Below are 72,089 nucleotides of genomic sequence, written 5' to 3' on the forward strand. Positions count from 1 at the left end.
TTGCAGTTTTCTCTCTGCCATAGATCAATCTGGTAATAACAGTGAAGCATTAAGCTCTTCCTTTGCTAAAGTTGTTTCTGTATTCTTGGGGGAATGCACAGAACCAGAAATAGAATTAATGACATGTATGCGTAACACCAAAATGTAAAGGCAATACCTTCAGAGATTTAAGTCCCAAATGCTACCTGGTAAAATAAAATGCCATCCGCTCATTGTTCAGTTTCCGAAGACCTACTCACCTCAGGTAGGTTTCTAGAGCCAAATTTAAGATTTTAGGGAAAAAAAACTTACCTTTTGGGAAAAAAGAAAGATTTGTAAATGAATTATTTTACTCCTGCTTACTCAATTTAATGACCGTGACAATTTAATGGCTAAAAATATTTTCTTCTCATAACTGGAAAATCTGTCTGAATTTATTAGGATTCACAAAATAGCATTTTAATTATTTTATTTTGTTTCACAGGAAAGCGTTTACACCTTTTTATCATTGGGCAAGTATAGGAGAGTTTAAGGAGAGTTACATTTAAGGAGAGTTTTATTTTCCTTCTGATTTGTTTTATTTTAAAAATAACGTAGGTACCACATTACAAATAACAACATGTGCATATTCATATTCATATGAAACATATACCATATTTACTTAGGTTTAAAAAAAGCCATTACCTATATTATTTTCTCATAAATCAAGAGAAACAAACATACATGCAAACTCAAAACGTTCACATAAATACACACAAACACAGGGAGAGAAGCCTATACAGCTCAGAAGCATTCATTGCCCATCACCCCATTTACTTTTTTAAATATAGAAGTCCATTTAAAATCTAAAGAGACGCAAATTTATATGTTAAATTCTGTTGCTTTTACTTCTTCTTAGCTCTTTGACTGTTCAAGAGACTCCTCTTTTGGCACCAGATCATACCATGTATAGGTAACAAGTATTTTGGCAAAAGCATAATGAATTTTCAGAGAAAAGTTCAATAATACTGATTTCATGATTACTAAATACTGAAGAGAATGCAGACCAGGATCAGTAGCATAATTTTCATTATTATTAGTGCGTGATATGCTCATTGTTTCTAAAACTAATATAAAAATATTTTAAACCAATCACATTTTTGAGAACCATAAAAATAGTGATCATTTTTTGTGTTCACGTGAATACTTACAATAATAGAAAAGGCTTAGTCCTATACATAACAGCCTTGAGGCTCTAAGGCTGACATTGTTCATATTATTATGAAGACATAATGAGATATCATTTTATCCACATCTCTTCCTTGATACAAGGAAAGTAATGGTCAGAGAAACTAAAGAGCTCGCAGAAAGTGACAAAGCACCTGAGTGACATAGAAATTTAGATCCCCAGTTTATCAGATGCCTATACAAGATATCTTTTTCATTATTGCCATAGAGATCAATGCCTCTTTAAAGAGTGACACAGGACCACGTAGTTTTCTAAGTATAAAAAGATAATTGCAGAAATAAATTCTGTTCTTCTTTGCAGATATTTTGTGGCTGTCAGAAGAGTTACACATGCATCTATCATTTTCTCAGAAGTTTAGAAAATAAAGTAGAAAAATGGATAAAGGAAATTGCTCCTCCTTGACTGAATTCATTTTCGTGGGAATTACTAATGATCCTGGGATGAAAGTGGCCCTATTTACCATGTTTCTGGTTGTTTATGTCATCAGTCTTCTGGCCAATCTTGGAATGATCATTCTAATTAGAATGGATTCCCAGCTGCACACACCAATGTACTACTTCCTCAGCCACCTCTCCTTCAGTGACCTCTGCTATTCCACAGCCATTGGGCCTAAGATGCTGGTGGACCTATTTGCCGAGAGCAAATCAATCCCCTTCTCTGGCTGTGCTCTGCAATTTTTTATTTTCTGTGCCTTTGCAGATTCGGAGTGTCTGCTGCTGGCGGTGATGGCCTTTGATCGGTACAAAGCCATCAGCGACCCGTTGCTCTACATGGTCAACATGTCCAGCAGGAGGTGCTCCCTGCTCATGGCTTGGGTTTACATGATGGGGATGGCAGATGCTTTGGTCCACACGACATTAGCATTCCGCTTATGTTTCTGTGGGTCAAATGAGATTAACCATTTCTTCTGCGATGTCCCACCTCTCCTTTTGCTATCTTGCTCAGATGTTGAGGTCAATGAATTGGTGATATTCACCATTTTTGGTTTCATTGAACTGAGCTCCATTTCAGGAGTTCTTGTGTCTTATTGTTATATGATTCTATCAGTTTTAAAGATCCACTCTGCTGAGGGGAGGTTCAAAGCTTTCTCCACCTGCACCTCCCACTTAACTGCTGTGGCAATTTTCCAGGGAACTCTGCTTTTCATGTATTTCAGACCAAGTTCTGCCTACTCCCTAGATCAAGACAAAATGACCTCATTGTTCTACACCCTTGTGATTCCCATGTTAAACCCTCTGATCTATAGCCTACGGAACAAGGACGTGAAAAAGGCGCTGGAAAAACTGAAAACTAAAAGGTGTTCTTAAATATTTGTACTATACATGCACACACACTGATACACACACACAGTGTTTGTTGTTTTTGTAAAATTATATTGCATGATACAAGAGAAACAAAGTTGTCTCAAATATTTTATTTTAGTAAATGAGTGTTTGTTCTAAAGTTCAATGTCAAGAAATGTTGCTGTTCCTCCAAACATGTCATGTTTCATTACGTGTCAAGAGTTTCTATATGGCACTTCCTCTTTGTGGATCACTTTCCTGGCTTTTCTAATTTTGCTTAATTTTTATTTGTTCATTCTTTCATTCAAACATTATTGTATTTACACTAAGTGTCATTGCATGTTTACTGAGAGATCTCTGAGCATTTAAGTCCTTTATATTTTATTTTACATCTGGTAGCTTCTATACGAATGAATTCTATAATCTAGTGCTAATACTAGACATTAATGAACTAAGCAGTCAAAGGATTCATAATAAGCTTCAAAATCATCTTGAAGTAAAGAAGAATAAGGGCTACAAATTCATAGCAAATATCTAAATCTAGTGTAAGAGAAAGGTTTCTTTCGATAGAGATATAGAGCCTTAGCTCCAAAAAGATAGTTTGGGAGAGGAAAGGATAACAGGCAGAGAGCGGATCTCACAGTTACAGAGGTCTTCAGGTGGACAAGTCCATGCCTTTTCAGAATGAAGAAGCCATGGTTGCCACAACAAGGAAGAATCTTGAGGACATGATGCTAATTGAACTAAATCAGAGAGAGACAAGTACTGTATAATCTCACATATACGTGGCATCTAAAAAAATTCAAACTCATAGAAACAGAATAGATTTGTGGTTGCTGGAGATGGGGGATGAGGAGCGGGGGGAAAGTGGGTGAATTTAGTGAAAAGGTACAAACTTCCAGTTAGAAAATAAATAAGTCCTGGGGATGTAATACACAACATGGTGACTATCGTAAAAAAAGAACCCTGGTCATTTGCAAAAGGTGAAGAAATTCACAGACAGCCTGAAATGAGGAGAACAAGGAAGTAAGTTTATTCAAGATGCCGGCATAGAAGTAGCCGGGGCAGACAACTGCACCCAACTTTAGGTTAGCTTTCTCTTATATAGGAAAGGATAGGTAAATTTCCTTACAGCAGATGTAACATATAGGCTGAGGTCATTTGACTGACATATGCTGGTTAGATAAATAGTTACTTTCTGCACAGGTTCTTACCCAGAATGCATACAGAAAAACCCACGGGGGGGCCAAACCTTGATGCTCATTTTATTTTAATTGTATTATAAAGAGGCTAGAGTTCACGTAATGGACAGATTTTAACAGTTTGCACATGTGTGAGGAACCAGTTAATACCAATTGGGTCTTATCTCCTCTTTTTAGGAGGGTTTGGACATCTTTATTTCTAGGGGATAAGCCTGGGTGGTTCCTGGGGAGGAAATGCAGACCTGGGCAGTCACCATTCAGGCTCACTTTTATTACCCCTTTTTTGCCTCATCACTGGTCTTCTTTAAGCTCTTTAAATTCCATAGAAATGACGTAGTCCTGTCTACCTTATAGCCTCTAAAATACCTGACCCGTCTGCTTAGAACGCTTTCTCTACCTACTTGCAGCTCTCAATTAATTCATACTCATGTCTTAGATCCCAGATAACTGTCTACGTATCCAGGAAGCATTGTAACTTTGTTCAGTACATTTGAATAATTTGTTTTGGATTTATAATGTCCAGTCTGTCTACATTCTAGCATAATTATAGTTTATTATACATAATTTGAATTATTATTAACATTTGTCACTTACATTGAATGATAAGATTCATTAGTATAAAAATTACTGGATTCACCATGAAATACAAAGTATATAGAAGTGTAACAGACACTTAGGAATCTCTCAGTAACTTTTAGAAAACTAAATTCATGCACAAATTAAAGATTGACGAAACAAAAATTTGGTCAATAAAACTCCAAGCTTTTCCACAAATAGGGAGTGCCCCATATAAATTCAATATATAAAATGAAGCATGGAGTATTTAGGGAATGACACATTTTGGCATGGCTGGACACCCAAACCTTGTACAAAAACAATCAATGTAGCATTATTTGGGATTTCACAAAAAACATATACTATGATTGTTCATTGGGATACTATACAGCAAAGAGAAGGAAAAAACTATCGTCACACGGAAAGGCATGGAGGAATCTCATACACATAATACTGAATGAAAGAATCCAGACGATAAAAGGATAAAAACCTGCATGATTTTACTTCTGTGTACTTTATAAAATTTTACTTCTCTATACTTTATACTCTATACTTGTATGTATAATATCAGAGCCCATGGACAGTCTCTGAAAGGCTTGTTTTTTTCTGAGTTTTGGTCATGGTTTAAAGCAGGGACGTCTTAATTTTGAAAACTTTGCCTTCTTTTAAAAATATATACAACTCGAAAAGGTTTACTAAAAGAAAAGACTATTTACTATCAGATTGCAGGCAACTACAGAATTTCATTATTAACTTTGGGTGTCCAGGAGTTGCTTGCACACAATACATGTTCAAGATAGTCTTATAAAATTAGTAAAGCCTGCAACTTTCATAGAATATTTCATTAAATGACTCTCTTTTGTTCCCAGAGGGTATTACTTTGCATATATATATATATATATATATATATATGTATATATATATATATATATATATATATATATATATATATATATATATATATATCAGAGATGTGTTAGCAAGCCACAGTCCCTACTACTTGTTTTCTGCAACAGGGACACTTACTAAACCGGGTTTTTCCTGGAAGCACTGTCACACACTGAGCTTATATGATAGTGGTCCAGACCTCAGGGCCACACAACCACTTTCTGGAAGAAGGAGTTTGTAAGTAGGCAGTTGCTTATACAGTATTATGTTTAGAGGCACCAGTGATGTCAGGAAAGCCATGTACATACATAATTTTTTTTTCTCATTTGTTTGTCTCTTATTCTACCTCAAATCTTCTCCCTCACCCCATAGTTAAAGAAAGCCATTCTATTAAAACACAAACCCTTTGGGAAGGAATTTAGACTATCCAATTTTCAGCAATATATTGCTACCCGTGCCCTGGGTTTAATGGGGAGTGGGAGTTAGACTACAGGTCTGGAGGGGCTTCCATGTGTATGGAGACAGTCTAGATCCTGCCTAATGAGAGTGTCGCTGGGGAAACTGGCATCCGTGGGGACAGGGAGCACCTGAGGGAAAAGGAGTATGGAAAGGAATGAGGTGACAAGGCTCATTCCTTTTCCAAATATGAACCAGAGAGAGAGAGACAATAGCAGGAAGGCTCTTAGGTACCACAAATACAGCGTTTCCTTGAATTTACATGGTGGAAAATTACTTAGGTGGCTTTTGAAATCACCTAACAATATTTTAAAAGGTCTGTATTTCTTTTTTAGTCGCCCAGCCTGGAGGATGTAACACATGGTAAAGCATATTATTATTCCTGTCACATATTCCCAAGAGACCAAGCGCTCACCACCAAGGGACAGACTTGGAGATGGTTACAACATCTGGGTCCGTCAGCAGACACTGCTGAGCCTTCCTGTGTTACACTGGATATAACAAACGGTCAGTGTTCTGGAATAGGTACAGACACTGGTTGTTTTTTGATTTATCTTTTAGATATCTTCAGTTTTTTATCTTTATTGAGCTGAAAATAGGTTCTAAAACCAAGGAAAGGTATGAAATAGTATACAAATTGTATTTTAAGTACAAATACATAAGTGGCAGGGACTATCACAAAATGCCAGTATAGATTGTACAGGTGGTAAGATATTTTTGTTTTTAGTATCTTACCTGAAATTTATAGTTTTAAATATAAATATATTTAGAGAAAGCAATTTTTAAAGATGTGTCTACAGGAACAGATACCTAAGTGAGTTTATGTCAAGAATTAGGAGAACTGCACGTGATCTCTACATCATTTTTCAGATTTTCTTTTTCTGTTCTTTGTCCACCTTCAACTCCACTTTTCTTATATTCTCACAGAACAGAGGAGGTGATGTATGACTTTATATATAACATCATTGATGGGGTAAAATATTAACAGTGGGACATGGAATTCATTTGGCCTCCCCAGGACCAATTCTGTAAAAGCAAAAAGAGGCAGATTTCAGAGATATTCAAGGGAAATAGCGTTCAAAGAAAACAATAAGCAATATTTTAATTTCTAGGGAATTGGGATGGGGGCACAGTTCAGACATGACTCTCTATGAGGTTATGGGTCTGGACACATGAGGACTTTTATCATGTGTCTTATACGTCTCTTCTGTCAGTGAATAGACCATGTGGATTCTAGTTGATTGCAGGAAAGTACTTAGAAGTACATAAACCCTTTCTTACCTCTCTGTCACCTGTGCTACAGGCATGCCTACGGTCAGGTCCCTAATATTCTTCATAATGTCCCCTGAGCACAGCAGCTGTCAGAGGAGCATGGTAGCCCTGACATATTCCTGACTGTGCACTCGAGTGTATTGCCCATGGAGACTCTTTTATGCTTCTCTCCAGCAACCACCACCCTCCCGGCTCCAGTGGGCCCTGGATTACAGACATCACTGTTAATCGAGACTGGAAAGGACATGAGGGGTTAGTAGGAAAGTGGGGGAATGTTATATCCAGGAACTTGCCATTGCTCTGCCCACTCCGCAATTACTGATGATGAGGGAAAAGCAAAGAAATATATTCATTATTTGCACCTCTCACTTAACTATATTTCTGTATTATAGGATATAACAATGTTTCCACAATATTGAAAAACAACAACAATCTTGTCAGAAGATATATGTTACTGCCCCAATTAATTTAAGAGTTATTGCCTCAACTCGGGAAACATTATGTCTTTATCTGTAAGAAAAGGCTAACAAAACTATCATAAGTACGACATAGGTTGGTGTAGAAATAACACAATTTAGTTTGGATAAAAATGGCTCAGGAGGTTAGAGCTCCATGCTCCTAACTCGGAAGGCTGCCGGTTCAATTCCCACATGGGCCAGTAGGCTCTCAACCACAAGGTTGCCGGTTCAACTCCTGGAGTCCCGCAAGGGATGGTGGGCTCCGCCCCCTGCAACTAAGATTGAACACAGCACCTTGAGCTGAGCTGCCTCCCAGATGGCTCAGTTGGTTGGAGCACAGGACTCTCAACCACAAGGTCGCCAGTTCAATTCCTCGAGCCCCGCAAGGGATAGTGGGCTGCGCCCCCTGCAACTAGAAAACGGCAACTGGACCTGGAGCTGAGCTGCACCCTACACAACTAAGACTGAAAGGACCACAACTTGAAGCTGAACGGCACCCTCCACAACTAAGATTGAAAGGACAACAACTTGACTTGGAAAAAAGGCCTGGAAGTACACACTGTTCCCCAATAAAGTCCTGTTCCCCTTCTCCAATAAAATCTTAAAAAAAAAAAAAAGTGCCACAGATTCAGTAGAATATACAAATGTAAGAGAGATTATTGTCATTATCGTTTATCAATTTATATTATATATTTGCAAGGAGGCAGGCTTCCTCATGGAATCCTAGCATTGTTTACTTCTTCTAATGACTGGAAAATAGAAAGGACCAGTAGTTTACTACTAAGAGACTGAGATGGCTTTATCCCCCACTTCCATCCTTTCCTGCACACGCAGGGATTCCCAGGTCTGAGTAATGGCTGTTGAGAACTGCACTGGCTTCCCTGACTTCATTCTCCTAGGACTTTCTGGCAGACAGGATGTGCAGTGGGGGCTCTTTGTGCTCTTTCTGCTGGTTTACGGCATCACTGTGATTGCCAATCTAGGGATGGTTTGGCTGATCAATATGGACCCCAGGCTCCACTCGCCCATGTATTATTTCCTGAGCAATCTGTCTTTCTGTGATGTCTGCTACTCCTCTACTGTGTCTCCCAAGATGCTGGCTGTTTTCTTATCTGCGCAAAAGAGGATTCCATGTAATTTATGTGCCATCCAGATGTTTCTTTTTGGTGCCTTTGCAGATGTGGAGTGTCTCCTGTTGGCTGTCATGTCCTATGACCGTTATGTAGCCATTTGCAATCCACTTCTTTATACAGTTACTATGTCCAGGAGCATCTGTACCCAGCTAGTGGCCATGTGTACGTTGAAGGTTTGGTGTATTCAGCGATCTTCACCTATTGCAAAATTCAATTGCCGTTCTGCAATTCTAATACCATCAATCACTTTTTCTGTGACATCCCACCCTTACTAGCCCTCTCGTCCTCAGATACATCCATCAATGAGATGGTGATGTTCACTTTTATTGGCTGGGTTGTGGGGTTCAGTGTTATCACTATCTGCCTCTCCTACAGCTACATCATAACTACCATCCTTAGAATGAACTCATCAGAGGGGAGACGCAAAACCTTCTCTACTTACCTGTGCCTCCCACTTAATTGCTGTGGCTATATTTCATGGGACACTCTTGTTCATATATTTTTGACCCAGCTCAAGTTATTCCATGGACACAGACAAAATGGCCTCTGTTTTCTATACAGTTGTCATCCTCATGTTAAACCCACTGATTTATAGCTTAAGGAATAAGAATGTAAAAGGTGCCCTAAAAAAGCAATTAACACTAAAGTAAGGTCTGGGTGAACCAGTGTTTTCATCCCAAAGTATTTACTGAAAGATTCTCAGAGCTAACATTCAGGTATTGTGACATAGGTTCTTGTAGTCTTACCCATGCCCCTTTTAGATGTTTTTGTTATCATGTGTCAAAATTGAATGTAGAGAGCAGTTATTATTGATCTTAATCTTCTCTGCCAGCTAAGGAAGAGTGGTAATAGGTAAAAAACTTTGCTGTTTTTCAACCATCTTTTTATACATCTCTGCTCTGCTCTTGGGTGAGGTCACAACCCAGTGAGGTCACGTACAATGTCAATGTAACTTGCCTCCTGAGGCTCCATTTCTTTAACAATGGGTTTAATACACTAGCTCAGCCTGAATGGAGTGTTAGTGGGTTAAAGTGGGTTTGTTTGTATCTTTGCTATGTACTAGTAGCACCCTATAAATGTTTCATCATAACACTTAGAAGACTATAAGTAGTAAATGAGTAAATAAGAATTAAAAACACAAAAAAACAAGAAACTCCTGCCCTAACTCAAATTTCCAGAAATGCAGATCCTTTCCTGCCTTGTTCACCAGTGTTTCTACCTTGCTATCTACAATGCTCAGCTCCTGGATGCCATTCATAAACATTTATTGAATGAATGAAAAATTCAAATTATTGCAAAATTTATGCAATAGTATTTGTAAATTTACCAAAAACAAACAAACAAACAAACAAAACCACCTCCCTTAATTTTATTATTTTATTTTATTTTACTCTATTAGGTTCATGCAAAAGTAATTGCAGTTTTAGCAATTTTTTTTAACCTTTTAAACCGCAATTACTTTTGCACCAACCTAATAGTAAGTTCATCTTAGACAAAATCATATATGCTTCTTATCTTTTGGCCTAGGCTGAATAAGTATCAGGGACAGGGATCATTTGATGTAGAGAACTCCTCAGATCCTCTATTTCTCACCACGCTGCCCAGCTTTATCAAGCCATCCCCAGGATCAGCAGCTCTGGCTTTATATTACACTTCATAGTCTTTATTTTTATATCAGCCTGTGGATTTCCCTTCTTGCCCTCACTGTGGAGAACAGACATGGTACTATTGACAACAGTACAGAAACTGCATCAATGGAAGTTGGCTTAATGTACCAGAACCTTCTCAAAGGTCACCGTAAAAGAATACATCTTGATGTGTTCGTAGCTCCCTACTAGTTAAAATTACAATAAAAAAAAATTGCCCAATTGATACAGTTTAAATTGTCAAGGAATAGCTATTAACACGATATGTTCAATGAAAACATAAAAAAATGGAAAAATAAGAAATAGTATTTACATTGGTATTCTATTTGCAATGATTTATATTCACTCTCTGTGTATCTGTAGAATAAACCGGAACTGTATTCTAAACACAATTTTAATAGTGGTCATTGCTGAGTAGCTGTATATTAAGTAACACTTACTTTATTCCAATAACTTAGTTAAGCTAATTGTTTAGGTCATTCTCACTGTAATAAACTAATAATTAATCCAGTGATGGAAAATATACCACAATTTCAGGTTCTGAAGAGTGTTTATTTTATTTCAGTTGTTGCCAAGAAAGGAACATCGAGGCACTCTTATCTGGTTTCAGGAGGACTGAGTATTGGATTACACAAGGTTTTTCATTCAAACCGTCTTCCCTAATTTTATATATCCCTTTAGTGAATAAAAGGTGTTGAATGTTAAATACTTCTAAGTATCACAAGATTACGTAAAAAACATGCAATTTTCAGTAGGTTATTTGTCTTCATTACTGATTGAAGAGAGTTTTAATACAAATAAAAATACTTTATTACTCTTAACTATTTTCATTTATAATCCCAAATAATTTATTTGTTGTTCATAGAACGACAAACCAAGATCTCAATTATTGTCCAAACCTCCTCCATACTCAATTACTTTATTAGAAACATATGAAACATATTTATATCTATACAATTTAAGATACTCATGTGAAATTGCATTCAATGGCCATTTATCACATATTTAAGGAAAAAAGATATGCCTTATTTTTCTTTTCTTTGACTTTTTCTTTAAAGGTACTGAAGTAATAGTTTTAACATATGGTTAGAAAGCAGGATTTTTGTTTTTGTTTGTGTTTTATTTTCATTTTAAGAAAATGATCAAGATGGGAGACAATTTAAGATAAGAACTGGACTTTGAAGTGAGACAAACCTGAGTTCGAATCTGTTTACCATCCTGTCCTTGTTAGTTGTATGACCTCAGATTACTTAATCTTTTTAAGCCTAGGTTTCCTCATCACTTTGTCATGGGTTTAATATATTTGTTAATATATATATGCATACATACATACATACAAACACACATACAATCAAGCATATATGATTGTTCCAGAGAATTTTTAAGATCAGACAGAGCCAACAACTCCCTATCAGGGACTGAAAGCTGGTGCTGAAAGGAAATATGGTACACTTCATGCCATCATGTCATGAAATGGAGTCTTCGGGATTCATCTTCATCTGTATTAGAGCCTGCTCATCCAATCTGTTACATTCTATTAATAGTTGCTGAATCTAGACTCAGCTCATGTTTGGAGCTCTCTGCCATCACCTTAAAACATGCTTTATTCCTCACCCTGCCTTCACTCTTGGTTAGAGTTGAGTAGAGCTTTCTTCACGGCTACCTATGCTGGCCACACCATTCCCATGTCCAGGCCAGACACCTGGAACGTCCTACTGATCTAAGTCCTAGACCCCACATGCCAAGATATGAGTTCAGACAATTCATCCCAGAGTAACTCATTTCATGTTATTCTGTTTGTCCCTGTTCCAAGGACCATGGCTATACTGGCACACTTAGCTATAAAGAAACCCATATTTATCTATTGTGATGAACCCAACACTTCGGACATTTCCTGCTCAGTATTTAGGAGGAAACACTTGCCTCTCATCACCCTCAGTCTGCCATTCAATTCTTCCTTATTGAAAGCCCATATTGGCCAGAGTCTTATCTCACCATTGATCTGTTGGACAAAACCCATCTTGTAAAGATAGATTCATTGCAATAAATGGAACTGTCACCTAGATTCATAACCCAACATATGTTTTCATGATCAGAAGGCTTTCCTCACTTTCATCCTCTCTCTCACTACTCAACCTCACCTGTGGGTTTAGTACTTTCTTGACACTTTCCAGCCATACCTTCTATAGGGCAATTACCCAGAAGCCAATCACAATATCATCCCACCATTCATGTTTTCCAGTTCCCATCTCTGGCTCACAGAGCATAACCTCTTTCAGTAATTACATGTAATGAGTCGGAGTTATAGTTCAATTCCTTCAATATAATTTGTTATTTTTGCTCAGGCATTGATATCCCAAAATACAAGTACAACCAGGGATGACAATTAGGGTCTATGTAAAATGATTCAAGCAATAGGCTCTATACTGCTGAAAATATGGTTAGCAGAATTTGTTAAATGAAAACTGTAATATTATCATTATATCAATAAATGTGTGGCTCTTCTTCAGATGTAGCTAATTTATCCTAGCTTGAAATCTTGTATGGAAACAAGCTATGAACAAGAGAAGCAAGTACAACAAAACTGAGTCTGAAACTCTTTTCTCAACTCATTATAATTGTGACCTTGAACAAAATACTTTTTCTTCTTGGGCCACAGTTCGCACTCTGTCAAAAGAGGGCTTAATCTTGGCACTCTTCATTGCACATCTGGTTACCATCTTCTGTATCTATATTGATATGAACTATCAATGCATATATCCATTTCTATTTGGGGTGATTGAAAACGGCAGATGGTTGGGAATACATTCATACCGATAAAATACATTACATCTGTAGGCCAATATGACCTGAAATAAAAGTGGTAATGATGACGGATAGATAGGTAGCATGGCTACATGCTTTCTACTACCATCAAGTTGGACCGATTTAACTGGATATCTATCTGCATTTTTACATTTTTACATTTATCTATCTGCATTTTACACTTCATAAAGTGGCTATCCAACTTTATAAGTCATCAGTGAAATCATATTGGCTAAAATTAAAATGAAAGACAACATTAAGTATCCGTGATCATTTAACAACCAGAGAACTCACACAACAATAGTGTGTTATGGAAGTGTGAATGAGTATTCTTCATAGAAAACTGTAGGATGATATCAACTAAATCTAAGTTTAATACACACATGCAGACCCACAAACATTTTCAACTCCAGGTTTTATATGCAAGATAAATTAGTGTATATCACTACTAAAAGAAATGTACAAGAAGGTACACATTAATATTATTGTTAATAGAAAAGAGAAAACAAGTCAACTGCTTATCTACATTACAGTAGACAAATAAATATTTTTACAAAAGAACGTTATGCAACAGTAAGAATGAATGTACTGCAACTGTATGCCACAGCATAGATTATTGCACAAGTAAGTTACTGACAGTACATGGCTTAGGAATCTAGTTATATACTGTTCAAAAAATATGAAAGTAATCTACTGTGACAAAAGTCAAGAATGTCATTATTCTTTGGGGGTAAGAAACTAGTGACTTAATAGGAGGAAGCAGAAGGCTCTGCTGATTCTGGTGACGTTCTGTTTCTTTGCCTGTGTCCTAGTTACAGTGGTACTTTTTAAAATCATATCTAGTGTATCTTACAATTTAAGTATTCTCTACAATACATTACATATCAAACAAAGTATTCCAAAGCAAGTCTCTACACTATTAGATTGTAAGAAACTTCAGAATTTTGTTATAAATGTTTATCTCCAGTCATACCTTACCTACAATGAAGTTCACCATATTTTTTGTAAAATAAAGGAACAACTTTCATAGAACATTCAGTGAAAAATTATCTGTTATAAATAATTACTGATCTGTTTTTTATTAATCAAAAATGTCTTTTTCAACCCATCAGCACTTTTGATATTGTTTCCAGGAAGAAGGAGACTTAATGAACCTGGTTTTCCTTGGTACCATTATCAAGCAATGAATTTATTTAAAATGACCCAACTCAGAGTCATACAACTATTTTATGAAGGAAAGAGTTTATAAGTAGACAGTTGCCTAACCATATTTAGAGGCACCAAGGAAGCCTTTTAGATATAGATTCCTTTCTTCATCCTTGCCTCTGTTTTAAATTTTAACTAAGTTATTTTCCTATGATTTAAGAAAGGTAACTGAATTAAATATAGATTAATTTGGAAGGTTAATTATCCAAGTTTTAATAATAATATAGCCAGTAAGGCTCAGGTTTTAACCGAATTAGTCTGAGGAACGTTAGACTACTGGTTGGATGGGCAGTCAAGTGTAGGGAGGTGAAGGTAGGTCCCAAATGAACACTGCAACCTGAAGAGATCTGTCATCCCTGGACACAGAGAAGCACCTGATTGGAAGATGAGTTTGGAAAGGAATCAGAATAAGTGACCAAAGACAAATCCCATTCCTTTTATATGCTACTGGGAAGTAGATATTGGTTGTAACACTTTTGGGTAACACAATTACATCAATGTCTTCAGTTTAAAGGTGCCAAATTATTACAACTACTTAGTGTGAGTTGCCCTCCAATATATCTTTTATAGTAGCAAATTTAGTATATTTGTATCAGCATCATCACACAAATAATGACAATAAAATACGCAAAAGTGTTGTGATGTATCACTAAGGAGACATTTATCCCAAATCAAGAACATTTTATTTTACTGGCTTGAACCTAAGGTGTAGTCCAGCTTTATAGGAACCATGAAAAAAGGCTATGTCCATGCCTAGTTCCAGTGAGGTTTCAGAAGAAACCTTGACCTGAAGTATTTGTGTACATATGGCTGGCTTATGCCTATCACTTCACAAATTTCTTTTCATATACACAAAATTTGTGTTTACATGTTTTGTGGTAAATAAATAAAGTGTAATAAGGCAGAATGCACAGCAGGAATACATTATTGTATGCTACAATCACAAGTATATAAAAATCAGTTGCATTTCCATACAGTAACAATAATATATCAGAAAGAGAAACAATAAATAATAAACGATCTCATTTACGATAGCATCAAGAGGAATAAAATACCTAGGAATAAATTTAACCAAGGAAGTGAAATAAACGTACACTGAAAACTATAAGATATTGATGAAAGAAACTGAAGAAGACACAAATAAATGGGAAGAAATCCCAAGCTCATGCATCAAAAATAATATTCTTAGTTTGAAATCAGGAAGTGTGATGCCCCCAGTTATGTTTTGCTTCTCAAGACCTCATTGGTTATTAGGGGTCCTTTTTGGTTCCCTACAAATTTCAGACGGTTTTCCTATTTCTCTGTTAAACGCCATTGGAATTTTGATAGGGATTGCATTGAATCTATAGACTGTTTTAGGTAGTATGGATATTTTAACAATATTTGGAGAGGATACAAAATTACATTTCAGTCCTTCTCAACTTTGTAAAAATTGCAGTAAATACAAGCAAACTAAATTATTTATAAAGAAAGAGAACCTTTTTTTCTTAAATCCTCTTCCATGCACATATGCATGTATGATCTATATTAGTTGAAACAGGCTCCCAAATCCTCTATATTTCTACCATTGTCCATCACCCACCAGTCTATCTACTTAAATATTTAAGAAGAAATAATAAATTAGACATTACTTGTGCTAGTCCTGGTACTAGGGCTGCAGAATATATAGAAATTAGCCAAACACTGCTATTATTTCTAAGGAGCTTACAATGTAGTAAAAGACACAAAGCTGAATAAAATAAACAACATGCAAGAAAAAATATATTAAATATAGTGGATGTTATAGTCATAAAATAATTGAAATCCAGTTGGATGACATTTAGTTGGAGAAATGGAATCACACATGCTTAATTAAAATAAAGAATATTTAAACATTGGAGAATTGTTATACTTCTCAGTGGGAAGGTGATGGAGTTTGTTTCAGAAATGAAGGAAATAGGATAAACATAATTAAGGATAATAATAATTAACAAATAAAATAATTATTTTATTTAATAAATGTATTAATGCAATAAATTTATTAAGATAAATAAGAATTGAGATTAAATAAATCAATAGAGAGTACATTTGAGTTTCTGTAGCTGTCTGATTTGACTAGAGGAAGGTGGTATAGACTCAGGGTACAATGAATCACACTATAAAAATCAGTTTACCTGATGTTGATCAATTTGGTGTAAGTGTGAAAAGTTGTTGTTTAGCCTTTGCTAAAGTTGTTGCAATGTTCTCTGGGGAAAATACGGAACTAGAAATCTAATTAATTATGTGTTTGCATAATACAGAAGTGGGGGAGCAGAGGCTTTAGGGATTTATGTCCCAAATGTCACTAAGTAAAAGTAACACATGATCAGCTTATGTTGTTCAGCTACCAGAGCCCATCACAGAAAGACTTGCTCCTCACAGGTAGGTTTCTGAGTTGCCAAATATAAAGAAATCAGAACATCGCCCACATTCAAATTTTTCATGTATCAGCAGACACATAATATAACGCATACATAGAAACAAGGCAGAATCCTCTATATCTCAAGAACATTTATTGTTCCTGTATCTACTTTCATTTCAATGGAGAAGACAGCTTAAAATGAAAAGATGTGCAAGTTGGCGTTATGTAGTCTACTGTTTTCACCTCTTTTATCAGGTCTCTCTCTGGAAAAAGGATTTGTCATTCAGCAAAGGTCAGTGATACAAATCGGTTATAAACGTGGCCTCAAACCAGTGAAGATGAGTGATGGAACAGGTCTATAAAATGTGTTTCATGTTTTAGTAAACGCTAAAGTTGTCATACACCAAAACAGTATCATAAAAATTTTCACTTATTAACTTATATGAAATACCATTGTCAGTGACAAAATTAATGTTTTGCTTTAGTAAAAACATACAAAATTATCATGTTGGATATCTATTTGCATTTAGGCTCAAGGACTGGCGCTGAAAAGCTTGTTATGTTGTTATTGTTCAGGGAGTTAGGGCAGGGATGTTTTCATTCTGAAAATTCACATGCTTTTTTAAAAATAGAGAAACATGTGTATGTGATTTCAAAAGATATATATGTATATATATTATATATACATATTATATATATATAATACACCCACCCCCACACACACACACCACACATACATATAAAGGTTTAAAAGGTTATCTACAAAGATTACTTACTATCAGATTGTAAGTAACTTCAGGATTTCATTAATTTTTATTTCATTAATTTTTAGATCTCTAAAAGTTTATTTTACACGTCTTCAAAATATGTTTGTAAAATTAATAAAGCATACAACATAAACAGATTAAATTAAATGGCTATCTTTTATTTTGCTAAAATGTTATGTTTCTTATAGAACTGAGATATTTTTAGCAACCCACAAGTCCTACTTTTCTTGTTTCTGATGACAGGGACACTTACTAAACCAGGTTATTTTTGGCAGCATCGTCATGTGTGATAATGGTCCAAGCCTTGGGACAGACACCATTCTCCGGAAGAAGGTGTTTATAAGAAGGCATTTGCTCACTTAGTATTATGCTATGGATACCAGTGATACCAGAAAAGCCATGTAGATACAGATTTGTTAATTTATATAATTGAAGTACATGTACATGGATAGCAGGGATTACAATAAAGTGTAAATATCGATTGTGTAGGTGGTTAGATATTTTTATTGTTGTAAACTTCTAACCTATTCTTTTATGTGTTTTAAATATATGTATTCATTTTTAGAGGAAAACATATTTTTTGATGATAGGAACAGATATTTAGGCCAAGGGTTTGAAAACCTGCACATTTATCACTAGATTATTATTCACATATTCTCTGTTTTTCACCTACTTTCAACTCCATTTTCCTTATGTTCCCACAGAACCATATGATACCATGTTTCCCCAAAAATAAGACCATGTCTCATATTAATTTTTGCTCCAAAAGAGGCATTAGGGCATATTTTCAGGGGATGTCTTAATTTTCATGTACAACAATCTACATTTATTCAAATACAGTCATGTCATCTTCTGGAACATCGTCATAACGTACTAAATGTGTCCGTCTGGCTGACGATCTTAACTGGGGCTTATTTTCGGGGAAACACAGTATTATGGTTGGGCAAAATATAGCAGTGGGACCTAGAATTCCATTGGTCCCCAAAGACCACCAACATCACTGAAGGGAGGCAGGATTCACTAGTATTCAAGTGAAATAGGGATCAGTGAAAACAATAAAGTAATATTACAATTTCTAGGGACTTGGGATGGTGTCAGAGTTTAGACATGAATCTTTCTAAAGTAATGAGACTGTGGGCCATGAGTACTTTTAAATGTGTCTTACGGAGCAGATCTTTTGGAGAATAGACCATGTGGATTCCAGTAGATTAGAGTTGAAGGACTCACACAGTAACCCATACTCTCTTTATCCCTCTCTGTCACTTGTGCTAATAGCATCCCTACAATCAGGTCTCAAACATTCTTCATAATCTGCCCTGAGCACAGCAGCTGCCAGAGAAGGCACGGTTAACCCTGTCATATTACTGACTGCACTCTGGTTCATTGTTCATGGAGAATCTTCAAATCTCTTCTCTGGCAACCACCATCCGCCCTGCTCCAGTGGGTCCTGGATCAGACCCTGGTTTATTAAGGCAGAATAGGACCTGAGGGGCTAATAGGCTAGTGGGGGGATGTTATATCTAGGAAGCTGCAATAGCTCTACCTGCTCCACAATTTTGGATGATGAGGGAATAACAAAGAAGTATATTTATTATCTGCACCTCTCATAACTATGCTTCTCTATTACAAGATATAACAATGTTCCCACAACACTGTAAACAAAAACAATCTTGTCAGGACATGTGGATTATCTGGACCAACTAATGATAAGAACGATTGCCTAGAAAACTTGAGGACATCAATTTCTTAATATAAGATAGAAATAGGGAAAATTTCATAAGTACTACATAAGTTGGTGTGAAAATAGTATGATTTATTTTGGATGAAAGTTCACTACAAACTCTATACAGTGCTATACAAATGTAGGCATTGTTATCATTATCATTTCATCAATTTATACTAAATTGGATATATTTCTAAGAGAGTCATTTTCTCTTAAGCAAACCTAGTGGTGTTTATCACTTCTTCTAATGGCTGGAAAATAGAAAGGCCTAGCAGTTTACTATTAAGAGATTAATTTGACTTTAACCCCGCTTCCATCCTTTACTTCATATGCAGGGATTTCCAGGCCTGAGTGATGGCTGTTGAGAACTGCACTGGCTTCCCTGACTTCATACTCCTAGGACTTTCTGACAGACAGGATGTGCAGCGGGGGCTCTTTGTGCTCTTTCTGCTGGTTTACGGCATCACTGTGATCACCAATCTAGGGATGGTTTGGCTGATCAATATGGACCCCAGGCTCCACACGCCCATGTATTATTTCCTGAGCAATCTGTCTTTCTGTGATGTCTGCTACTCCTCCACTGTGTCTCCCAAGATGCTGGCTGACTTCCTATCTGAGCAAAAGATGATTCCATATAATTTATGTGCCATCCAGATGTTTCTTTTTGGTGCCTTTGCAGATGTGGAGTGTCTCCTGTTGGCTGTCATGGCCTATGACCGTTATGTAGCTATTTGCAATCCACTTCTTTATACAGTGACCATGTCCAGTAGCATCTGTACCCAGCTAGTAGCCATTGCCTACCTTGTGGGCTTGGTGGATTCAGCAATCCACACCTGCTGCACATTTCGATTGTTATTCTGCAATTCTAATATCATCAATCACTTTTTCTGTGACATCCCACCCTTACTAGCCCTCTCGTCCTCAGATACATCCATCAATGAGATAGTGATGTTCACTTTTATTGGCTGCGTTGTGGGGTTCAGTGTTATCACTATCTGCCTCTCCTACAGCTACATCATAACTGCCATCCTTAGAATGAACTCAGCAGAGGGGAGACGCAAAACTTTCTCTACCTGTGCCTCCCACTTAACTGCTGTGGCTATATTTCATGGGACACTCCTGTTCATGTATTTTCGACCCAGCTCAAGTTATTCCATGGACACAGACAAAATGGCCTCTGTTTTCTACACAGTTGTCATCCCCATGTTAAACCCACTGATTTATAGCTTAAGGAATAAGGATGTGAAAGGTACCCTAAAAAAACAATTAACACTAAATTAAGGTCTGGGTGAACCAGTGTTTTCACCCCAAAGTATTTATTAAAATATTCTCAGAGGTAAAGTTCAGGTACTGTGACATAGGTTCCTGTAGTCTTACCAGTACCATCTTCTGGATAATTTCTGTTTCTTATGTTTGTGCCTAAATTGTGTGTAAGCAGCAATAATTACTGATCTTAGTTTTCTCTCCAAACCAAGTTAAATAAGAATAGGTCCACCTTGTTTTTTTGCAAGGAGGGTCTTTTTACACCTTTCTTTTCTGTTTATGAATATGTCCCAGTGAGGTATCATGGAAATGGCAATCACACCCATGTCAACTTAACTTAGCGTCCTTAAGATTCCTTTAAACATGCATACATATAATAGATTTAATAAACTTTGCACAATGAGAAGAGAGTGTTAGTGGTTAAGTTTGTTTGTCTCCTTCCTATGTACTATATATTATCACCCTATAAGTATCCCATCATAACACTTAGAAGTATATAGTTAGTAAATAAATAAAATAAATAGGAATATATTGAAAATCTCCTGTCATAACTCAAAATTCCATGAAGACACATAGCTTCTCTGTCTTGTTCACCATCATTTCTACTTTGCTATTTACAATGTTCAGCTCCAGGATGCCATTCTAAAATGGTTGTTTAGTAAATTAATGAGTGTAACCTGAAATAGGATGCAAAAAGGAACGCTCTCCATTAATTTTACTCTAGTATGTTCATCTTGGATAAAATCTACCAGCGCTTCTTTCTTTTGTCCTTGGCTGTGACAACAATCAGGGAAGAGATTGTCTGATGTAAAACTCTTCTAGGATCCTCTTTTCCTCATCATTGTTGCCCAGTTATATCAGCAGACATCTCCAGGATCAAAAGCTCTAAATTTATATTACACCGCACTGTGCACACCAACCTGTGAATTTCCCTTCTTGTCCTTACTCTGGAGAACACACGTAGTGTTCTTGACAATTGTAAAGAAACCGCATAAATGGAAGTTGGGGATAAAGTACCTGGACATTTTCCAAAGGCCAGTGAAAAAGAGGACTGGATCTCCTTTGGTGTGTTCATAGCATCATATGTACTAGTTAAAATTAAAATAAACTTAAAAAGCTGAAATGATGGAATATTACTCAGCCATAAGAAAAGATGAAATACTGTCCTTGGTGACAACATGAATGAATCCTGCCATTAGCATGCTAAGCAAAATAAGTCAGACAGACAAAGTCAAGAACTATATGCTTTCACTGATATATATGGGATATAAAACTGAAAGCAAAGTGAACAAGACAAACAAAAACTCATAGACACAGACATTAAATGTTTACCAGAGGGTAAGGGGGAGGAGATGGTAGAAAAGGGTAAAGGGGATTTAATATATGGTGACGGAAGGAGAACTGACTCTGGATGGTGAACACATAATGTAATTTATAGATGATGTGATACAGAATTGCACACCTGAAATCTATGTAATTTTACTAACAATTGTCACCCCAATAAATTTTAAAAATAAATAAATTAATTTTTAAAAAAAGTCCTTAACAAAATCCTAGGAAATTGAATGAAACAATGTATTAAAAAAAATTATTCATCACAACCAAGTGGCGTTCATCCCAGGGTCATAAGGATGGTTCTACATATGCAAATCCATCAATGTGATATATCACATAAACAAAATAAAGAACAAAAATCGTATTATTATACAATTGATGCAGAAAAAGCTTTTGACAAGATACAACATCCATTTATGATTAAAACACTTAATAAAATACGTGTAGAAGGAAAATACCTTAACATAATAAAGGCCACACAGGACAAAACCTCAGCTAATATCATAATTAATGCTGAAAAACTAAAGCCCTTTTTACTACGTTCAGGAACACGACAGGGTTGTCTCCCATCAGCTCTGCTTTTCCACATAGTGTTGCATGTCCTCACCAGAACAATCAGGCAAGAGAAAGAAATAAAAGGCATCCAAGCTGGGAATGAAGAAGTTAAATTGTCACTCTTTGCAAATGACATGATGCTATATATAGAAAACCCTAAAGACTCAACCAAAAAGCTGTTAGAATCAATCAATGAATATGTAGATCCTGGCTACAAAATCAACATACAAAAGTCCATTGCATTCCTATATACTAAAAATGAAATTTCAGAAGAAGAAATTAAAAAAAAAAAATTCCTTTTAAAATTGGAACAAAAAGAACAAAATACCTAGGAATAAACTTAACCAAGGATGTAAAAGACCTATATGCTTAAAACTATAAGATATTTGTAAAAGAAATGAAGAAAACACAAAGAAATTGAAAGACATTCTGTGCTCATGGATTGAAAGAATCAACATAGTTAAAACGGCCGTATTACCCAAAGCAATATACAGATTTAATGCAATCTCCATCAAAATCCCAATGGCATTTTTTAAAGAAATAGAACAAAAAATCATCAGATTAGTATGGAACCACAAAAGACCCCGAATAGCCAAAGCAATCCTAAGAAAAAAGAAGAATGCTGGAGGTATCACACTCCCTGAGTTTCTCTTGTTCTACAGGGAAACAATAATCAAAGCAGCATGATAGTGGCAGAAAAACAGACACACAGAACAGTGGAATAGAATTGAGAAACCAGAAATAAACCCACATAAACATGGACAGATAATTTTTGACAAAGAAGCAAAAAACATACAATGAAGAAAAGACGGCCTCTTCAATAAATGGTGCTGGGAGAATAGGAAAGTCACATCCAAAAGAATGAAACTGGGCTGCTTTCTGTCACCATGTACCAAAATTAATTCAAAATGGATAAAAGACCTAAGCATAAGACCTGAAATAATAAAGTGCTTAGAAGAAAACATAGGTATTAAATTTTATGGACCTTGGATTCAAAGAGCATTTTATGAATTTTACTCCAAAGGCAAAGGAAGTAAAAGCTAAAATAAATGAATGGGACTATATCAAACTTAAAAGCTTCCACACAGCAAAAGAAACCATCGACAAAATAAAGAGGCAACCAACTGAATGGGAGAAGAGTTTTGCAAACAGTGCCTCCTATAAGGGACTAATATCCAAAATATACAAGGAACCCATACAACTCAACAACAAAAACAAACAAATAACCCAATTATAAAATGGGCAGAGGACCTGAAGAGACATTTCTACAAAAAGGACATACAAATGGCAAAAAGACATATGAAAAAATGCTCAACATCACTAATTATCACAGAAATGGAAATAAAAACCACAATGAGATATCACCTCACCCCAGTTAGAATGGCTATCATCAACAAGACAAATAGTAACAAGTGTTGGAGAGGCTGTGGAGAAAAAGGAACCCTCATACACTGTTGGGAAAGCAGATTGGTGCAGCTGCTATAGAAGGCAGTGTGGAGGTTCCTCAAAAAATTAAGAATAGAATTACCATATGACCCAGCAATCCCTCCTGGGTATCTATGCAAAAATCTGAAAATGTTTATCCATAAAGACAAGTGTCCGCCATTGTTCACTGAAGCTTTATTTACTGTGGCCAAGATATGAAAACACCCAAAATGTCCTTCGATAGACGAATAAAGAAGTTGTGATATATATACACAATGGACTACTATTCGTCGGTAAGAAAAGATAAAATAGTACCATTTGGGACAACATGGATAGATCTTGAGATTACAATGCTAAGCGAAATAAGTCCAACGGAAAAAGTAGAGAATCATGTGATTTCATTAATAGGTGGTATATAAAACTGAAAACAACAAAAGAACAAGACAAACAAATGAAGGAACAAAAACTCTTAGACATAGACAATAGTTTAGAGGTTACCAGAAGGTAAGGGGGGACGGGGCCTCTAGAAGAGGGTAAAAGCAGTTTAATATATGGTGATGGAAAGAGAACTAACTCTGGGTGGTAAATACACAATGTGATATAGATAATGTATTATAGAATTGTACACCTGAAATCTATGTAACTTTACTAACAATTCTCACACCAAAAAACTTTAATTAAATAAATAAATAAATATTAAAAAGCACTACACACACACATACATACATCTGGGACTCTCATTCTGTGCATATATGGCACAGGTGTGTTCTTCACAGTGAAATAACAGGAATTCAATTTTGAAATGAATCATAGTTTTCACAATGGATAAAAAAGTGTGATTCTGTGAGTGCTTCATTAAGCTTATGAAGGTTTAACCTCAAATAAATATGTATGTCTTAACATTCCAACCCATACCCATTTAAAACATTTTAGATGAATAAAAGCTTCAAATCTGTGGGCTTCAAATTTGAAATACACTCAAACTTATCCTTCCCAACTGCAAGGCACAAAGATAAGTGAATCAAATGACTCACTCACAATAACCTACCACCTGGCTGTTCTCTCCACTCCAAGCCTGCAGCCTGCCCATTCATCCCTCCACCAGCCTCCAAATTGGGACCATGAGTTCTGCTAAGAAAATATTCTCTAGGAAAATATTTTGGAGCCCAACACTTTTCTGAGAGCTTCTTTCACGTCCTTGTTCCTCAGGCTGTAGATCAGGGGGTTCAGCATGGGAATCACGACGGTGTAGAACACGGAGGCCACTTGGTCAGTATCCACACTGTTGCCAGAACTGGGTCGGCAATAAATGAAAAGGAGTGTCCCATGGAAGACAACGATGGCTGTGAGGTGGGAGGCACAGGTGGAAAAGGCTTTGCGCCTTCCCTCTGCAGAGCGCATCCTCAGGATGGTGATGACAATAAACAAGTAGGAGGTGAGGATGATCACGATGGTGATGACCTCATTGAACGTGGCCACAGTGTACAGCAGCAGTTCATTCATAGTGACATCAGAGCAAGCAAGAGATAAGAGCGGGGGCAGATCACAAAAGAAACTGTTTATCACATTGGATCTATAGGATGGGATTTCAAGAGCTAAACACAAGTGAGTCAGAGAACACACAGTCGCACACAGGTAGCAGCCAGATACCAGCACCATACGGAGTTCCTGGGACATGGAGACCATGTAGAGCAGTGGGTTACAGATGGCCACAAATCGATCATAGGCCATCACAGCCAGCAGGAAGACCTCAGTTACCAAACACGTGCAAAACAGGTAGAATTGCACCATGCATCCCAGGAAGGAAATGGCTTTGTCTTCATTTAAGATATTGTACAGCATCTTTGGCACGATGATTGTGGAATAACAGAAATCCACAAAGGACAGGTGGCTGAGGAAAAAGTACATGGGAGTGTGAAGTTGAGAGCTGATCCGAATCACTGCAATCATGCCCAGGTTGCCCAGAAATGTGACTCCATAGATGAGAAGGAAAACCATGAAGACAAAGACCCTCAGCTCTAGGGCATCTGTTAATCCAACAAGAACAAACTCTGTCACAGTGCTACAGTTCTCCGTGCCCATGTCCCTACTTAATTGCGGTTGGAGGAGAATATTAACAGTGACGCTCCATTATATTATCCCCAATTCAGTTTTGACTGTCTCCTAAAAAAGACATGAGAGTAAGTAGAATGGCTATTTTTTTTCAGCAAATAGGACATTGCACTTGTGAAGTTTAGGAAAAGTCCAAACATTGAAGCACACAAATAAACAGAGCTCACAGATTCATTCAGATCAGACAAAAGTATTCACATACGTAACGTTCTTAAACTACTGCACAGGTAGATCCTTGAAGTGAAAGTTTAGAAAGACATCAAATATTATTTAATTAGACATATTGTCTTATGGAATTCAAATCCCTTTTTCTTGCTAACTTTTTAGTCAGTACTGGAAATATTGGGGTTCAGGAAATAATTTTTTTTAAATACATAGTACCATACACTGTTTTTCACTGAAATGATGAGAAGTATGTTTATATAGATTGTTAACCCACGAATGTTTTTTTTAACCAATACTTTTTAGAGAAAGTCGCTTTTATGCATTTTCTACAAATTTAGCATCATTTTGTTTTTTAGCTATTTATTTTGTTTCATTTTCTAATTATGTGAAGTTTATTTCATTAAATTAATTAATTAATTTTTATTTGTTTATTTTTTATTGGGGAAGGGAACAGGAATTTATTGGGGAACACAGTGTACTTCCAGGACTTTTTCCAAGTCAAGTTATTGTCCTTTCAATCTTAGTTGTGGAGGGCGCAGCTCAGCTCCAGGTTCAGTTGTAGTTGTTAGTTGCAGGGGGCACAGCCTACCATCCCTTGTGGGAGTCAAACCGGCAACCTTGTGGTTGAGAGGACACGCTCCAACCGACTGAGCCATCTGAGAGTTCAGCGGCAGCTCAGGTCAAGGTGCCGAGTTCAATTTTAGTTGCAGGGGGCACAGCCCACCATCCTGTGCAGGAGTCGAGGAATTAAACCGGCAAACTTGTGGTTGAGAGCCCACTGGCCCATGTGGGAATCGAACCAGCAGCCACCGGTGTTAGGAGCACGAAGCTCCACCTACCTGAGCCACCGGGATAGCCCCTATTTATTTTTTATTTTTTTATTCAGTGAATTTGTTCTCTTGATTCAAATTTCCCATAACTAGGACTCTGATGCCATATAATGACCTATTTGACAAATGACTTCACTGCTTTAAATCTATTTGAAGAACTAATCAAAGATGTGAATATGAAATTATTAACAAAAATGTTTGCTACCACATTGCAGTATTATTTATAATAGTAAAACTTAGAAATAAAGTGTCAAACAAGACGGAAATGGTCCGAGTTATGGTACATATATATTAGGTTGGTACAAAAGTAACTGCATTTTTTTGCAATTGTTTTTAACCTTTTAAACCACAATTACTTTTGCAGCAACTTAACATTATGAAAAACTACCCAGCTATTAAAATGATCTTTTTGAAGAACTTTGAATGACCTGAAACATGACTATGATAAAATGGCAAGTGAAAAAATAGTAAGCCAGATTGCACAGATAGGATATTATATATGTATATATATAAGTTGAATTGTATATTTAATCCTCACAACACACATGAAACATAAATATTCTATTCTGACCATTTATTTTTTAAAAAGCAATGGAGAACCTTGCCTGAAGTCTCACAGCACATAAGTGTTATGGGGTGGACTGCGGAAGAAAAGTGTTATTTTTTTATAAGGGAGGGAAACATTCAAGGCCTTTGACATACAGAAAATACCAACAGAGGGTGAGGGCACCCTCACTTATTCTCTGCCTCGTGACCCCTGGCAGACTTATCATGACTGTAGAGGCACTAGCTAGTTATTCCTGATGACAAGAGACTATGGACTCAAACTCAACACAGCCAAGTATTCTCCTCATTCTTCAAATGATTTCAAAGAGGCGAAGGATACGGGCATTAAGAAATCCCAGCTTTGATACAAACAATTATTCTAATGATACGGTTTTCTGCTTCAACACCCAGTAAAAGTGAGTTATTAGTCTTTCTGGGAGTTCAAAGTAGTACATAATTTTGAAGAACCTATTTCTCTTTTCAAGTCTAAAGATGCAAACTCAGGCTGCTGATTACTTATAAAGCAGTGGTTGTTAATCAGGAGTGATTTTGATTCCTATGGAGCATTTGGCAATGTCTGGAGACATTTTTTTGTCACAATAGAGAGGGGTGCTACTGACATCTAGTAGGTAGTAACTAGGGGTGCTGCTAAACACACTGCAATGCACATGACAGCCACCCCTCCCCATACCACCCATGCAAATACCCAAATGTTATCTGGCCCAAAATGTCAACAGTACCAAGGTTAACAAACCTGCTCCAGCAAGACACTTCAAAGTGTTTGCACAAGGCCAAAATAATTCCTCTCCATTCTACTTCAGAGGTGGTTCACATGTACATGCCCCTCCATGAGCTGTCCCAAGGGCAACTTACTGCCACTCTCAGTATCAGAGTGACCATTGGAAGAATCTCCGTGTAATGTTTACCAGGTTCTTGTATGGAGATAGTGTGAGAGAGGGGGAAGAGAGAAGGAGGGAGAAATCAAGCATTCTCCCCCATTTGTTTACACTCTTCCCTTTAATACTGAAAACTGTTAGGATATTTTTCCTTCCACAGATTAAATTGTTCCCATGTCCCACTGAGATTGTGTCACAAGACACAATGAGAAAATATTTTCCTAAAGGAGTGCTCAAACCATGACATTTCTTAAAACACTCTCTAATTAAGAGAGGGCTAAATACATATTTTTGAAAATATGTCTAATATTACTGCTCACTTTACAATTCTTCCTTCTCTTATATGTGTCTATAATAAATTACCTCCAGGAGGGAGGGTGGGAGGGAGGGAGGGAGGAAGAAAGAGAGAGAGAGAGAGGGAGGGAGAGAGAGAGAGAGAGAGAGAGAGAGAGAAACAAGCTTCCAGATCCCAGAACATATCATTCATGTTCATTCCCCCCAAAAAACCAGAGTGTAATCCAACCAACCAACCTGTGGAACAGACATTGCCTCCCCTGCTTCTGAGGATGCGATGATGGAAAATGTTATGGGCTTTATGTGTTTTACATGTGTGTATCTCTGGGGCCCATGTTTCTTAAGCCTCCCAAAGCAATCATTGATCTCTGTGGGACAACAAGATATCAAGAAAACAGCATCGTCTTGGGACTCCAACAGTTAATGACTTCTGTGAGTCAGAAACAGGAGGAAAACTATCCCAACTTGGTACATATTATTATAATCCAACACGATAACTTAGGAGCTCATGATGAATTGCAGAGCATTTTATGCTGCATTGCTCTGTGAACCAGAGATCACATTGACATGGAGTCTATGAATGGGTCTTACAGACTTTGCGTGTCTTACATTCACAAGCTCCTTCCTGAAGGGCATAGGGTGTGCAAGCACACCAGAGTTCTGCCAAATACCAGAAGGGGTGGGAGTAATCAATATTCTTACTGAGAATAATAATTGCTCATGTTACTGACCACTTGCTATGTGCTAAGTGCTGCTCTGAGCACAATGATTTACACATCTCATCTTTATAAAAATACTCGTAAGTGAGGTCGATAGTTTCACAACTTTATGAATGATGTGACTGAGACACAGACAAGAATAACTTGCCCAAGTCACATGGAATAACAGATGGAACGAGGTCATATGCTGCTTTTTAGTCTGTGCAACCCACCTGTGTGCAGAAGAGCAGAGCTACGGAACGGAGCCGGGATGGCATACTTCCTACTGAATTCCAGAGGCCTCAGGGATCTCTCTCAGGTCTGTGCCTTCTGTGACTATATAACATCTCCCTAAACCAATAGTGTTCAAACCACTATCCGTGGTTGTGCCCTGGGATATACCAACATTTAAAAAATCCGTGCTTGTAGTTAGTTACTGGTAATTAGTTTCCAAATTCTCAACAAACTATAAAAGTTTCCCTGAAATTGATTCACCTGACAATTTCCTGAGTTTGAGGAGTGTTTCTGGGTCTCAACATGAAATAAAAAAAATTGTTTGTTCACCACCCAGGGTCAGTTCTCCTTCTATCACCATATATTTGATCCTGTTTACTCTCATCTACCACTCCCCACCCCACTAAACAGCTGACAACCATTAAACAACACCTCCGATAAGGGGCTAATATTCAAAATATATAAAGGACTCATACAACTCAACAACAACAAAAAATCTAATTAAAAAATGGGCAGAAGACCTGAATAAACATTTCACCAAAAAGGACATAAAGATGGCCAATAGACATATGAAAAGATGCTCAACAACACTAATCATCAGAGAAATGCAAATAAAATCCACAATGAGATATCACCTCATTCCAGTGAGAACGGCTGTCATCAACAAAACAAATAATAAGAAGTGTTGGAGAGGCTGTGGAGAAAAGGGAACCCTCATATTCTGTTGTTGGGAATGCAGATTGGTGCAGCTGCTATGGAAGGCAGTGTGGAGGTTTCAAAAAAAATTAAGACTAGAATTACTATGTGACCCAGCAATCCCTCTCCTGGATATCTACACATAAAATCTGAAAACATTTATCTGTAAAGATATACGTGCTCCGATTTTCATTGCAGCTTTATTTACAGTGGCAAAGACATGGGAACTACCAAAGTGCCCTTCGATAGATGACTGGATAAAAAAGATGTGATATATATATGATATATATATATCTCGATATCTATCTATCTATCTATCTATCTATCTATCTATATATATATATATATATATATATATATAGAGAGAGAGAGAGAGAGAGAGAGAGAGAGAGAGAGAGAATGGAATACTATTCTACCTAAAGAAAAGATGAACTAGTGCCATCTGCGACAGCATAGATGGAACTTGAGATTATTATGGTAAGCAATATAAGTCAGACAGAAAAAGTTGAAAACCACATGATTTCACTGACAGGTGGGATATAAAATTGAAAGCAACAAAGGAAAGACAAACAAAGAAACAAAAACTCATAGACACAGACAATAGTTTATTATCCTTTCTTTAATTTGTCATTATATTGTGAGCTGGTTTTCTATGAAAACTTGATTTTCTTCAAATAATAGTTTGCGTTACTCTTCCAAATATGAGCGCAGTGCTAGCCAATGCTTACATTTATAACTGAAATTGAAAAGCAATATGTATTATTTAAGAGGCTGCCAATATTAATATATAAACATCTGCATCTCAGGTACTTGATTTAATAGAACAGGTGTCAGCAAACTTTTACTGTAAGGAGCCATATAGCAAATATATTAGGCTTTCTGGGCCATATAATCTCAAACGCAACTATTCAATTCTGCATATTATAGCATGAATGCAGCCATGGGCAATACATAAATAAATGGACATGGCTCTGTTCCAATAAAATGTTATTTATAAAAACATTGTAGATTTGATTTGTGGCATATAGTTTGTCAACCCATGCAACAGAAATTTATTTCATGATTGGGCAAGGTCCAAAATTATTTCCATATCAATAGGCAGATGTCCTTTGAGTAATAATACAGGAAGCTGGTTTATAATAAAATGATTATTATAATGTAATTATAATATAGTAGGAGAAACAATAATTTACTTTAAAAGATATTGCATTTTCTGCATTGTCACTATGCATAAGTTTTTTTTTTTTTTTTTTCCAACTCCCCTCTTCTTTCCCCTCCTCTCACTCTAGGGAGAAGCTCCACTCTTCTTAAACTCTACTCTAACCATTGAAAATACATAGTCCCATATATTTTTTATACTGTGCTATCCCTCCCCCTAGAAATAACCCAGCTATCTGTTTGAATTAGGATGGAAGGGTCATGGAGTGAGAAAGAAAATGGGGGAACAGTATATCGATCAATATTCCAAAAATACTATTGATCTATTTTCAAATTCACTATTTCCTCTGTCATCTTTATTCTGCTGTTAATCCCTTCTGTGAATGTTTTATTTCAGACATTATACGTTTTAGATCTAGACTCTTCATTTGTTTGCAGACATGGGCAAACAATGACAAATTTTGGACCTTGCACAATCAAGAAATAAATTTCTGTGGCATGTGTTGACAAACTACATGCCACAAATCAAATCTATGTGTTTTTATAAGTAAAATTTTATTGGAACATAGCTATGTCCATTGATTTATGTATTGCCCATGTCTGCATTTTTTTTTTCTTTAGTCTTTTACTTGAAGCTTGTGTCAAGAACAAAAGGGTACTCTTCAGACGTTGAGAACATTGAATGTTGTCCAAGATTTTTCCTGACTGGCAAAATCATAATACGACTTGAACTTTGGGCCAAACTATAATGTTAAGAAAGATTACAGGGACAGAAAACAAAACACTTTTTAAGTAGAGAAGATAGTCTGAGCCAAGGTAGGAATTTGGATGTTCATGTTTCTATTAGAAGTAGGGTTTTTGCAGGTAGCAGTATGAGATAAGGTTGGACGATCAGAGGAAACAAACTGTAAAGGGAATGCATTTGGGATTAGTGTCGGTTGTTGAACCCTATAATAGGGTTCAATGCCAACAGGACAAGTATGGAATAATGAAGAGGGTGTTGTTGCAAAAAGGTATAGGTATAGGTGAATTAAATTGATTCAGTTCTAATATTATAATCACGGCATCCAATTTGGATGCATTAATAATTTATATAGAAGAAAGAGGTAACTTCCATTCTTGTTTTAGTTTGGAAGGGAGCATTATATTATTGAAAGCATCCCATTGTAGGTAAGCCAATGGTTCCCAGTAACAAATGATAATTGTATAGGTACCTTGCAATGTCAAGTAATGAACAGTGATATTATATATGGGAACCAGAGCACCTAGCATCTAATAAACCAATCAAGGGCCTGAAGATGTCTGTAATACAGAAGAAAAACAAAAGGGAACTCTGACTAATGTCTTCAAATATTTCAAGGCTAAAGTGTGAGAAGCTGGACTTGTTTTCTGCGTCTTCAAGAGAGAAAATTAATTCTATTATTTTAAAAAACACAGGAAAACCAATTGCAGAATAAAAAAAGAACTTTCTCTCCAGAGTGTCCAAAACCAAAATAGTATAAATGACTCTTAGAGTCCCTGGGTTGCTCAGTTTCATGAAACAGATATAAGAAAGGGCAATACAGATATAAACTTCAGTGTAAGTAAAAGGAATGGGATGACTCTTGAGGCAGAATGCAGAAACAATAAAACTCCACAGTGCCTCTATGCATTTCCGATTCTCTATACATGGTCCCATATTCTGGGACTAATCCTCATATTTGAATACAGCTGTCAATAAGATCACTTCATTTTTGGTTTTCTCAAAATACTCTATTGTTTTCAAGTTATCTTTGTGCCTCTCAAAATCCAGAACGTATGGTTGGTTTAATTGCGCATCTAATAAAAGTACCTATGATAATAACTAAATAGTCATATTCTAACCTTGTGAACCAGTAAGAATTTGGATCTATTCAGATTTATTAATTCTTGCCTGTAAATGAGGAGACCATTAATGCAAGCATATAAAAGTATACAAATATAGAATACTATGAGAAATAAGAAATGCATTCAAAATGGCTTCCCAAATCCAGTATGATACATGATGGATGACAGATAGACGTAGACACAGACATAACTACAGATACCATTGAGAATGGAAAGTATAAAATATATGACCATGACTAGTGCTCTATGTTTAGGATAATTCTCAATTAATGTGATTACAGGAATTTTCTTTATCTTTCTCTGATCTTGGTCTTCTGCATGACACACATTTCAGAAAAGATTAAAGAGTTAAGGTAAATCTGATACGGATATCTTAATTTCCAGTCAAGTATTACACAAGTTACACATGAGGCAACTTTTGTTTATTTGTTTGTTTGTTTAAGTTTATCCTAACTTGACATAATGAGAAAAAATGTTGTTTTTTTTTAATTAAATTTATTGGGGTGACATTGGTTAGTAAAATTATGTAGGTTTAAATTGTACAATTCTATAATACGTCATCTACATATTGCATTGTGTGTTCACCACCCAGTCAGTTCTCCTTCCATGATCATATATTTGATCCTCTTTACCCTCTTCTACTACCCCCTCCTCTCTTATCCCCTGGAAACCACTAAACTGTTGTCTGTGTCTATGATCTTTTGTTTCTTTGTCTTGTTCGTTTGTTGCTTTCAGTTTTATAACCAACTTATGAGTGAAATCATATGGTTCTCTACTTGTTCTTATTTCGCTTACCACGATAACATCAAATTCTATCCATTTGATTTATTTGTGAAGATACATGTACCCAATAATCATTGCATTCATGGTGGCCAAGGCATGGAAACAACCAAAGAGTCCTTCGATAGATGATTGGATAAAAGAAGATGTGGTACATATATATAACGTAATATTACTCAGGCATTAGAAAAGATGAAAAATATTGGTTTTAATTTCCCTCAATATTGCAACTTAGGCGCTCATCTATTTGTAGTCTTGTTCTCAACCGAATTACACAGTAATTAGTAAGATTTTTCATATGGTGCAGTACAAATTCCCTCCACAAAAATCATAGCAGTCTGAATTTGTCTTTCCTTTACAAGTAAAACAAATAAAATATCCACTACATGGCAGTGTGATACCATAATCTAAATCAAGACACTAAAATCTTTAATTGCTTTAAAGAGAGTAACCGAGAGACAAATGGAAAACAAAATGTTTTGGTCATAGTTTGAATATACCTTGAATTTTCATTCATTCCACACCCTTTTCTTTCAGAGATAAGGGAACAAACGTTCAAAGACAGTAAATTATTTGACCACATCCAAGCATCAACTCACCTTTAATTTTTATTTTTGTTTTCCTGTTTATTAATATTGAGCTATGGGTAATGTGCAGTAGTGATGGCTCTTGGTCACTTACACAATCCCACATTTTGTGGAATAAAGAGTATAAACAGTTTATTTCATTTATAACAAGTGCACACAAAAAGAGGGGATTAATAATATATAGAGAAATTAGTATAAAGATAATAGCTGTTCCAAAAAAGCAAACCTCCCTAAAAGCACAAAGCAAGCAAAACAAACTAAATGGTGAAAAGGCATTTATCTATTTATATGACAAACATGTAAGTGTCATATATACATATATGTACATATATATGCATGTACAGATGTAACATATGATATATAGACAAAATATCATAGAACTGAAACAGAACATATTGATCACACTAATAGATTTAATGACAGAGTTAATCCAACATTGTGCTACATACATGAGAAACTCATCAACAAAGAGATTCAACAAAGTTAAAATTAAAGAATAAGTGATTTTATCACTAATCATCAGAGAAATTCAAATAAAAACTACAATGAGATATCACCTCACATCAGTTAGAATGGCTACCATCAACAAGGCAAATAATAAGTGTTGGACAGGTTGTGAAGAAAAGGGAACCTTCATACACTGTTGCTGGGAATGCAGATTAGTGCAGCTGCTATGGAAGGCAGTGTGGAGGTTCCTCAAAAAATTAAGAATAGAATTACCATGTGACCCAGCAATCCCTTTCCTGGGTATCTACCCAGAAAACCTGAAAACATTTATCCGTAAACATATACGTGATCTGATGTTCAATGCAGCTTTATTTACAGTGGCCAAGACATGGAAATAACCAAAGTGTCCTTCAGTAGATGATTGGATGTAGAAGATATGGTATATATACACAATAGAATACTATTCTGCCACAAGATAAGATGAAATAGTGCCATTTGCGAAAACATGGAGGGATTTTGAGATTATTATGCTACCATGTTTACCCAAAAATAAGAACTAACTGGACAATCAGCTCTAATGCATCTTTTGGAGCAAAAATTAATATAAGAGCTGGTCTTATTTTACTGTAATATAAGACCAGATCTTTAATATAATATAATATAATATAATGTAATGCAATGCAATGCAATGCAATGCAATGCAATATAATATAATATAATATAATATAATATAATATAATATACCACCAATTATTATTTTAATTTTTGCTCCAAAAGATGCATTAGATCTGATTGTCCTGCTAGGTGTTATTTTCGGGGAAACAGGGTAAGTGAAATAAGTCAGAAACAAAAAGTCGAGAACCATATGATTTCACTAATATGTGGGATATAAAACTGAAAGCAACAAAAGAACAAGACAAACAAATGAAGAAACAAAAACTCATAGATACAGACAATAGTTCAGTGGTCACCAGAGGATAAGGGTTGATGGTGGTGGTACATGAGGGTAAAGGGTATCAAATATACGGAGATGGAAAGAGAACTGACTCTGGGTGGTGAACACACAATGTGATACACAGATGTACAGAATTGTACACCTGAAAGCTATGTAATTTTACTAACAATTGTCACCTCAAATAAACTTTAATTCAAAAAAAAAAAAGAATAGGGCCAGCCTGGTGGCTCAGGCAGTTGGAGCTCCATGCTCCTAACTCCAAAGGCTGCCGGTTCGATTCCCACATGGGCCAGTGGGCGCTCAACCACAAGACTGCCGGTTCAACTCCTGGAGTCCCACAAGGGATGGTGGACAGCGCCCCCTGCAACTAAGATTGAACATGGCACCTTGAGCTGAGCCGTCGCTGAGCTCCCGGATGGCTCAGTTGGTTGGAGCGGCATCCTCTCAACCGCAAGGTTGCTGGTTCAACTCCCGAAAGGGAGGGTGGACTGCACGCCCTGCAACTAGCAACAGCAATTAGACCTGGACCTGAGCTGTATCCTCCACAGCTAAAACTGAAAGGACAACAACTTGAAGCTGAACAGCACCCTCCAGAACTAAGATTGAAAGGACAACAACTTGATTTGGCAAAAAGTCCTGGAAGTACACACTGTTTCCCAATAAAGTCCTATTCCCCTTCTCCAATAAAATTCTTTAAAAAAAAAAAAAAAGAATGCTAGTGATTTCTAAAATTAAATTCATTCTTGTCACAGAAAATATTCTGAATGATTCGAGTCCTTTGAAACTTGTCGTGGCTTTCTTAATAATACAGCAAATTATTAACTGTGATAAATTTTCTATGGGCACTGGAAAACATGTGTATGCTGGTTTTGTTGAAAGTCATATTCTATAGAAACGTTAAGTAGTTCAATTACGAGATGTGATAAAAAAATATGGTGAATGTCTAAATTTTTTTTAAAAATTATTACAGTAAAAGGTAATTGCCATTAATCCCCCTCAAAATAGTCCCCATCACTTCAAACACACTTATCCCATCGTTCTTGCCACTTCCTGAAGCAGTTCTGGAAGTCCTCTTTCCTGAGTGTCTTTAGTTGAACTGTGGCAGTTGCCTCAATGTCCTGAATTGATTCAAAATATTTACCTTTTATGGTTATTTTGACTTTGGAGAAAAGCCAGAAGTTGCACGGTGCCAGATCCGGTGAATAAGGTGGATGAGGACACTTCATAATGTTTTTATTTGACAGAAATTGCCATACCAGAAGTGATGTGTGACACAGAGCCTTTCTGTTGTGATCAAACAATATGGTGAATGCTGCTGCCATCCAACGGAAAGGCAGGGATCTTCATTCAGGAAGCAGTGCATCAACCTAGCAACAGAGTGTGATAAGTTTCAACTTGTTTTGTGCAGTCAGTTTGGTGTGAGTTACGGTTGAGAGAAGGTGTTTTTTAAAGTGTGCCATAAGTAATCCTCCATCATGACAACACTCCGTGTCACATATCGCTTCTGGTATAAGGCTATTTCTGTCAAATAAAAACATTATGGTGTCTTCTCATCCACCTTATTCACTGGATCTGGCACCGTGCGATTTATGGCTGTATAAATGTATAAATGTATAAAGTATAAATGATTCAGGACATCGAGGCAGCCACGACAGCGCAACTAAAGACACTCACAAAGGAGGACTTCCAGAACTGCTTCAGAAAGTAGCAAGAACGATAAGATAAGTGTGTTTGAAGCAATGAGTAGTATTTTGAGGAGGATTAATGGCAACATGTCTTTTAATGTATTTTTTTAAATGTAAACATTCATTGTATCTTTTGATCATACCTCGTATGTTAATTATACCATGTAGAACTTATGTATCCTTAAACATTGTACTGTATTGCTTGTGTACTCATCAATTAAACAAGTATGGTAAAGTCTCAGAAATTACATTTATGAATGAAGTGTTAGTAGGAGGAATATTTTTATAATTGGTTAAGCTTCTTAATATAGAAAATCCTAAAGAAAACACACACACACACACAAACACATACATGCATATACACACACTATTAAAAACAATAAACAAACACAGTAAAGTTGCAGAATACCAAATCAATGTACATAAATCCATTGCGTTTCTAAAGACTAACAATGAAATTTCAAAAAAAGAAATGGAAAAAAAAATTTTGCAGTTGCAATAAAAAGAATAAAATACCTAGGAATAAATGTAACAAAAGATATGAAGGACCTATACACTGAAAACAATAAGATATTATTTTAAAAATTGAAGAAGACACAAGAAATGGAAAGGCATCCGTGTTCATGGATTGGAAGAATCAACATAGCTAAAATGGCCACAGTATCCAAAGCAATACACAGATGTAATGCAATCCCCATTACAATCCAATGGCATTTTTTAAAGAAATAGAACAAAAAAACATCAGATTTGCACGGAATCACATAAGACACCAAATGGCCAAAGCAATCCTGAGAAAAAAGGACAAAGCTGGAGGTATCACAATCCCTGACTTCAATTTATACTATAAAGAGACAATAATCAAAACAGCATGGTATTGGCAGGAAAACAGACACATAGACGAGTAAAATACAATGAGAATGCAGAAATAAACCCACATATATGTGGGCAGATAATTTTTGACAAAGGATCCAAAAACATACAATGAAGAAAAGAAAGCCTCTTCAATAAGTGGTACTGGAAAATTGGAAAGCCATGTGCAAAAGAATAAAACTAAATTGTCATCTATTACTACATACCAAAATTAACTCAAAGTGGACCAAAGACCTAAATATAAGACCTGAAATAATAAACTGCATAGGAGAAAGCCTAGGTGCTAACTCATGGTCCTTGGGTTCAGAGAGCATTTTATGAATTTGACCTCAAAGACAAGGAAAATAAAAGCAAAAATAAATGAATGGGACTATACCAAACTATAAAAAGCTTCTGCACAGCAAAAGAAACCATCAACAAAGCAGAGAGGTAACCAACCAAATGGGAGAATATATTTGCAAACAATGCCTCCAATAAGGGGCTAACATCCAAAATACATAAGAACTTGTACAACTCAACAATAAAAAAAAAAATCCAATTTAAAAAGGGGCAGAGGATCTGAATAGATATTTCTCCCAAGAAGACATACAAACACCCAACAGATATATGAAAATATGCTCAACTTCACTAGTAAAATTATTAATATATAGGTTTCAAGTGTACAATTGTATAATACATCATCTATATATTGAATTGTATGTTCACCACCCAGAGTGAGTTCTCCTTCCATCACCATATATTCGACCCCCTTTATCCTGGGTGTAGTGGTGAGCATAGCTGACTTCCAAATATTATTGTTTTAGGGGTAAGTCTCCAATTATATTTCTCCATTTGAACTTCTCAAAAAATTTTCATCATATGCCGTTCTGTGACATTTATTTTGCCTTCCCATTTATGTATTCATTTATGTATTCAGTCTGTGTTCACTTTTTCTCCTTCACCTGTACAATACAATGACTTCCTCCATTCCATCATGTTGTTTTAATGGTGTCCAATGAATCTTATTTTAATAAATAATTAATATTTTGATTTAATTAATTATTTAAAAAATTCAATTCTATGGCTATCTGAATGCACAGAAGTTCTATAGAAACTGGAAATTTGTAGTTCTCATTTTGATGGTAATGGGAAAAAGAAAATTTAACCATGTTCTACATCAAGTAATTTCAGCACCAGCATTTACATTTGTTTTTACAATCCCACTGGCTCCAAGTACTGGTAAGTGAAGGTTCCACAACGCCATAGTTCTCAGACATTTCAAAGTAGCCAGACATCTTACTCTTCTTATACAATCCCATTTAATGTCTATTATTTCTATATAATTATAAGTAGACCCCCTCTTTCACACTCTAGTGTGGCAAAGTTTGGACAATAAATTATATGGCTACCCTATTTATTATCAATACTACTACTTTGTTATTATAGAAAGAGGATTTTTCTGGCAAATTTCCTATAATTATTAAAATCTGTGGTTTTAACATGAATTGATTAAAATCAATAGAAAAACTCTTCCAATTTTTATAACCATTATTTATTACCTAAATATTTTATAATTAGTTAGATCCCACAGAGACAACTTTTACTTTTTAAATTGTTGTGATGAATGTAGATAGTCATGAACTGTGTGAATTTCTGATACTCCTTTTTGATGAGAACGCAGGGAGGATAACAAGGTTATATGGACCCTCTTGGTCTAGGAGGATCAATAGAGTATAGCTTATGTACATTTGGAGACTTATTCATGGAAGAGGAATACAAGTAGATTAAAAAAATGAGCTCCAGTTAGAAATTTATGCATAAATCTAAAGGGAAAAAAATCAAAGAAAATTGCAAAAGAACTTGAACAAGGAAATGATGTTGCAAATTATTAGAGGAAGCTGTTAATAAGAAACACAAATCAAAAAAGAAAGCATGTTAAATTATAATATTAATTAACTGACACCACTGTCTATGATTATTTTTATTACAGCAAAGTTCCTGGTTTAGTAAACTTACGTCAAGCAAATATCATTTGAATAGAGTATGTAATGAGGAGGGAAAGTGACTTTCAGTTTTCCTTCCAATCAAAAATGGTTTCTGGCACCATATTTCCTCAAAGCATTCTTCATCTCCATGTTTCTGAATGTGTAGACTAGAGGGTTGAACAAGGGAGCAATGATGGTGTAGAAAAGAGCAAACACTTTATCTTCTGGAAAAGTCGTGTTGGTCTAATGTAAACAAAGAAGACAGGCACAAAAAACAGCACCACAACTGTGAGGTGAGAACTGCAAGTGGAAAGAGCTTTGGTACAGCTCTCTGTGGATAAGCTCTGATGGTGTAAAATATCAGAAAATAAGACACCATCAAAATCACAAAAATCACCAGAGCAATGAGACCTGAATTAACCAATTAAATTACCAAAAGACCAATTCTGTATGTGTCAGTGCAACCCAATTTCAGCAAAGGATACACATTGCAGAAGCAGTGATCTATCTCATTAGGGCCACAGAACGGTAAAAAGATGGTGAGAAGACACAGGTCTGCAGAGTGTATAAATCCCTCAGTACAACAAGCTATGATGATCATATTACAATTTTGCTTGTTCATGATGACCGCATAGAGCAGGGGCTTGCAGATGGCCACATAGCAGTCATAGGCCATCCCCGTGAGGATAAAGATCTCTATGCCACCAAGGAAGTGAAGGATGAAAAGCTGTGTCATGCAGTTATTGTAGGAAATGGTCTTCCTTTTTTTCAGTAAATCAGTCATTAGTTTGGGCATCACTGTTGATGTATAGGAAAGGTCGGCAAGTGAAAGGTAATTAAGGAAGAAATACATGGGTTGGTCAATTAGCAGACTGCATGTGATAGAAATCATTATGAGCAAATTTCCCATCCAAATAGCAATGTAGCAAAGTAAAAATAATACAAAACAAAGGATTTCAATGTCCTTGTTTTGAGATAGTCCCAAGAGAATAAACACAGTGACATTACTCCTATTTTCCATGGTCCAGGGCAGCAAAAATGCATTAACAGTTCTCTGAAAAGACATAATGCATAAGTCAATGTCAGAAATGTTCATGAAGAATATTGATGATAATACTAACATCATGAAGTTATGTTTAATGGACATAATTTCCCAAATTAATATTCAAATTTAATAATTCTTTTTTCTAAATAGTCTCATGATGATTTCTATGTTGGTCTTTCAGGACATTATATTCAATCTTGACATGAATAAAAATGAATGCATTCAATCAATCAAAAGATGAAATAATGCCATTTGTGACAACATGGATGGATCTTGAGATTATTATGCTAAGAGAAATAAGTCACACAGAAAATGTCAAGAACCGTGTGGTTTCAGTGATATGTGGGATATAAAACGGAAAGCAACAAAGCAACAAAACAAACAAATAAAGAAACAAAAATTTATAGACATACACAATAGTTTAGTGGTTACCAGAGGGTAAGAGGACGGGGGCATGGTAGATGAGGGTAAACAACATGAAATATATGGTGACGGAAGGAGAACTGACTCTGAGTGGTGAACACACAATGTGATATGTAGAATTGTACTCTTGAAACCCATGTAATTTTACTATCATTGTCAACCCAATAAATTTTAATTAAAAAAAAACTGTATGTTTTTTTAAATTGTCATTAGCTGCCAAATATTTTCCAATTCTAAAGGAATATACAATTAAGTCCTTGGAAAGGACATTACTCTGGATCCTTTCAAACTCAGATTTGTTAAAGACATGAGTGTAAGTCATACAGTTTTTGTTCAATGATATAGAAGTGAATGTAAAACTTAACAGTCATCACTAGTGGAATACTTGCTACCTCAAAATAATATTAGAAAAATATAGAAAAATATTTAAAGATTTATAAAATAATACATCTATATTTACATAGTGGAAGGTAAAAACTTTCTGCAAGAGGTCCTTGCAATTTGTCTGAATAGTTTTTTGATTGCATGTTTACTTTTTTCTTAGTGATTTGTGACAGTAAAATGCTGATATTTTATAATAGAAGTATAATATTTCTATAGGGATGTCAATAAAAATAATATACTTAAATGAACCACAGAATAAAGGAATAGTTAAAATTTAAAAAGAGGAGCAGATGGCAGTTATACTTTCATGGTTTTGCTCTTGACTCAGTGTATCATATTATGCAAGTCAATTTGTTCTTAGTGGTTTGAATCAGAGTATGAATTTCTGTTCCATCTTTCTCCAATTTATGCCTTTTTCAAAACCCATAAAGAATCTTGACACTGCATAATTCATAGAAAAAGTTTATGGGAAGTATGTGAGAAAAGGTTTATGTGAAGACAAACAGTAGGGACCCAAGTTCTATTACTTTTTATACCAGTGTGTGAATCAGGGTACCAATCACTTTTTTTCTTTGAACTCAAGTTATCTCGTTTGTGAAATGAGGAAATCTTTCCTTTCTTGTCAATCTCCTCTTTTTCATTTCAGCTTCCCAATACACTTGTGGTTCACCATGTATGAACTACCACCTACGTCAATTTTAGAGTGTGAGCAGATCTCTATTTTCTATTCTTGACTCAGTCATCAATTTTAAATGTGAACTCCTAACTTTATATCTTTTAACACTTTTCTTTATCTAAAATATAGAGAAATAATTTCTCTCCTAAGTAAATCACAGTTATAAATTTCAAATTTAAAAATGTATGAAGATATTTAAAAAAATAAAATGTATGCAAATGAGTATGGTATTCATTTAAGAGTAATAATACTTTAGAGAGGTAAAAATTAGTTGAGGCTTTTCTGATAAAGTATATGTAGAACACCTAACTGGGGTTGGTAAACAAGAATTTGAAAGCAGAGTCTATGTAGAGTCAAAGCAACAGAATAAATTTATGTTAAAAATCCCACTTTTTCACAGTTACCTAATTATTTCATGGAAACCAGATAACCTCTAAAGTTATTGCCCTTGAACCATTTCAACCATTCTAATTTTGATATGCAAATTACAAAGGGATAACAAATTAAGCCAAATTCTCTAAATCTATAAAAATAATGGGTCATACTCAAACAAACCTGTATAAATTCAATCTGTTTGTCTCTTCTACATATGGAGCTCATTTGTAAAGAGCAAAAAAGTTACGCTCACATACACGAATAAATTATACTGAATTTCCTCACGCTCTTAGACACTGCTGCCACAAATAGTCCCTCTGGAAGAACAATGGCTAGAATAAAAGGGATTGTAATTTATTCTCTGGCACAGCTCTACACTCACTTTAGGGACTCATATGCACTTACTCTAGTGTTTCTATCTTTAAAATGATAAATCTAGTCTTGATGATTTATAAAATATTGTTCAGTTAAGATTTTGCATAACCCTTGGACTCTCTACTATTGTTAAAAGTAAAGATTTGAAAAACCTAGAACATAATGAAATGAAATTGCTTGGGTTTATATTCGAGTTTTGTTTTGAATGATCACATGACGTCAGTAGGTTACTTAACTACACTATCAGTAGGTCTAATCATTCTCATATTAGCTTACAATTTCAGCATTCTCATGTGCCTAACATTCCTCTAAACAGCTTATAGACATTAACTTTTTCTAATTCTAACAATAACACTAAGAGGTAAATTTTAATAGTAAATCCATTTTACAAAAGAAGAGAGTCATAAATTAATTAACCCAAGAAGTAATAGTCAAGATCTAAAATCATATACATCTCACATAGCAAAATGTTACGCCCTTAGCACAGTTTCTGATGCACAGTGTGTACTCAATAAAGATTTCATACTATTAGTACTTAAAACAAAGGGTCTCACTGACTTCAGTGTTTCACTTGTTAATCTATGCCAAAGCAAACTCTGTACACCCTTAATTTGCACGAACCTAAATTCCACAAAGGTAGAGAGACTGTCTTATGTTCTGCCTTGAAATATTAAGAAACACTTGCACAAATTTAATTTTGAATTCTAGCCACTTCTCCCTGATCTGTGTGATTTTTGGCAAGTACTGTCTTTTCTCAAATCATCAAATTGCTGATGAGTACATCTATCTCCCAATGCTGTTGGGAGAATCAACTAGATAAAGTGCATGTACATAATAGTACATGATAGGGGCGCAAAAACTATTTCCAGTTAGTTTACCGTTGTTCCACTTCTTGTCAAAGACAGGCTACCATTCTTTTAAGCAATAATCAGTAAATGTTTGTTGAATGATTAAAATAAATCACTTCAATGATTTCAAATGGTATATAAATAAAATATTCAATAATCGAAATCATTACCATCACAATTATTACAGGCAACAAGGGCAGGCAACAAAGTAAATAGAGATAAGGTAAACAGAGACTCCAGATTTGAGATACATGCAGTTGATTTCTAGTGACCTGTGTAGGGTCCTTGGTTAAATTAATTCTTGAGCCAACTTTTTTTTGGAGAAGAAAATTGTGAGCATGGTACTGGTTACTGCAGGGAGCTTATTTGTCCTTTCAAGTTGGGTTGTCTCACTTTCTTGGTAACTAGTGAATCACTGTTATACTAAATCAATGCTTTGTTAATTTTTTTAAAAGTTCAGAATATGATTTCTTTTTATTTGAAATTTTTTATTCAGCTATGTATAATTTCTCTGTCACTGTCTGCCTGTCCCTTTAGAATGTCATATCATACATTAAATTGCTGACTGCTTGAATTTATCATACCCTAATCTCAAAACAATCTAGTCTATAAAATTCAGAGAAGATGTTTGTACTTACTTCATCTGGCAGCCAATGTGCTATTTATATAATGCAGACAAAAATATATTCAACTGATATCACACGTTCAGGCAGGAAAATGGAAAGGAAGGAGAAATAGTTCATCATATATGTTCTTCCATTTCAACTGTCAATTTATTCCTATTCCTTCCTTTCAGTGTTGTCTCTCTTTCCTCATTGAAATTCTGGTCATTCACCTATTATTCAGAGCATGTCATTTCAGCTTCTTGAATTCACATTTCATTCAGCGTAGTTTAGGAGCCATTCATAAGGAAAAAAACAAAAAACAAACAAACAAAAAGTCCTTGTGTCATTTTGATAACTGACACCTGTCACTCAACCAACGTTCACATAAGCAATGAGAGGTCTTATGCTCAGAGCAACAGTTTCAAGACAAGTGGAATAATTTTAATATCCAAACAAGTCAAATCACAACCTATATTTTCAGAACTAAAATTATTCTTAGAGATGTCCAGGCTCACATGATTAGCTACATAGCAACTTCATTGTAGAGAGAATACATTGTAAAGCTGCATTTTATTCTAGAGCATTGACTATTCTTTCCAAGATGTTTGGAATAACCTTCCCAAATCATAACCTCACCAACTGGATTTCCTTTAGATCAAAGTTATCAGAACTGCATGCTGCTAGGATAGAATCTAGATTATAAATAGTATGCAAGCCACAATTAACTTTGCTTGCGATTTAGGAATCTTAGTCATTAGACACTCCTCCAGTGACTGAATTCCCCTGAACTTTACTCAGATAATTGTGTGATGAAGACAAATTGAGGTGTTTTTGCTTTAAAGACTTTATCCTTTTTGTAATCTCTATAAACCGACCGAGGAGTAAAGAACAGACTTAGTCCTTATGGTAGCCAGTGGCCTTCATCTCTCCTCCAAAAATGTCTATATTGCATTCTCTGACAGAATTTTAATGAGTTTTAGTTTATTTCCAAGTATTAGGTAGATTTCACAAAAAATAATAAACTGATAATGTTAAAAGTATTTTGTAGGAATTTAGAAAAGTTTTCAAAAAATTATTTGAAAAATAAAAGTTGCAGTTTATCATGTTTTAATTCCCCCCAAGTCCTTATAGCATTTCTGTTCGTCTTTTTTCATCCTTTCCTCTTGTTACATCCATATCCAAAGATTGAGCTAATTTCCATGTGCTGTGTGAACAAAATAAATCCTAACAAATGCCTATTGAGGGTTTGCTATGGATCATAGATGAAGTGTTCTCATTTAATCTTCACAAGGACCCGATATGATGGACACACGGTACTTATTTTACCCATGAGGAAATTCTGTAACAAATGAGACAGATACATACTTAGGTTAAGGTACCAGAAAGGGTGATATTACCAATAAAGGTCAGGAGGATAACTCATTCTAGGGGAAGGGAAGGAGTAAGGACAGGAAGTGACATATCTTTGATTTTGTAGGTGATAGCAGTGCTCTATTTCTTGATTCATGTGCAGATTACAAGGATATTTCCATTGTAGCATTCTCTCTCTCTCTCTCTCTCTCTCTCTCTCTCTCTCTCTCTCTCTCTCTCCCCCCCTTCTTCATGTCCCCCTCCCCAACCTTAGGAAAGACCATGTGAGTACACAGGGACAAGGTGGCCATCTATAAGCCAAAGAGAGTGGCCTCCCTAGAGACCAACATTGCTGGCATTTTGATTTTCTACTTTCAGCCTCCAACACTTCTTATCATCTTTTGGATGATAGTCATGCTAACAATTGATCACGTAAGTGTCTGTACAAGCAAGTTGCAACAAGTCACATAAATAGTGCAAGTCACATAAATAGTGATCGATTACATTGGGACCACAGAAAGGTAAACTTAAGGCCAGAAAAATCTGAGCTAAAGAATGTACACAGGACCCCACCCAGGCCACAGCCACCAACACACCACAGACCCGCTGACTCATGATGGCCATGTAGTGAAGGGGCTTACAGATGGCCACATAGCGGTCAAGGGCCATGAGCATCAGGATGAAGATGCTCCATTATACTTTTCAGGCAGCCAAAGAAATGGAATGAAAAAACCTGGACTATGCACTCACTGAAAGAGACAGTGGTATTCTTGAAAAGGGCGTCCACAATCATTCTCGGGGCTATGGAAGTAGAGAAGCAGGTATCAGATAAGGATAAATGGAAAAGGAAGAAGTACATTGGACTTCCAAGTGTCTGGCTGGTCTTGATAGTAGTAATGATCAGAAAGTTACCCAACAACGTCCCCAAATAGAAAAGCAAGAAAGTGACAAACACTATTTTCTGCTTGGGTCAACCCAAGCAGAATGAACTCAGTCACATTATTATTTAGCTGCATGATTTTATGAATGAGGAGAAGGGGTGAATTTGAAATTGTTTATCTACAAAACATAAAGGTAGTAATTCATGGTGTGCTATGCGATTTTATGAACCATTTTTAAGAAAAAATAAGTATTCCTCATCATTGATATTTCAGCTGTGGTTTCTTAATAATTCATCTCAACTCTTTTCTTTTTTCTGGTCTGTTTGAATTTTTTTAAATTAAATTAATTCAGGTGACAGTGGTTAATAAAATTATATAGCTTTCAAGAGTACAATTCTACAATACATCCTCTGTATATTGCATTGTGTGTTCACCACCTGAAGGCAAATCTCTTTCAGTCACCACATATTTGATCCCCTTTACCTTCCTCTACCATCCCCTCCCCTCTCATTCTCTGATAACCACTAAACTGTTGTCTGTGTCTATGAGTTTTTATTTGTCTTGTTCATTTGTTGCTTTTAGTTTTATATCTCACACATGAGTGAAATCATATGGTTCTCAACTTTTTCCTTCTGACTCTTCTCACTTAGCATGATAATCTCAAGCTCCATCTACATCGCAAATGTCAGTATTTCATCTTTTCTTGTGGCAGAGCAATATTCTATTGTGTATATGTACCAATCTTTATCCAATCATCTCTCAAAGGACACTTTGGTTGTTTCCATGTCTTGGCCACCATGAATAGTGCTGCAATGATCACTGGGCTACATATATTTTTGCAAATAAATGTTTTTATGACAACTTCATAGGGATCTTAGGAGTCGCAAATAAGCTTGTTAACATTATACTTTTCTAAAGCCACTCTTCAAATACAAGGCTCCTCTGGCAACCTTCGGTGAATACTTTGTGATAAAAAAAATTCTCTCTCCTGCCTCTACATGCTTCCTTTGTAACTTTTCTTATAATGTTATATACTATACTTAAATTCAATTATATGTTTGCTTCCTTTAGCTTCCTTTCTGGAATAAGAATCTTTGAAAACTACATGTTGTCAGGATTTTATTCTCATTAGTCCCAAACCCAATGCCTTGTATAATGTAGGGCCTTAAGAGTGTTTTTAAATTGAGCTTTCTCCGTTACCTCTTAAAATATATTTAGCTGATTGTTTTAGTACTATTCTGATTACAAAACACATTCATGTCATTAATCTACTGGGGTCTTCTATCTATTATGTATGGTAGATCGACAAACATGCTCCCAATTTATAAATCCAGAAAAGAAAAAAACCCAAAACCTGAGTTCAATTTTAAATAACGTAGTAAATCATCACCACAAACTTGAGTAGAAGATGTACTCTGAGTAGCATCACATGACCATGAAAGACTTTGGGACTTGACACCCACAGAAATGATTATCATAAGCATTTGGCATTTTTACATGAGTCCTTATCCTTTACAACAATGAGAAGAAAGCCTTGACATTTTTCATATCCTCCTGATACTGATGCCCATCTTACTGCATGACCACATGTCCCCGTTTTCCAGAGTCGTGTTAATACCTTTCATCATCGGGTTCTCAAAGGAATTTGTCACAAAAATGGGTAACAACAATCTGAAGACAAAAAACACACTAGTAAAATAGCACATCTTCTAAGTTCTGTACTTACCTCAACGTTTCAAACAAGTTTAGCCAACTTTAGAATGCCTAAATGTGTCAAAACGATAATAAACAGACAATGTGTTGGGTTGGGAAGTAATGGAAAAGAACTGAAAGGAAAGCAAATGGGAAAAGGTGGAGAATAGGTGAGGGTGGACTACAGAGTGTTAGGCAGATGTTTCCATTCTAAAAATAGTTTTACTGCAGCAGCCACAGTGAGAATCATTGCTTTCCTTAAGGACTGTCTGTGAAAATACCCAACCCTCCCTGATTCAGTTACACTAAACTACTATCATTGGGTGAATCCCGACACTCATGCTACATAATAGAAAATTTACCACTCTCTGAGGGAAAGTTAACATATTTTACCAAGTTTCCTTATCCCTCAAAAGCCCAATTAAAGAATGATATAAACTCTCTCCCACATATGTGACACATTATCTTTCACCTTCATGATACAGTTTATAGAAATGTGCACTTGAAAGCTATGTAATTTTACTAACCACTGTCACTCCCAATAAATTTAATAATAAAAAATCCTCCTGATAATATTTGCTTTGAACTTTCCATGACAGGTAGTTACTCAGATTTTCAAACTAAATCTCAGATGTGTGCCAACTCCAAATTATATCCTTATGACGTCATTTTAGAAATTTGCAAAGAGTTATAATTCTAGACTGTGATATACAACATTCTATTTAAAGTTGTCACTTAGAGATGGAAAAGGTGGCATTCTCCAGAAGCTATGTCAGAGTCACTACCTCTATTAATCTTTGCTCTAATTTCTAACCAGGCATAATCTCTTCTAACTTCTAATTCCCATAATGAGGACTTATCTTGCTCAGCTACCGTATATGGAAAGCACCTGTAAAGTTCTACACTCTATCATCTCAAGAAACTTCAATAAACCTTATGAAATGTATTGCATTTTTCTCACCACACAATGACAGATTTTCACACGCCTCATATTCATAAAATATATGTTAAATTTAAGTTCAAAAGATTGTTTTATTCCAAATCTTATTTTCATTCTATTTATTTATCATATTAACAGTAAAGTTTTTAAAACATTATTGTTTTTCTCTTCTTTTCTCAGAGGAAGAAAGAGCAATATAGTCATCTGACATATGGAAATATATTTTTAAATTATGTTGGATAATTCTGTAATGAGACCTCTTCTGAGTACAAAGAGGTAAGTAATCTGAAACTTACCTGTTAGAACAGTCTAAATTAGTGTCAAGTGTTTCCATCCCTTTTTCAAAGCAGCCTTCCATAAAATACCAAAAAAAAAAAAAAAAATCCTTTTCTGCATTCCCAGTGGAATATTTTAAGACATAATGACATAAGATATTAGCATCCTAATACCCTAATGTTTCCCTTCCTTTGCTGATCAAAAACATCCTAGATGTTGTAATAAATTTAACTTTGGGTTTATCCATTTAGCCTACAGAAGAATTAAGTTATTCCTTCTCATACTCAGTAAGGAAACACAAACAAAGATTGGGAGGTACTCAGTGCCTCAGGATGTCCAAAAATATCATGGAATAAGAGGAAAATACGAAGAGATTACAGACTACATGATAGAGAACAGAAACACACACACACACACACACACACACACACACACAGCAGTCTTTGGTAAAAGGGGACGTGAATCTCCAAGAAACTACTCTGTTCCCACCCAATGCCCTAAGTTGCCCCTCCATGCATGAGGAGACACAAAGTTTTTTAGTTCTTGTATTTTACTTGTAAGTACAATCCAGTGAAAGCAGTAAGAGGCCTAAAACCAGAGGTACAATTCTTAGCCGATTTTTCTGTATTGTATTTGGAGTAAAGATTTTTGAACACTAAAATAGATAGTGTCCTATGAAGGGAACAGGTTCTTTGAAGCAGAAAGACTTCCCCTTATTTATTAAATATTATTAAAATATGATCTAGAAAGTTAGATTTGAGGTATATGATTGTGCTTCTATTAATGAGAAGCATATTTATAAGAACATTTCCATCTACTCCTACATACCTATGTTAACTAAAGGTGACTTGCAGAGGTTAGGAGAGGCATGATAATAAAGGATCTTAGAGTATTGCGTGATGTCCTAAAGTTTTTTGTTCCCCAGAATTTAGCCTGGGCTCAAAGCCTAGCCAAGGAAAATAAGATCTTCTGTTTGTAAAATGATAGCGAGCTGCATCATCTTCACTCTCTTAATGATTTATTACAGAGCTCTGTAAGTACATGAACTTCCCGAATCTTGAGTCCTAAGTGGACCTGGTACCTTCTAGTGGAAGACTATCTGCACGTACTTTAGCCTGCAAGGAAATTCCTTAAAAGTGGACATACTTTATTTTAGTCTATAAGGAAATTCCTTAAAAGTGAAAACTCAAAAAAGATGGCCTAATTAAAAGTATATTTACCTTCATCCTGTTTCATAATTTATAAACCCAATAGGAAGACGGGAGAGGAGGATAGATGAATAGGTGAAGCACAGAGGATTTTTAGGGCAGTGAAAACACTCTATAGGATATTCTAATGATGGATATATTACTGCACATTTGTCTAAACCCATAGAATGTACAGCACCAAGAAAGAACCCCAAGGTAAATTATGGACTTTGGGGGATTATGATGTATCAATCTAGGGTCACTAGTGTAACTATGTACCACTGAGATAGGAGACGTTGGCAGTGGGGAAGGCTATTCACGTGTGGGACAGGGGGTATATGGGAATCTCTGGACCTTCCTCTCAGTTGTGCTGCTAAACTTAAAACTGCTCATAAAATTAAGTCTTTAACTTAAAAAAACCCAATATCATTTATTAGCTGATGTGTAGCTTTTTTATACACATATGCCAATTATTTCCTTAAGGTGTAATTTCTTAGGGTCATGAGCGATGTTAGGGTAAAGATAATGATGTATTCTTTAGTCCAGCCTCAGTTACAGATGCCTTTGACTCAAGCCTCTGCCTTTGGCTCATGACGCAGGGAAAGAAAAAGTGTATTCCCTGAGATACAGGGCAAACTGGGTCAATATCTCCTTCCAACATGGTCTCTTGGTCTCTAAGGCTGATACAATGCCTTAATTATTCAGAATACTTGGTGCCAAAACTACTTTGACACTTAACAGGCACTTTTGTTTACCAATTCCCCTGTGATAACTTCTTCTAGCAACCAGTGATTTCTTGGTAAGAAGTTTTGGCAATGAATCCTACTACTGAGCTCCTGAAAATGACCCCTCCTAGCAGAGCCCAATTCCCCCAACAAAGTAAAAGATTCTCTGACGATATTACCTCAGCCACCAAGAATGGTGTCACTGTCTCCAGTGCCCTACTCAGTCATGAACAGTGACAGAGGCCTCTTTCCTTTTTCCCCATCCATGAGTTCATATGGATTCTCTGTCTTTACACAGAATATCTTCCTGAGATCACTCTCCTTGCCTTTCCTGCACAGTCACATGGGGACCATCTGGAGAACTCACGGGATCGATACAGGTGGGCATAGCCCTCCACCTTCCCCCATCTAAGGAGAGCTTCTGCCTTTGTGGCTGCATTCCTTCCCACAACCTGCAGGGGAAGTGACTCAATGATGTGCTCTCCATCTATTCCTGCATAAAGGTTTTGTCCCTTGGGAGGCACATATTACAATTACAAAGACATCCTGGGACTCTCAGTTTCCAGCTTCTGTGAGCAAGGGTGATTGGCTTAAATCAGTTTCCTAGTATGATGCATGAGATTCACAGATCTTGAGATTAACAAACTTTACTTCCTCACTTAATAAAAGCTATGTGTTGGCCCGATTCAGGGCTCAGCCCTTGAGGGTTGAGTCCCTTGGCCCCGCTTCCACTCTATTCTTGGTTGCTATCTTTCTTAACCCTGTGCCGCCCTTCGAGCTCCCCACAACTCTTGTCAGGCAGGGTGTGACAATACATAAACAAAATAAAGGACAAACATCATATGATTATATCAATTGATGTAGAGAAAGCATTTGACAATATACAACATCTATTTGTTACTAAAACACTTAATAAAATAGGTATAGAAGGAAAACACCTTAACATAATAAAGGCCATATAGGACAAACCCTCAGCTAATATCATAATTAATGGTGAAAAACTGGCGCCCTTTGCTCTACGTTCAGCTCTGCTTTTCAACATAGTGTTGCAAGTTCTCACCAGAGCAATCATGCAAGGTAAAGAAATAAAAGGCATCCAAATTGGGAATGAAGAAGTTAAACTGTTACTCTTTGTAGATGACAAGATGCTATGTATAGAAACCCTAAAGACTCCACAAAAAGCTATTAGAAATAATAAACGAATACAGTAAACTTCGGCTACAAAATCAACGTACAAAAGGCCATTGCATTCTTATATACTAACAATGAAATCTCAGAAAAAGAGATAAAAAGATAAATTCCTTTTTCAATTGCAACAAATAGAATAAAATAACTAGGAATATACGTAACCAAGGATGTGAAAGACCTATATGCTGAAAACGATAAGACATTTTTAAAAGAAATTGAAGTAGACACAAAGAAATGGAAAGACATTCCGTACTCATGGAATGGAAGAATCAACATAGTTAAAATGTCCACATTACGCAAAGCAATATACAGATTTAAGGCAACCCCCATTCCCAATGGCATCTTTTAAAGAAATAGTACAAAAAATCATCAGATTTGTTGGAAGCACAAAAGACTCTGAATAGCCAAAGCAATCTTAAGAAAAAAGAACAATGCTGGAGGTATCATACACCCTGACCTTCACTTCTACTACAGGCCTACAATAATAAAAAAAGAAAACATGGTATTGGCAGAAAAACAGACACACATACCAATGGAATATAATCGAGAACCCAGAAGAAAACCACATAAATATGGACAGATAATTTTTGACAAAGAAACCAGAAACATAAAATGGAGAAAAGACAGCCTCTTCAGTAAATGGTGCTGGGAGAATTGGAAAGTCATGTGCAAACGAATGAAACACGACTGCTATCTGTCACCACATACCAAAATTAATTCAAAACGAATCAAGTGCTTAAGCATAAGACCTGAAACAATAAACTGCATAAAAGAAAATATAGAAAATATAGATACTAAACTTATGGACCTTGGGTTCAAAGAGCATTTTATGAAGTTGACTCCAAAGGCAATAGAAGTAAAAGCTAAAATAAACGAATGGGACTATATGAAACTTAAAAGTTTCTACAAAGCAAAAGAAACCATCGACAAAATAAAGAGGCAACCAACTGAATGGGAGAAGATTTTTGCAAACAGTGCCTCCGATAAGGGGCTAATATCCAAAATATGCAAGGAACTCATACAACTCAACAACAAAAAAACAAACAATCCAATTGAAAAATGGGAGGAGGATCTAAAGGGACATTTCTCCAAAGAGGACATACAAATGGCCAATAGACATGTGAAAAAATGCTCAATATCACTAATCATCAGAGAAATGCAAATAAAAACCACAATGTGATATCACCTCACCCCAGTTAGAATGGCTATCATCAACAAGACAAATAGTATCAAGTGTTGGAGAGGCTGTGGAGAAAAAGGAACCTTCATACACTGTTGGTGGGAATGAAGACTGGTGCAGCCGCTATGGAAGGCAGTGTGGATGTTCCTCAAAAAATTACGAATAGAATTATCATATGACCCACCAATCCTTCTCCTGGGTATCTACCCAAAAAATCTGAAATCATTTATCCATAAAGACAAGTGAGCTCCAATGTTCATTGCAGCATTATTTACGGTGGCCAAGACATGGAAACCAAAATGTCCTTCGATAAATTAATGGATAAAGAAGTTGTGGTATATACACAATGGAATACTATTTGTTGGGAAGAAAAGATGAAATAGGACCATTGTGACAACAATGGATGGATCTTGAGATTATAATGCTAAGCGAATAAGTCAGACAGAAAAAGGAGAGAACCAGATGATTTCACTGCTATTGGTATATAAACCGAAAATAACAAGAGTACAAGACAAACAAATGAAGAAACAAAAACTCATAGACATAGACGATAATTTAGTGGTTACCAGAGGGTAAGGTGGGAGGTGGGTTCTAGAAGAGGTTAAACGGGGTCAAATACATGGTGATGGAAGGAAAACTGACTCTGGGTGGTGAACACATAACCATAGATATAGATGATGTATTACAGAATTGTAGACCTGAAATCTATGTAACTTTACTAAAAATTATTACCCCAAGAATCCTTTCTACATATATATATATACATATATGTATATAGAGATAGATAGATAGATAGATAGATAGATAGATAGATGATAGATAGACAGATATATACACACACACACACGTGTGTGTGTGTGTGTGTGTGTGTGTGTGTGTGTGTGTGTGTGTGTTACGGAAAGACATAGTAAAGATAAAAATAAATAAAATAGAGAAAATCAAAATAGCCAGAAGTTGGTACTTTTATAATAAATCTGATAAACTTCTAGAAAGAGTGAGACAGAGAAAAGAGAGAAAATCCAAATTACCATTCTCAGAAGTAAAAGTAGATAGACATCATACAGATCCCTAAAATTTTAAAATAAAAATTAATACTTGTTATGAAAAATGTTATCCCAGTGAATTGGATAACTTATATAAAATGGGTGAAATATAGGAAAAACAAAACCTTCTGAAATGATTCAGAGAAATTGAAAAGCTAAATGCTCCTATATCTACCAAGAAATGAACTATCCTTTTTTGTAGATATGATTGTATCATAGGGACCTACAGAGATTACTAAACATCATAACTGAATTTAGCACGTTTGTAAAATTCAAGGTCCCCCCCAAAAAAATCTGTTGCATTTCTATACATTACCATCAATAATAATTGAAAAATGAAATCAATTTGATCACCTTTTACAACAGCATCTGAAAATATAAATAATTAAGGGTATCACAAGTGCCCTTGTGAAAAGATGAGCTGGATCCATACACTGAAAACTACAAATCTTTTCAGAATTAAATTTTTGAAGCACCTAAATAAATGGATATATCATATTCAAGAACTAGAAAATTTGAACTTGTTAAGGTATTATTTACTGCAAAATGATCTATAGATTCAACTCAAGTAGAATAAAACTCAGAGCATGCCTTTTTTTTTAATTGAACGATGGTATTTTCCAAAAGCGAACACAATCCCTTATCGCACATGCTGTTCTGCAATGTGGCTTTGCCACGTCCCCATGAAATGCTGTCATCTATTTCTCTACCACCTCAGATCTGGGCAGGCCATGTAACTGCTTTGACCAATAGAAGTTGGTGAAAATGACATTATACTTGTTTGGGACATAGCTCTTAACTGGCCTCACAATTCCTAGTTTCTACCACTGGAATCCCTGAGTACCATGTAAAACGTCTGTCTATTCTGCTGGAGAGAACTTGCAGTTCTGTGAATAAATGCATGGGGACTGGAACCCTGGGGCTCCCTTCCAGTCATAACTTCCAAGATAGCATGGATGTGAAGTAAGCTGTCCTGGATCCTACAGACCACTGAGTTATCAGATGAATACCAGAGTGAGTTCAGTGTATTCCACATGAATCAGAAGAAATATCCAATAAACCTCTGCCTCCATTCCTGGCCCACAAAATTTTCAGGTAAAATAAAATGTTTGTTGTTTCAAGTCACAAAAATTTGGAGGCTTATGCCATGTAGCAAAAGATAACCAGAGCAAAAACTGGAACCTGGAAATGTGGTGCTGCCATAACAAAAATTTAAAGCATGCAATAATGACTTTGGTACCAGGAGATAACAGAGCTGGACTCCAAGGCTTCTGTAATTAAAGGCTTAAAAGATACAAGGAACTGCTCTTGGAGGCTGAAGAAAAAGTGATTCATGTTGCCTAGTGCTAGAAAAGTTTGGCAATGCCATCACTGATCCTAAAGTGGAAATAAGAGAATATACCTAAGTGAACAGTGGAGTCAGCTAAGATTTCCAAGTAGAGCGCTAAAAATGACAGTTGTGTCTTTAAGTGTACGCTATGCTAAAGGATGGATAAGGAGAGATGAGTTAAAGAGTAAATGTTAAGTTTTCAAGCAGAATTAGAAACATTTAAAGGAGCCAAGAATTGCTGATTTCAAATATAAAATTGGTTCTCATGCCCAGCCTCTCTCAGGCACAAAAAACTCTGAAAGTAAGAAATAACATAAAAATAAATATCATTTCACACTTCTAGATATAAGGCCCTTTGTTAAGACATCAAAAAGAATGGATGTGTGTTTCATAAACTCTATTAACTAGACAAAAAATATTCCTAAGAAGCTTGAGGGTATTACGCCACTGCACAAGGATTTGCAGCCCAAACCTGAGAAGGGCTATTCTCATGTTTGTGGATATGGCCCCTGTATAATGAAGTAAACTCAAAACAAAACAAAACAAAAAAACTACTAAATTTTTAAGAGAATTGCACTAAAGGAAGCACCACAGCCTTCTCTTATGCGTTCATCCATCAATGGATACGGATATTATTTCCACGTCTTTGCTATTGTATATAAAGCTGCAATGAGCATGGGGATGCAGATATGTCTTCGAGATACTGATTTCATACTCTTGGACATATATACAGAAGTGGGATTGCTGGATCATATAGTAGCTCAATTTGAAATTTTTTGAAGAACCTCCATACCATTTTCCATAATGGCTGAACACATTTATATTGCCACCAACAGGATACTAAAGTCCATTTTCTCCGCATCCCTACCAGCATTTGTTATCTCTTATCTTTTGGAAACAGCCATCCTAACAGGGGTGAGGTGATATCTCATTATGGTTTTGATTTGCACTTCTCTGACGATTAACAATGTTGAATATCTTTTCAAGTTCCAATTGGCTATTTGTCTTCTTTGGAAAACTATATATTCAGGCCCTTAGCCTATTTTTTTTTTAATTTATTGGGGTGACAATTGTTAGTAAAATTACATAGATTTCAGGTGTGCAATTCTGTATCACATCATCCATAAATCACACTGTGTGTTCACCACCCAAAGTCAGCTCCCCTTCCATCACCATACACTTGATCCCCCTCACCCTCATCCCCCACCCCCCAACCCCTTTACCTTCTGGTAACCACCAAATTACGTTCCCCAGATTAATTTTCAAACCCGTGGCCATCCTGGAGTATTATGCAGCCATAAAGAAGAAAGAAATCTTACCATTTGCAACAACATGGATGGATCTAGAGAACATTATGTTAAGTGAAATAAGTCAGACAGAGAAAGATAAGTACCATATGATCTCACTTATTTGCGGATTCTAAAGAAAAGAATAAGTGAATGAACTAATCAGAAACAGTTTGGGAGACAATGAGGAAAATCTGAGGGTTATTTTTTAATTGAGTTATTCGGGTTTTCTGCTATCGAGTTATAGAAGTGCCTCATATTTTTCAGATATTAACTCCTTATGAGATATATGATTGGCAAATATTTTCTCCCACTTTGTGGGGTTCCTTTTCATTTTGTTGGTTGTTCACTTTGATGCACAGAAGCAGCCTGGATTCAGAACTTGAGAACGTGGGCTTCATTCTGATGTCATGATGGGGTGAGATCTTAACTCGCCTGATGCCTTCTGCCTCCTCCTTCTGGGAACCCTGAGCTGTAGTCTCACAAGTCTGACAACCTCACTGGAGAGACCTTGTCTGTACAGCGAAGCATCTACATGGAAAAAGAGAAGGGCCCCAAAGAGCCTCATCTTCTAGCCATCCCTGCCAAGATACCGTTCAAATGGACAAAGTCATATTGGAACCTCCTTAAAAGCCCAGCAATCAGCTGAATACTAGAGAGTAACCTCAGTTCATGCCAGAAGAATCATTCAGTCAAGTTTAGCCTGAACAAGGGGAAGAGGAGTGAAAACAGCCCCAAATGTGAAGTGTCTAGACATATAAAACTTGACATATTAAATAGAAAATTTTTAAAATATTACTGAAATTAATAATGTTGGCAGATTACTTTACCTGTTTAGGGGAAATAAACTAAGGTATTTTTTTTTATCATGAACAAAATACATCCTAAAGGGGTTAAAAATGTTTTCTGAAAATAACTTTAAAAAACGAAGATGTTAAAATTTATAAAATATTGTAAGAAGGAAATGGAATTTTCCAAGAGGGATGTGGTAGAAGAGTGAAAGTAAAAGAATATAAAAATGAAACATATTTATAGAAGAAAACCCATAAGTATAGCAAAAATAACGTAAATATTTATAGCAAATATCAAAGATATAGATTATATAGGTACAGATATAGATATAGATTAGAAAGAGTTCATCAAAACTCATCACTCCAATAGATCAGGTAAAATTTCTCACTCCAATAGATCAAGAATTCAAGAAAATATGTAATTGACAAAGTTTATGAAGTAGTTTTTTCTCCTAGACATTGTGCAAGAAACAGAGCACCAAGACAATTAAGTAACTTTCCCTGACTGCAGAGAGATTATATACCAATGAACATAGACAACTGGCCAAGATTTTTATTGCATCTCTTGAAATAACTATCCAAATTTGAGAATTAACTAAATATCTGTCTTATTCCATTTCGGCTACTATAACAACGCTATATTTGGTGGCAGACAATTTCTCCCATTCTAGAAGCTGGGAAGACCAAGATCCAGGTGCTGGCAGATCAGCCTTTCATGAAGGCCTGCTTCCTACTTCATAGACAGCCATCTTTTCATTGTGTCCTAACATGGCAGAAGGGGCAAGTGAGCTCTCAGGGGTCTTTTATAGGACTCAAATCCCATCCATGAGCTCTCCATCCTCATGACATAATCACCTTCCAAAAGCCCCACCTCCAAATACCACCACATTAAATGGATTTAAGTCATAAACTGGGGGACACAAAACTTCAATCTATAGCAATGTGCAAAAATGGAAATATTAATTATAAAAAATTCTGATAAAATCAAATGTTTGACATATTTAGTGAATACAGGTACATTTGAGAAGACTTTCAGAAGATATAAAAACCTCTATGTAATAATAACAATGATTAAACTCAAGATATAAGGTTTTCATACAGTGATTTACCCTTGTAAAGGACCCAATGCCCCCTAGCCTTAGCCCCTTATGAATTCAGACTACATAGAGAGGCAGAATCATGACTACATGCTTCCTACTATCTTTGAGGCAAACAATATTTTGTTTCAAACTTGATTCATAGAGAAAATTTTATGAATGAGATCTCTGTCAAATAAAACAATATATTCTGGCCTCTTTGTTACCGAATAATCTGTATTTCATCAATAAGAGAGGTAAGACTAGCATATACTGCCAGCATTTTCTGAACAATGATATCACCAAAAATATCTGGTGTCAAGCTCTATATTGCATATTTGAACCTCATGGATTGTGGGTTATTCTTACTTTATATACATAAGACAGGGCCTGGGTCTCCATAGAAGCCTATAAAACACTGTAAGCTGTAAAAAAGCCTATAAAACACTGTAAAAAAGGAGATGGGATATTGAAAAACAGCAGGGGAATTATCAGATATTCTAAATATCTGGGAAGATTAACAGATCATCTTCATGAAACTATAATACCAAACAAAGTTGATCCATATGAGGAGATAATATGATTTCCCAATTGGGAAAATACACAAGATTTTAGTTACTTTTCTATGTGTCTGCCTTGTTCATTCATATTCTTTCTATATACTTTGCCTTCTCATGATTAATATTACAAGCCCAAAGTGCCATTCTCCTTCAATCTTCACATCCTAAGCAATATCAAAGAAAAAATTATGTATTTCAAGTATTTTGCAGGTACAAAAATGAGATTTATACTTCAAATATTAATATGGGCTACCGTTGTGTGAAGAGAAGTCAACTAAGTTTTTATACTTTACTTTTTATTTTACCTTCTGAAATCTGTAATAAGCACTATGAATTCTGAAAAAGATTACATTATTTAACAGAGAAACATGAGAAAAAATCTCCATTAACTAAAATAAATTTACAGTATTTACTATAGCAAACTCTCCACATAGAATATAATCTACAGTCTCAACAGAGAGATTTTACACACAAAAACTGAATATTTTCCTAAGAAGTTATGAAAATATTAAAAATACATTTTAAACAAAATATATGTATTGAATTAGGAAATTATGACAATCTGAAAAATGTATGTTGATCATCAGAAGTATTCACGTAATAAATGCTTTTCATGATGCCCAAGTTATAGAATCTGAAGAGAAATTTCCTACAGTTCAATAATAACCCATAGCTTTCCGGGAAGAAACAATTCTTCATTGAAAATGGGTGAAACATTTCTCTGCTGCCTCATTCTCTTTTTCTGTTCCAGAGCTTTCTCATGGCACTTTTCATCTCTCCATTTCTTAGAGTATAGATTAAGGGGTTCAACATAGGGGTGATAATGGTATAAAACACGGCCAAGGATTTATCAATCGGTAAGATACAAGGAGGTCTCACATATATAAAAATACAAGGGACAAAGAAGAGGACCACCACAGTAATGTGGGAGCCACAGGTGGATAAGGCTTTGCGCTTCCCCTCTTGACTAAGATTCTTCAGGGAGTGCAGAATGACCCCATAGGATATGAGTAACAGCACGAAGATGACCACACAGATGCCGCCATTATTGGCAACCACAGTGAGGCCAATAAAGTAGGTGTCAGTGCAGGCAAGTCTTAATAAGGGGTACATGTCACAGATGAAGTGGTCAATGACATTGGGGCCACAGAAGGGAAGGTTGAGAGCAAAGAGAAGCTGAACTATAGCATGCAAAAAACCTCCCACCCAGGCCAGCAGCAGCAGCACAATGCACACTCGTTGATTCATGATCGTCAAATAATGCAAGGGTTTGCAGATGGCCACGTAGCGGTCATAGGCCATGACCACCAGGAGTAGAATCTCAGCACCACCAAATAAGTGCTCTATAAAAAGCTGGCTCATGCAAGCTTGGAAAGAAATGGTTTTCTTCTCATGGACTAAGTCTATAATCATATTTGGAGTAATTGTAGTAGAATAAACAGCATCCATAAATGATAAGTAGCCAAGAAAGAAGTACATAGGGGCATCCAGGGTTGGGCTGACCACAACAGTCACAACAATGAGTAGGTTGTCCACCATTGTCACAATGTAAATGAACAAGAACACAACAAACAATATCTTCTGACCTTGAAGGCTCTGAGTGAGCCCCAAGAGGACAAACTCAGTCACATTGGTCCTTTGTTCCATAGGTTCTTCTGTATGTCTTATTTCAGGGCTCAGGACACAATCACCTGTAAATATTTGTATGACTAGTGACTTCCTGAAATCTGAACATAATTCGTTTATTCATTTAACAAATAGGCATTATGATTTCTTAGGATGCAGTGCTTTCAGAGATAGAAGAATACAGTGCTGATTAAAACGTGGTCCCAAACCTCAACCATCTTACAGACTAGTGGAGAGGCAAGTAATTAGAGACATATGTGAGAAAGGACACGTTATAAAATGAATGGGTTGCCACATGTAGCTTTCCATCTGGAAGCTAATAAAATTGTACACACGCTAATACCTTATACAAAAATAAAAATTGATTCAAGTTTTAATAAACAACTAAACAAAGATTTACTTTATGTTGACTTTCTAGTTAAAAAAATATATGATTTTCCATATTCTAGGGGTGGAAGTATCTTCTTAACTAATCACTGAAATCCCAAACAGACAATATCAAATTTTGTTAAAGATTTAGGAATACATACCATAAATTTAATAGACAAAAGTAGTTTGGGTAAAAGATTTACATTTTAGAGGACATAAACAGAGTTAATATCTAAAATAGACAGAGATTTAGGGAATTAACTAATGAAAGACAAACACACCAACAGTAAAGTGGATGAATTACATAAACAGGCAATTAAAGGAAGAATAGTTTGAAATAGCCAATAAAAATATTTAAAATATTATGATAAAATGTGAAAACTCACCTGTATATTGAAATTGAAGTAATAGCTTGCGAAACACAATATTAACTTAAAATTTTGAAAGGCACTCAATCAAGTTCTACTTTATCTGCTAATTTTTAAGATTAAACAATGCTCAGAGCACGCATTAATTGAACCTATCATGAGATATAGAGATATATGCTCATTAAAACATCCCAAATAGTTACACATAAAATTAGTTTCCAAGATTACTGATGTTAGAAAAAATAAATTTATTCTGAATCTTTATAATATGAAAATATCCAACAGAGTAATAAACAATTGAATTAATTCCCACATATTTCAATACTCACAAAGGATGTCGTTTTTGAGGAGAATCACATCATAGAACTTTTATAAGACTGAATTTTCACACCATCAATGTCCTCTTGCAAAATGTAAAATCTAGCTCGGAATCTTATCGATAAATGCATTCCCTGGGTTTCCTGCATAACGAGAGAGCTATTCAATCTACATTCTGAGCTGTGATGCCCTCTCCCTTAGCCTCCATGCACTGATGCCATCTCTGACACACGAAGAGCAAGACAACACATGTCCCATCACTGGCCCTGAATTGTTTCCTTGGGACCAACTCTTCCCATGCTTCTGGGAAATCTGATTCCTCTCAGTCTTTCCGAAAAAATCCTGCCTTTCAAATGGTTGGGATTTTCAAAAGGAATATGAATGTCCTGTTACTTAAAGAACTCTGAATCTTGATTGTGAACAGAGATCCATAATCTTCATTGCTGGCAAACATTAACAAACATTGTTAAATCAACATTTTGATGGGACAGCAAATTGTAAATTGTGTATGCATTATTTGATAAATATTTTACAGTTTGTATTTTATAGCAACACGAGGTGAAATAGTGAAACAGTCTTTACAATATCATGATGGTTAATCAGTTACACTGGCCTGCCTTCATACAGCATTGTTGAACATGGGTTACCTAAAGGATGGAGAACAGTTTCATACACATACTTTATATGGTGAGTCCATCATTTCAATTCCTGAAAAAGCCAGTCATGTGAATACCCATACAGACAAACACTCTCTGAGATAAGGACAAAGGCCTGTAAATACTTTATCTACACTGGAAATGCAACACAGAGTACTGAGTCATTCAGTTGGTGCATATCCAAGGGTGATTCTTCTCTAATTAAAATCATTGAGACCCTGATCATAATTGTGAGTACGGCACACTCTGCATCACCTGAGATGCCACCGCTATAACCACCAAGTATAACAGCATTTACAGACCAAGTCCTTGGGGGGAAATCATAAAAGAATAACTTCAGGTCAAATGACCAAAAGCGAAAAGTCCAGTCTGGGCAGAAATGAAATATGTAAAAATCCTCTTGTTTAAATCATGACCTTGAAAAAAGGCAGACCTGTTTAAATTTAAGCTATATCTTTGCAGATGACATCTGAACCTACTTACAGAATTTGATAAGTGTTAATTTCAGAACAAGTGATTCAAAACTCATTTCAAATGCAGATAAAGTGTGGCAGTTTGTCACATAGTTTCAGTCAGGCAACTTGATAGGATCTGTGTTGGTATGGGAGTGGGGAAGGAGAAAACAGTGGGACTGTTCGCTCCATTTGTCTCACACGCTCGTGGAACATTCACCACAATAGCTAGTACACTAGCCGATAAAACAAGCTGCAATGCATTTCAAAAGATTTACATCATGTAGAATATGTATTTTATAAAAAGGTAATTCAACTAGGATTAGTAAAAAAAAATGTAACATTTCTCAGTGATTTGTAAATTAAGCACCACAAGTCCGAATCACTCTCCTTCTACAGCTCTAGCCTCTCCAGTGTTCTACCTGCAGAATTCCACCTGCCTTGATCTCCTCGGACTCTCACCTTCATCTCTTCACTCAGGGCATCTACCAGGATCTTCCTGGGTATCCTTGTCTGTACCACAGCAGGGAAACGTTTTAAAGGCAACAAGCTGGGACAACCCCCCTGGGCTCCACTTGTTTGCTTCCCATCTCAGTGATCACTGTGAGTTGTTTCTGAGGGATAGGGTCTTCAAAATCATTATTTCATATACTTTTTTTCCTGATTTATTGGCTTGTTTTAGGCAAAGAGTGAATCTGGTCCCTGTTTCCTACTTTAGCCTGACTTAACCTTCCAAGTATAATGATAATGAAATATTTTTACATTTACCTATATTTTACGAAAATAGGTTAAGGGAAAGATGATCATATTTATAGGTTTCTAAGCATAGTAAATTAATTCTCACTTTCTGAAAAATATATGGCTATATTATGATAATAGATTTTCCTTAATATAAATTTTTTAACTCAAAATCTGTATCATGCTTAATAGTGAAACACTAAAAACTGTCTTTCTTATTTATGATTGCTTTTAAAGCACAATTTTCATCTTCTTTATGTGAGTCTTTATGCTTATGTCACAATAGAAACACATGAGATACAATTAGAATAATAAGGTTTCAGGATGCCTCTGATCCTCTTTAGCACTGCTAGGGAAGAGAACTTACAATTTTTACCAAAAAAACAGAATTATAAAATAGAAATTCTCACAACTACTACCAAAATATTTATGTGTCAATGGAACTGATAACAGTAAAATGATACAGAAAAACAAATGAGATGAAGAATAAAATATCAACAAAATAGATAAATTTTTAGCCAGACTGATCTAGAATGGAAAGGAGAGAACACACAAATTACAAATGTCAGGAATGAAAGAGAGGACATAATACAAACATACAGACATTAAAAGGATAATAAAGAAATACTACAGATGACTCTATGTTCATAAATGTGACAATTTAAAGGGACTAATTCACTATAGCACACAAATTGCCAAAGCTCACTTTTAAAAAAAATGATTATATGAGGATCTATTTTGCTACAAAAGAACTTAAATTCATAATGAAAAATCGTTTCAAGAAAGTAGAATCCAAAGGTAAATCACACCTTCGATGAATTCTACTACGTACTTAAGGAAGAAATACTATCAATTCAATAGAAATGTTTCCAGAATATAGGAGATTATGAAACACACTGAATTTATTTATGATGCCAGTGTTACCTTGATGCCAAAATCAGAATCTAAAAGAAACGTGCAGATTCATACATGAACACAGGTGTAAAATACTCAACAAAGTTCTAGCAAATCAATAGTTATACATGACACCAACCGGGATTTCTCCTGAGAATGCAAGGCTGGTTTAGTACTTGAAGATCAATGTATATAATTCACCGTATCAGCAGACAAAGTAAAATTATATGATCATCTCAATACCGTGTTTCCCCGAAAATAAGACTTAGTCGGACAATCAGATCTAATGTGTCTTTGGAGCAAAAATTAATATAACATCCAGTCTTATTATACTATAATATAAGACCAGGTATAATATAATATAACATAACATAATACTAGTTCTTATTTTACTATAATATATATTATATTTATAATATAATATAATACAAGGTCTTATATTAATTTTTGCTCCCAAAGACATATTAGAGCTGATTGTCTGGCTAGGTCTTATTTGCAGGAAAACATGGTTGATGCAAAAAATACTGAGACAAAATCAACTTTTAGTTTTGATAAAAACCTTTAACACATGAGGAACAGACGATAACTTCCCCGTATGATACCAGACATTTCCAAAATACAACAGTTAGCATCATACTTAATCACAATAACCCAAATGCCTTCACCCCACGATTCACCGTTCATATTCAAAAGCAGATGTAGGTCCTAAATTAACTGGCGCAATAAGACAAGAAAAAAAAATTCATCATATTTGAAAGGATGTAATTAAAATTATCCTATCCCCAGACAAAACAGTGATATACGTAGAAAATCTGAAAAAATTTACAATAGCAGCTACTGTAAGTGAGTTTAGTAAGGTCACAAGATACACAGTCAAAAAATTAATTTTATATCTTTATATATTCCTACAAGTAGGAAGAAATGCAGAAATAAAGGACCACAAGGAAGATGAAAACAGGAAAATTATTCATACCATACAGAGTTACTCATAGATTCATTTCTTTTTACTGAATACCTGCTATGCTAGTAATTGTGGTTAGTGCTGAAGTAGAAACACAAATGAATAGACAGTCCTTAACCTTCAGGCACTAGCAGAGTATAGCGTATGATTTGGTAGCACTTCTCGAATGGCTCTTCTACTTTAATTGAGATGTTTATTAGAAGGAAGTTTTCCTCAATTAAAAAAAAATGTTTGTCTTATTTTACAGACTCTCATCTTTTCTAAAAACCTCCCACAAGTACATTGTATACTAATGTATGCCAGACACTAATGTTAACACTTTCCATACACGGTGCCATTTAAGCATCACAACTTTTTTCCATTATTAAATGAACATTATTGAGAATGTTTCTGTTACTGGGACCCCGTTGTTGTTTTGTTTGTTTGTTCGTTTTTAATTAAATTTACTGGGGAGACATTGGTTAGTAAAATTATATACGTTTCAAGTGTACAATTCTATAATACATCATCCATATATTGCATTGTATATTCACCACCCAAACTCGGTTCTTCTTCCATCACCATATATTTAACTTCCTTTACCCTCTCCTACCTCTCCCTTCCCCCCTTACCCACTGGTTATGACTAAACTGTTGGCTGTGTTTGTGAGTTTTTCTTTGTTTGCTTTCCTTGATCGTTTGGTGCTTTCAGTTTTATATCCCACATATGAGTGAAGTCACTTGGTTCTCGACTGTATCCGTCTGACTTACTTCAGTTAGCCTGGTAATCTTAAGATCCATACATGTTGTCAAAAATAACTTCTTAAACTACATATTTTTCAATTCATTTAAGAGGTTAAAAAAAAACTGAGGTATAGAGATGTTTAAAATAACTTTCTCAATGTTACACTATCGTAAGTAAGAAGGTAACCCTGGTCACCTCTCTCCAACATATTTGGATTTCTGATTAAACCCAGAGTTGGCTATGTTCCAAATGGTGAGCTCATTCCATCTCTGTCTGTCTGGACCTCAGCTCCAAATGCAGGCGCCTGTGTCATCTACTTATCAACATGTACTTGTGTGCTTCTTCTTCCTGAATACTTGTCATGTTAAACAAAAACTAATCAAAAGAGAAATGCAAATGAAAACCACAATGAGATATCACCTCACCCCAGTTAGAATGGCTATCATCAACAAGACAAATAGTAACAAGTGTTGGAGAGGCTGTGGAGAAAAAGGAACCCTCGTACACTGTTGGTGGGAATGCAGACTGGTGCAGCCGTTATGGAAGGCAGTGTGGAGGTTCCTCAAAAAATTACGAATAGAGTTACCATGTGACCCAGCAATCCCTCTCCTGGGTATCTACCCAAAAAAATCTGAAAACATTTATCCATAAAGACACGTGTGCTTCAATGTTCATTGCAGCTTTATTTACGGTGGCCAAGACATGGAAACAACCAAAATGTCCTTCTATAGATGAATAGATAAAGAAGTTGTGGTATATATACACAATGGAATACTATTCAGCGGTAAGAAAAGATGAAATACAACCATTTGTGACAACATGGATGGATCTAGAGAATATAATGCTAAGCGAAATAAGTCAGACAAAAAAAGCAGAGAACCACATGATTTAACTGATATGTGGTCTATAAACCAAAAACAACAAAAGAACAAGACAAACAAATGAGAAACAAAAATACATAGATACAGACAATAGTTTAGCGGTCACCAGAGGGTAAGGGGGGAAGGGGATGGTAGATGAGGGTAAAGGGATCAAATATATGGTGATGGAAGGAGAACTGACTCTGGGTGGTGAACACAAAATGGGATTTACAGATGATGTAATACAGAACTGTACACCTGAAATCTATGTAACTTTATTAATTGTCATCCCAATAAACTTAAAAATATTATAACATACCTTATTGTTAGACCTGTCTTAGTTTCACAACTACATGAGCAGAAAGTACAGAGAGTTCCAGTATCATCTCTGCCCCAAACATGCAAATCTCCCCACTATGGACATCCCACACCACAGTGCTGCCCTGACAACAATGGATACATATGTGTGGAAACCCCACCATCACATTAAGTCCACAGTTTATATTAGGGCTCATTCCTGGTGCTGTGCATTCTATGGGTTTGCACAAATGTATAACGATACGTATTACGTATCCACCATTATAAGATCATACACAATCGTTTTGGTGGCCTAAAACTCCTCCCTGCCATACCTAAACTGTCCTAAAATTCTCCATTTCAATTTATCACCAAGAATGAAAAGTCAATGATGTGAGAACCTTCCAGTTAACAAGAGTCCCTTTTAAAAATGCATTTACTCTTAAAAGGGCTCAATGGAAATGGTAGCCTTATATTCAGTAAATATGGAATAAGCATTTACTCTGTGTCAAGTCTATTCTACATGCTGAAAATGCAGCAAAGAACAAAATAGCCAATGTCTCTGCTTTCAAGAAGTTTACATTCTAGTAGCAAGAGAGAGAGAATAAACAAATAATGAGATGGTGAAGATGCTGTAGAGAAACCTTAACACAGTGATGTGATAGAGAGTAACTCATGTTGGAAAGAAGACCACTAAGGACGTCGCAGCTGAACTGCAGACTGAGTAGGGAACAATCCAGCCATCTGAAGTTCCAGAGGAAGCGTGTTTGGGGCATAAAGAAGAACTAGTTCAAAGATTCACAGGAAAAAATGAGGCCCTTGCAGCTGGAGAGCATGACACAGGAAAGGGTCAGAGATGAGTGTTTGAGTAGAAGCTATTGTACAGCCTAATAGGCAAAAAAAAAAAAAGACAATTACATATTTAGTGTCAACTGGGTTAAACTGTTAGGTTTCTTTCGACCAATCAGTTTAGCTCAGCTCCTCTAAGTGAGTGTTTTTACATTGGAAAAAATGTAGAAATTAAAATAAAAAAAGGCATGAAGAGGCAAAGTGGAGATCAATGCTGTTGATTAAACCAAAGACTTCAGTGAAGAAAACACCTGCAGGGAGCCCGATGCAAGTTCTGGGGAAAGATGGTTTCTGAGTCTACATGTTTTATTTTGCTTCAATCTGACTTAATCAGAGCTGGATTAATTACAAGTTTAAGGTTGCTTGGTGATCTTTGAGTCAGAAGAAGAGAGAACAGTTAATGACACTCATCCAGGTCAGATGAAATTCTCCGTCCACATACAGAAATTCCTCTCTAGTGGTTTTACTCATGACCTTCAGCTCATTGTCTCTCGTCCCTGAACACAGGTAGAGAAACACTGTAAATTCTTGCTCTTGGGTCTTCCTTGAAGAAACAATTTAAAATGGCTCCCTGCTTCCTGAGTCGCTCTACATCACATCACTTTTTAAGCACATCTCATGCTGAACGCAGCTTGTTTATATGTTTTCTTACTTGTCGCCTATCTTCCTTCATTAGGAAAGTGTTACCTATGAGGTGTCAGTATTATGACATATCCCACTGCGTTTAAGAGTGCAAGTTACACCGCCAAACTACATGGGTTCAAATCCCACCTCAGGCATTTTCTAGTTCTGTGACCCATAGTAAAATATATAAATTTCCCAAGTATCAGTGAATTCTTCTGGAAAGCAAAAATAATATCTATTTCATCAGGCTCTTTTGGGGATTAAACAATAACTTGCTTTTGTAGCATGAGACAAATTGTAGTAAATAAGAATAGCTATTAGTACAATTCCTAATTATTGTTTTAGACATATTATTTGTCATGAAGTTTATTAAATTTTGAGGTCTTCTTGTACCTGATTTTAACTTGAGAGACATTCACTTTCAAGATGAATTATTTAGAGAGTGAATCTTACCCATCTTGCATTAATCTGGGGGGTGTGGGGCTACACTTAGAATCCTGGAAGTTCCTCATGACCTCCTAATACACTATCTACATAGAACTGAATAGTAAATATAAATCAGAGAGATTTTCAAAAGTCAGACGGAAATGGGACACTGATGAAAAAGTGAAGGAAGGATTGACGTCATAGGAATGGCGGCAGCAGGGCGCACTTTCTGAGTGCTCCTCCGGATCTTGTTGCAAACGGGACCTATAACCCATCAAGGAGGTTTTCGCTCACCACACAGAATAGTGGAGAGATTCGTGGATTACTTGAAGCTAAGAAATTCTTGAAGGTACGCTAATTGGACGAGCAGGGAAAAGAGAAAGAGGAGCGGCATGAGAGCGCCCGGCCGGCAGCGGCGGGAGAGCCCAGCCCCCAACGGAGCCTCAGCTGGCGGGGGCGAAAACCGAAAACCGCTGAGCCGGGCAGCACAGGATCCCAGGCGGAGCGGAGAGCACGGAGACGGGGGGTGGGCTCTTTCCCTGCTCCCACGGCTGATTTCTCCCGCCGGGAAGGCGGCGCGCCCTGCGGCGGTCGGGGGGCGCAGTCTCCATACCTGGGCCCCTCCCCCGCCCTGCTCTCCCAATCTTACCCCGCCCTTCCAGAGACTTAAACCGGCCCCTGAACCGAGGAGTGGTATCTAAGGCTCACGCTTTGGGAAGCCTGACGGGCAGCCCTGACTCAGGCAGACTGGGCAGTGTGCGTGATTTTGGCTGCGCTAGGAGAGAAGAGACGCCTCCACCCCCAGCCACCACCTTTTCTGGCCTGCGGGAAGAGGGCGACGCGCGGCTGGGCTGGGAGAGTGAAGACCCCTCCATCCCCAGCCCCCACCCTTCTTGGCCTGCCTAGGGCGGGGCGGGTGCAGCTGCAGAGACACACCCGGAGATCAGCAGTGAGGCAGGCGCAGCTCTGGGCTTTCAGCAGATCAGAAATCTCCCACCCGCACTCACACACACACACTGAAGAGGTGCCTTAAGACTCAAGAGTTTTGGTCACGTATCTGGTGGTGCCACTCTCAGCGTGCATTTGTGCAGGCAAGGGCAGAAACTGCACTGACATTGTAAAAACTATCATCCAGACCCCTCAGGCCCACGCATTTAAGTCTGCAGTCCCAAAGTCTCTCTGGGCACCAGGTGACCGGCTCTGCCTGCGCAATAAGCAGGGGGCTCCTTGGTACAGCAGAGAACAACCTGGACATTGCTTGGTGGGCTTAGGCCGAGACTGTCGCTACTTTTTGTATTGCTTTGTTTTGTCTTGTTTTGCTTTGTCTTTATATCTTTGATATCTTTGCCT

General features: G+C 36.2%; 4 protein-coding genes and 3 pseudogenes across 4 annotated transcripts; 3 read left to right on the forward strand and 4 right to left on the reverse strand.

Annotated features, from left to right (window-relative positions):
- Window positions 1–1,581: 1,581 nt before the first annotated feature.
- On the forward strand, window positions 1,582–7,262 carry LOC117029632 (olfactory receptor 5W2). The gene is made up of 3 exons (XM_033118860.1): window positions 1,582–2,504; window positions 6,153–6,209; window positions 7,256–7,262. The coding sequence occupies exons 1-3, from the start codon at window positions 1,582–1,584 to the stop codon at window positions 7,260–7,262; spliced, it is 987 nt and encodes a 328-aa protein (XP_032974751.1).
- Window positions 7,263–8,174: 912 nt separating this feature from the next.
- Window positions 8,175–9,104, forward strand: LOC117029633 (olfactory receptor 5W2-like; annotated as a pseudogene).
- A 10,231-nt stretch (window positions 9,105–19,335) lies between these two features.
- Window positions 19,336–23,248, forward strand: LOC117030739 (olfactory receptor 5W2-like; the record flags this gene model as incomplete). The annotated part of the gene is made up of 2 exons (XM_033120960.1): window positions 19,336–20,230; window positions 23,229–23,248. Coding segments are annotated over exons 1-2 (915 nt in total), but the record flags the coding sequence as incomplete, so codon positions are not given.
- Window positions 23,249–24,705: 1,457 nt separating this feature from the next.
- LOC117030799 (olfactory receptor 5L1) lies at window positions 24,706–25,641 on the reverse strand. Its single transcript, XM_033121032.1, has one exon. The coding sequence runs from the start codon at window positions 25,639–25,641 to the stop codon at window positions 24,706–24,708; it is 936 nt and encodes a 311-aa protein (XP_032976923.1).
- A 14,800-nt stretch (window positions 25,642–40,441) lies between these two features.
- LOC117029634 (olfactory receptor 4P4-like) lies at window positions 40,442–41,363 on the reverse strand (annotated as a pseudogene).
- Window positions 41,364–46,840: 5,477 nt separating this feature from the next.
- On the reverse strand, window positions 46,841–47,439 carry LOC117029635 (olfactory receptor 4C16-like; annotated as a pseudogene).
- Window positions 47,440–61,307: 13,868 nt separating this feature from the next.
- Window positions 61,308–62,225, reverse strand: LOC117030715 (olfactory receptor 4A15-like). The gene has a single exon (XM_033120931.1). The coding sequence runs from the start codon at window positions 62,223–62,225 to the stop codon at window positions 61,308–61,310; it is 918 nt and encodes a 305-aa protein (XP_032976822.1).
- Between the last annotated feature and the right edge of the window lie 9,864 nt (window positions 62,226–72,089).

The sequence above is a fragment of the Rhinolophus ferrumequinum genome, chromosome 11 (assembly GCF_004115265.2).
Source record: "Rhinolophus ferrumequinum isolate MPI-CBG mRhiFer1 chromosome 11, mRhiFer1_v1.p, whole genome shotgun sequence".
NCBI lineage: Eukaryota > Metazoa > Chordata > Mammalia > Chiroptera > Rhinolophidae > Rhinolophus > Rhinolophus ferrumequinum.

Bases quoted from the DNA above. Each gene is read 5' to 3' on its own strand.
- LOC117029632 (XM_033118860.1), top strand. From the start codon at position 1,582: ATGGATAAAGGAAATTGCTCCTCCTTGACTGAATTCATTTTCGTGGGA. The intron at 2,505-6,152 runs GTGTTCTTAAAT...TTTATCTTTTAG, and splicing joins GAAAAACTGAAAACTAAAAG to ATATCTTCAGTTTTTTATCT.
- LOC117030799 (XM_033121032.1), bottom strand. From the start codon at position 25,641: ATGGGCACGGAGAACTGTAGCACTGTGACAGAGTTTGTTCTTGTTGGA.
- LOC117030715 (XM_033120931.1), bottom strand. From the start codon at position 62,225: ATGGAACAAAGGACCAATGTGACTGAGTTTGTCCTCTTGGGGCTCACT.